The sequence below is a fragment of the Rattus rattus genome, chromosome 1 (assembly GCF_011064425.1).
Source record: "Rattus rattus isolate New Zealand chromosome 1, Rrattus_CSIRO_v1, whole genome shotgun sequence".
Lineage (NCBI taxonomy): Eukaryota > Metazoa > Chordata > Mammalia > Rodentia > Muridae > Rattus > Rattus rattus.
This window is the reverse complement of record NC_046154.1, coordinates 248,059,138-248,122,730: the sequence shown is the minus strand read 5'-3', so window position 1 is coordinate 248,122,730 and position 63,593 is coordinate 248,059,138. Positions and strand designations below refer to the sequence as shown.

At 51.1% G+C, this 63,593-nt stretch overlaps 2 protein-coding genes and 1 non-coding gene across 3 annotated transcripts; 2 read left to right on the top strand and 1 right to left on the bottom strand.

The window, feature by feature from the left end:
- The first annotated feature begins 8,375 nt into the window (after positions 1-8,375).
- On the top strand, positions 8,376-47,184 carry LOC116912820 (zinc finger CCCH domain-containing protein 3-like). The gene is made up of 7 exons (XM_032916998.1): positions 8,376-8,586; positions 21,145-21,329; positions 26,852-26,894; positions 26,970-27,128; positions 27,222-27,291; positions 29,650-29,781; positions 46,422-47,184. Exons 4-7 carry the CDS (start codon positions 27,043-27,045, stop codon positions 46,608-46,610), a joined length of 477 nt encoding a protein of 158 aa, XP_032772889.1. The 5' UTR covers positions 8,376-8,586; positions 21,145-21,329; positions 26,852-26,894; positions 26,970-27,042; the 3' UTR covers positions 46,611-47,184.
- LOC116890561 lies at positions 44,141-44,268 on the bottom strand. Its single transcript, XR_004386732.1, has one exon. It is a non-coding gene; the product is annotated as a small nucleolar RNA SNORA17 (small nucleolar RNA).
- An 8,603-nt stretch (positions 47,185-55,787) lies between the features above and the next one.
- On the top strand, positions 55,788-58,188 carry Mafa (MAF bZIP transcription factor A). Its single transcript, XM_032916939.1, has one exon. It carries the CDS (start codon positions 55,788-55,790, stop codon positions 56,877-56,879), a length of 1,092 nt encoding a protein of 363 aa, XP_032772830.1. The 3' UTR covers positions 56,880-58,188.
- The last annotated feature ends 5,405 nt before the right edge of the window (positions 58,189-63,593 follow it).

The following is a 63,593-nucleotide window of genomic DNA, read 5'->3' as shown; positions in this document are numbered from 1 at the left end:
AACCCCCGAAGCCTCAGTTTCTAATCTGCCCTTGAATTGGCATTATTTATTCTGAAGTGTAAGAAACGGGATAGTGGGTGTAGAAGACATGGACAGTGAGTGGCAAGGAGGCTCCAGGGTTCAGGAAGGCCTTCAACAGACAACAACCTGTTGCCCTCATCCTAAGCAGGGCTTCTCAGTGAGTGGGCTGAGTGAGCCTGTGCCACCTGACAGCCAGGTAGCTTGGTTACATCTCTGCCCTCCTTAGGTCACCAGGATGATGGAGTGGGCAAGCTGACAATGCCATGATTTATGCCTCCCTCCCACATCCTGTGGTTTCCTGTCTATGCTCTTCCCTCCCTGCCATCCACACCCTGGGCTGTTAGCAATGTTTCTGTTTTGGGAAAGAGCAGGAGTGACCATCTTCCCTTCTGGGAAGTTCTATACATCCTTTCCTTGGAGCCTAAAGTGGCAGTGTAGGGGAACGCCCATCCCATCTCTGAATACATTTTATGGTATGAGGTGATCACTGTGAGGCCATGAGAAACTGGCAGGCATACTTAGAGTAGTCACAGGAGGGGAGTTCTGCTGCTGCACACTCTGGGCTGGGCATGTTGGGAGTAAGCTCATGGCCTCAGATTTTTTTTGATCAGTGCTTGTCTCTGTCCAGACAGAAGGCTGGGAGGCTGCTGAGCAAAGCCTTTAGAACTTTGAGGTATTCCCATTCAGGGTCTATGAGGATGGCCATTCCCCTTGAGGCTGTGGTTGGCAAGCTTACCTGCTGTCCTGTCCAGGGGAGTGCATAGAGGCCCATAACAGAAGGCCCCTCTGGTACTCTGACTTTGAGGGTAGTGTCTGTAGTTCTGACCTCTGTCTTCAGGTATTTGGCAATGGCTATTGACTCAGCTCTGAGGTTTTCTGTTGAATGTATTGTTCAGTCCATGCCCAGGGGAGCCAGCAGGGTGGAACAGTTGTTCAGTTAGTTCAGTCCAGGGTCCTGGGAGCCCCCACTGCACATGCTGTCTTGGCCCCAGGTCAACCTCCCAGAGCAATCCTTGAGACTTGCAGAACACTGATGTCTTGGAATAGGGCTTGTCCCTAGGGGTTTCAGGCCCAGAACCAGTCCAAGTCACACAAAGGATGATGCTCAGTCCTAGGCTCTAAGATGCAGAGGCAGAAATTGAATGGGCCCTCAGAGAGAAGCCATCCCAGAACAGAGGCACACATCTGCATGGCAGGTGGTTTTTTTCCCTAAGATTTGTGGATTTGCCTGTGTCCTTGTGGCTTTCAGCAAGTTCATTAATCTGAACTGAAGCTGATGTGACTTATATCCCTAAACTGCCTGTCACTTTTTTTCTTTCACCAAATTCATTTGACATGAAAGTGCGAAATAAACAGAAGCCACTGTGCTTAAGCAGATGAATCGAGAGGCTTTTCCAGCCCTACTACAAATGGTCCTGTCACAGAGCTGCTGCTTGCTGGGTTGCCTTATTTTATTTTATTTTGTGCCTGTGCGGTAAATCTTAAGTAATCTCTGTGCAGTTTGACGAGGTTTAGGCCAAGATTTTGAAAGGCTGTGAAACGCTTCTCCAAAGTGACGTCTCATTAAAGAGGATTCAGCCAAGAATGGGAGGCATTTCTAACTGCATGGCTGGTTCCTATGCTCTGTCTCCGTGTGTTTCCTTAATGAGCAGGTGCAAGCACTAGCCTGGCTACCAGCAACTGCCCTGTTCTGCCTCCTGCTTGCTCTCTGTGCAGGGTACTGTCTTGTGACTGCCAGGGCTGCCACAACAAACTGTCACCATGTGTATGGCTTAGAAGTGTGTATTTGCCTCTCTCTTCTGGAGGTCAAAGTCTGAGATCAGGGTGATAAGGGCTTGCTCTTGGCTTTCTGGGGGACATCTTCATATAAGGGAGAAGAAGAGAGCTCATGACAGTTTATTTGGTCTTTTCACTTAGAGGACCCTGGTCCCATCCTGAGGGCCTTGATCCTTACTCTTAATCTGACTCTGAATAGACTTCCAAAAGCCCTACCTCCAAATAACATTTTTTAAAGCTAGGGCTGCAGCATGGAAGTTTGAAGGGTACAATTATCCATCCATCCATCCATGGCAGGGATGGTCCACTGTCAGCTAGAGCTGGAGTTCCCACAGCTTCCTGACTCCCAGGGAGTGCGGGAGTGAGAGGTGCTTGGAGTGACTTCTTACGAGGCCAGTGCTCTCTTCTTCAGATAGTTTTCATCCTCATCCTCTGCCTGGTCTTGAACAGCCCTCTAGGAGTTTCCGAAGACCCTAGTTCAGCTCAGTATGGGGTCCTGTTCGTACTGATGGTCTTAGTTGCCAAGGAGCTAAGGGTATATTAGGTTAGGGGCCTCTTGGGACCCAGGTCTTAGTGAGGATGGCAGTCAGGAAGCACGTGGACAAATGAGACATGTGGTTTTGTGAGTAGCCACTGGTAGGGCACACTGAGGCCCTGAAATCTGCCAAAAATGGCGGGTTGGGACTTGGTCTTAGGGAAGACCCATCTGGAAGTAAACCTTTCAGGAGTTAGGGCAAAGGCAGCACAGGCCACAGCAGCAGGGCATTTCTGTGGCCTGGAGAAGAATTTAGAGTGCTAAGAGGAAAGGGGCTAGTGTGCAAGGCAGGGGCCTATGGGTCTGCTCCGGGGCCAACCCAGTGGTGGGTATCATGGGGTATCAGAAGGGGCATTCCTCCCTCCGCAGGTGAGGAGCAGCTTGCCAGTGAGGCAGCACTGTTGCAAGTCCTCCTTGGGGGTTGCCCCCTGGCTCTGCAGGTGAACGGTGTCCCTATTTCTGGCTGTAGTGGAGAAAAAGGTAGGGCCACTCAAGATAGCCCTCCTCCCACTAGGGCAGAGCTGGTCCCCTCTGACTGTTCTTTCAGCCCAGGCTATGCTTTGGCCCTCGAGACTGATGCCAGTACAGTGCTGATGACTGTGGGACCACCGTGTCCTCCTGTCTCAAGACAACCAATTCTTCTACTGTCAGGCTCCCCTACAACCAGGTGCTTGCTCTGCTTTTGCAGCTTTGAGCTTCAATGTCTGACTGTGAGGACCTCATCCAGAGGCTATGCATGTTGTCAGTAAGACAATGACTTACATTTGGGCCATAGCTCTAAGACTCACTCTTAGAGTTCTTAGAATACCTGATACTCCTGCATGAGTGCTCAGGCCCTACAGCATTGGGTGTTAAGAGAGGTGGTAACAAAAGAAGATCCCTAGGGTGGTGCTGCAGATAGTGGGTGCAGTAGTTAGAAGGATTACCGTTTATCCTGGAAGCCACTACACCCAGCTCTGACTCCCTTTCCTCACCTTAGTGTCAGTATTGGGAGTGATCGGGAGGCATTGGATTACATGTATGCAAAGACTGTTACCTCAGGTCAGGAGATCCTAGGTACAGGCAACCCTGTGCCTAGAGGTTTCCTGATTCACGCAAGGCCAGCGGCAGAAGAGGAGTGTCCAGTATTGCAGTATATGCTCTCTGGTTGGTAGCATAGAATGGTGATCATGTGGGTTGGGGTTATTCACCTGATTGACACCCATATTTTACTTGTTGACTGTGTGGGTGTTGTGGCTCAGGTCAGCGTCTTCCTGACTTTTCTTCTGAGCTCCCTTAAGTGGGTGTTGCAGGCAGGCCACAGGTGGGTGACTCCTCTTTGCTTAGGAACTAGATTGGAAGCGCCTGACAACCTGACTTAAAGCCCAGATGGTTAAAAGGTTCCGCCTTGCTCTTTTTATCACTGCTTGTGTGTTCCCTTACCTGCCTACCTGGAAGCTACAGCCCAGCAGAAGCCAGCCTGAACATGAATGTGAAAGGTCACAGGCATAGCAGAGGATTTTTTTTTTTTTTTTGGTTTTTTTTTTCGGGGTGGGGGCCGAACCCCAGGGCTTTTCCCTTCCTGGGTAAGGCCCTCCCCCTGGCAAATACCCCCCCCCCCCCCCCTTTTTTTTTTTTTTTTCTTTTTTTCGAGCTGGGGGAAATGGCAAGCTCCACCACTGAGTTAAATCCCAACCCCTGATTTTTGAGATGGCACAAAGTTTACCAATGCAGATGCTCAGCTGGGTCTGTAGTAAGGAGTCTGGCTTTAGAGAATTACTATGGGGCCCTGGAGGGGCCAAGAGGGCCTAGATAGTGCCAGCCAGCGCCCAGTCCCAGCTTTTGCTACACAGTGACAATGTGGATATAATAGCTGTGAATGGGCTTAATGTAGCCGCTGTCCTGTGCAGGGCCCTGCTGACATTTCTGCACTGCCCCCTGGGCCTGTGAGATGGCCTGTTGATGGCTGCCCGCAGGTCTAAAACCACAGCTGCTGGGCCTGGGCTAGAAGTGGTACTAGTCTAGGGCTGAAGCTGTTTTGAATCTGTTCCTCACCTCTGCTCCCAGTGGACCACAGGCTTCCTCCTCCTTGCTCCTGTGTCAGTAGTGCCCAGGAAAGGGAGAGAGAGGTTACCTTAGTTCATGGCTCACATGTTCTTTCCTAACTAGTTTTTTACTTTTAGTTTCTTTGAATAACTTTTTTTTTTATTTTGATGTTTATACTTAGAGAAAAGGCACAGAAATAATAAAGTATTCTAATATTCTTTACCCAAGCCTACCAATTATTTTCATTTTGCCCATTTACTACTGGTTCTTAAGGACTGTCTTTGTGGTCCTGCACAAGTCTCTACGCAGGAGGGATGTCTGAGGCCTAACTTGGTCTCTGTGCTCATGTACTTGGAGAGTAAAGGCCCAGGTGTTGTGGGACTGCTCCTTTACTGGGCTTTTTTAATGTCTCTTTAGAATCCGTGTAGATTTGTTGTTGGGCGGGAATGTTGTAGAGGTTCTTATGTGTTCTTGGCTTGCTCAGTGGAGGAGCCACATGGTCCAGGAGCTCTTGGCTGGCCTGGGTTGTGCATGTTACTCTGATCCACTGCTTGGAGATTGTGAAGACTTGGCAGACTCATGCTCCCTGTCGTGTTGTTGCTGCCCAATCATCTGGATCTATTAGTGATTTTCCAATCCCTCCTTCATCTGATGGGTTGATGGAACTCTGCCTGTAAGTAGTGACCCCTTGCTTGTGTGTGTTTGTTTGTTTATAATGCTGTGGTCCTGAACTCACACTGTTAAGTCGGCTGTAATCTGTTTCTGTCATTATTTATTTAGGTCCTCAGTTAGTCTTATCCTTCAGACTGGGTTGGGTTTCCCAGCAGTCCTTATCATTCCCTGGACACTGACTTTCAGTGGACTGAAGGTGCTCCAGGTTCACCCTGGACTTTCCCTTCTATGGTCCTGAATCAGTCACTTCTTTACAAAACTTTGCCCCTTATGGTATGCCAACATTTGACCAGTCTTTGCAGTGTGTAGAAGCTTCCTGTGACCAAGTATTAGTAGTGTTGAAATTTAGTTCTGGGTGACACAGCACGCCATGTTGATTTCTTTTTCTTTTCTTTCCCTTTTTTTTTTTTGGTTCTTTTTTTCGGAGCTGGGGACCGAACCCAGGGCCTTGCGCTTCCTAGGTAAGCGCTCTACCACTGAGCTAAATCCCCAGCCCCTTTTTTTTTTTTTTAAGATTTATTTATTTATTATATATAAGTACACTGTAGCTGTCTTCAGACACACCAGAAGAGGACATCAGATCTCTTTACAGATGCTTGTGAGCCACCATGTGGTTGCTGGAAATTGAACTCAGGACCTCTGGAAGAGTAGTCGGGTGCTCTTAACCGCTGAGCCATCTCTCCAGCCCAGCCATGTTGATTTCTGATCTGCTCAGTATCTGCTTGTGCTTAGATGTTCATTTGTTCACACCTGGAATGCAAGTTTCATTCTTTCAACTAAGCACTGAGAAATGCAAGCTTACTCAGTAGAGTTCCACTTTGTTCTTGGCATGTGGAGAAACTTGGAACTATAAATGTAGGAATTTGTGGGTCTTGCTGAATGCTGTATGTACAGTGCTTTCCTGTACAGAGACACATTCCTGTATGCTGCCCCAGTCAGTCTCATGCCTCTTCCAGTGCCTCCAAACCCAGCAGCTCCCATCCAACTTTTCTTTTTTCTTTTTTTTCTTATAAGATTGATTGATTGATTGATTGATTGATTGATTTTACGTGTGTACACTGTAGCTGTCTTCAGACACACCAGAAGAGGGCATCAGATCTCATTACAGATGGTTGTGAGTCACCATATGGTTGCTGGGATTTGAGCTCAGAACCTCTGGAAGAGCAGTCAGTGCTCTTGACCACTGAGCCATCTCTCCAGCCCCCCAACCAACTTTTCTTCCTGTGGACTCATTAATTTGGGTTGGAACGAGACATACGTAACTGTCCCTTACTTTGTTTGCACAGAGCAACGGATCTGTTTTACATCATCTCTGTGGCTTCTGTACGTTCTTTTGCTTATCCCACACTGATGTGAATTCTCCATGGGTGAGCATTGAGCTGACTCTTGTTTGAGAGGTGTAAACGAAGGCTGCCAAGCAGCTGTGCACACCTGAGTGTCCCTTTCCTGTAGTGGGGATTGCTGCAATGTGGAGAAGACTTGTGTTTAGGAATGTGGAGTTGTCTCATCTTCCTTCCAGAGGGTAGGAGCCTTTCTGTCCCCTTATATCTACTATTATTGGGTTTTGTTTAAAATTTCGGTTGGGTTTTTATTTCTACTCTCAGTGTGTGGCAGTCTCATTCCATCCCCTGGTGACCATAATGTTGAGCATTTACTCAAGCTTGGTTATTCTTAAGCTATGGGGGTACATTTAGGTTTTTTTATAGCACCATGTCTCTCCCCTCCCCTCCCCTCCCCTATTCTTCTTCAGCCTCATGGATTGGCTGAGGCTGAGGAAACAAGAAGGCTGTGGCTTCAGGGATCCCATTCTTGTGCTTGTCCCCCCTGTGTGTCCCACCTGCTCCCCCTGTCATCTGTCTCATGCACGCCCGCGCGCGCGCACACACACACACACACACACACACACACACACACACACACACACACACACACACACAGTGTACTCTGCACACACCTCCCTTGCAGGCAGGCTGTCTGCTAGCACCATTGTGCTCTAAGCCGTGATCCCACGCTTAGACCTCAAGGAACATTGACTGGGTCCCACCCCTGCCAGCTCACTCATGTCCCTTCCTAGGCTGGTTAGAGATGCAGGCCTGACCAAATCTGTTTGGGCCCTGTACACTGTCTGACTGCTCACTTATATCCCATCTGATGTTCTGAAATTTTAGACTTAGGTAAAGAAGCCAAAGTAGGATGTTGCCTGTGGGGAACAGGAGTTGCATTCTAGGCAGTTCTTCTCTGTGTGGGAGCTAAGCAAGCACGAGGTGTCAGTCTGTAGCAGGAGAGCTTTGGATTCTCTTTGGCCCAGGGAGGGCTCTTGAGGATGAGTCCTGGAGTCTTCCTCTCCTCCTGCTCTGGCCCCAACACGCTTCCCCACGTGGTGTTGAAGGAGGCCTCTTCCGGCAGGTTTTTTAGAATTTTATTTTATGAGAACAGGCGGTTACAGCTCCCCAAGTGCTGTAAAAGTTAATGTGATGGCCTCCCTGCGCCTGTGCTCATTTTTATAATTTTTTATTTTATGAAACAGGACAGGGAGCTTAGTGACTTATTACTATTCATTTCGTTTCAATGCAGTAAATATTGATTCAGTTGGGGGTTTTCAATTTAAACCACTCGGCGATTATATAAAATATTACTGGCTTCTGAAATTATGCTTACCGATCCCTTCGGCTGCTCATTAAGGAAGGAGTGCAATTTTTAGATCCCTTTGCCTTCATCATTCTAATAAATGGGCTGAGATACGTTTTTGCACGGAAGGTGCCACAGAAGTTGCTAGCAGGGGCTTGACAGCACGGATGCAACTCTTAATTTGGAAGTCATTTCAAAGCATGCCTTGGTTATTTATTTCTGTTTGAGGCAGGCAGGCCTTTGAGCTTGTGTCCTCGGTTGCAAGGCTGAGTGGCATCCTCCTGAGCCGGACACCTGCTGCTTCCACTAGAGCTGAGGCCCACACCCTTTCAAAGCCTTTCAAGGAGGGACTGGCAGGAGAGTCAGCTTGGAAGGGCAGCTTCTCGCCCCTGACTAACACTGAGGCTGGGAGATGCCTGAGGGATACACAATTCCCAGGAAGGGAAGGCAACACTTTCTTAGAGATCTTCTTGTTTATTGTTACTTTATTATATTTATGTATAAGGAGCTTTACCTGTATGTGTGTGTATGTATCAGTTGCATGTTTGGTGCTTGTAGAGACCAAAATAGGGCATCAGAGTCCCTGGAACTGGAGTTAGAGGCCATTGGGAACCACCATGTAGGTGCCAGAAATTGAACTCTGGTCCTCTACAAGAGCAACAAGTCCTCATAACCACTGAGCCGTCTCTTCCACCCCTTCTCAGAGATCTTTAAACTCGGCCCTTGCTAACTGGTGGGACAGAGCCAAGACTCAAGTCTTGAGCCCCTTGGGTGCCAGGGCCCAACTGGTGCTGATGGCTGAATTGGTTACTACTGTTCTGTTCTTTAGTGTTCTGACAAGCAGTCCATAAACACTGTGCTTTCCCAACAGGTACCTTTCCTAGACGCTGGCCTCAGAGCAGGAAGCCAGCTGGAGCTTCTGCACTCAGGTCTGTTCCTTTGCTTAGTCACTCCACATCTGAGTGATAGCTTCTGGGTGAGCTCAGGAATGGCCCTATGACCAAGACATGAAAATTCCCTAGGAGACTTCAGTGCTCCTGTGCTCCCAGGCTAGGGGTACAGGTACAAGTAAGAGTCTTCTGGACATATAGGTCCAGGGCCTTGGACTTGGAGTGGTCCCATGTTGAGGCCCTGTGGGACGGAAGGAAGGTAGGGCAGGCAACAATGATCTGTTCCCCTGTGTCACTTGGTCATCCATGGTCTCTCTGTCCCTCTAGTGAAGCACTGAAGATAGATAGACCAGCATGAGGACATTGGGAGGTGGTAGGACAATAAGCCATACAAAAGTAGAACCTGCATATTCTCCCTGCTCAGGGTTCTGCACTGACACCCCTCATGGGTTCTGTCTCCTGCCGGCCTTTGTGGATGTCTGTGTCTCTTGACTCAATCTCAGTCTGGTGTGTCCTGTGACTGCCTGCTGGTTACATGTGGTGTCTTTCCTTCCTCCTTTTTCTTTGCTCATGCCCTCTGTGACATGCTCTCTCTTGCCTTCACGTTTGCTTCTTTGTCTAAGTGAAACTGTGTCTGACCTTGAGGCTCTGTGCACAAGTGGGAGGTGCTCTCCAGAATATGCTGCCAGGCACATGGAGGCTAAGGCCTTCCCAGCAGAGGAGCAATTTTCATGCCTGGGTTCCTTAGCCCCAGATGATGTTCTCTTGAGTGCAGGCTTGAGGGATAGCTCAAGTGGGAGGCCAATCTGCCCTGGACCCAAGCCTTCTGTAGAAACCTTGCAGCCCAGCGTTTTCCCTTCCAATGGGAGTAAACTACTACAGCTCTACTGCACATGGGCAGTCTCCTTGGGTTAGGGTGCTGACAGAAGGCTAGGGCATTGGTCATGGGATTTTCTTTGTACCTACTGAGAAATTAGTGGACCTCAGATTGGGGCTGCCTTCCAAGACACTGGGATTTGCCTCTGTTCCTGAGCTCCATGAGGTAGAACCTGATCTAGAAGGTGTAAAGTGTCTGCCTTCTTTACCCTTCTTATTGGTTTGGGTGACTAACGTTCTGTCTATTGTGATAGGCCTATGGCTAAGAGCATCACAATCAGACAGGAATGACTTTCTGGTTTGTGGATGGCTGTCCCTCTTCCTATTGTGGATGAATAGACAGTTTTAGACATATATACAGCAGAAAAATTGGAGATGCTATTCTAACAGGGAGAAAAAAGTATCTTTGTCACTCAGTGCCACCTGGGTGTCTTACATCATTAAATGCTGTTTTAAATACCTCTTTTAGCCAGTTTTTAGAGGTGGTAGTAAAGTGTCATTCAAATAATCAATACCATATCTAACTTCCCATAAATCATCCTCCAGCTAATCTTACCTCAAAACATGTTCCACCTCTCATGGCTGGGTCTGGTAGGTAGTGACCTTACCTTAGGACTTGAGAAACTGGCACTTCTACAGATAGGTGCCCATGATAGCTACTATCTGAAGGGATCATGCTGTTTCTTGTGCTCCCTGTCAGGTGCTCATCCAGGTGGACTCACCCTGTGACCCCATTGTATCATGCTGGGGAGGAGGGTGGCCAGGGCTGGCAGCTCTATCTTTACAATACTTCCACGACAAAATGATACTTCCATGGGGTGTAAGTGTCCCCAGGGGGCATGGACTCGAGTTAGGCCCTCTTTGTCCTGTCTCTTTCACCTGCCTCTCCATCTCTTGTTTGTATTTACCCCCTTATAATGCTTTGTTTGGGGATGTGGGATCTGGGTGATATCCTGTCTCTACCCTGAGGCCTCTTGTGGGAGAGCCTCCTCCTAGGTGCTTCAGTTTCTGACTTCCACAGCACCTGTCTCTCTCTGTCTGGTATTTGCTTTGGCTCTTGGAGGTCTTAGTACTTCATGTGCTTCCTGGGCAGCTAAGGCTCATGGTGGCCTGAGGTGTGTTTTGCTGGTGACATCATCGACCTGGTATATGGATTGGAGTAGAAGTTTGTATCAGGAGCAGGCGCAGGTACCCTGGTCAGCCTGCAGGTGTGTGGGTAGGTTGGGACCCCAACTCATGTTGAACTGCCAGTACCAGGCCAGGCTCTTGAAGGCTTTCCCCAAGTCAGCAGGGTGCCTGTGGTGGGTGACCGCCCCTCCCCAAAGCTGTAGTCCCTTGTGTAATTTGCAGTGGGATGCCTGTTAAGATTGCGTCCACTTCCCAAGTCAGCACTTAATTGGCAAGGTGCTTGATTTAACAGCGTGGGAGCCTCCACCGGAAAAATGGCTTGAATAAATCTCTGCCTGACGCCAGAAAATAGATATAATCTCAGCATTAACTACATTAATAGTAGCAGGAGCTGAATTAAGAAAGCCATAAAGCATAGGTGGGAGCATAAATTATGGTCCCTCCTCCCCTCCACATTGGGTCAGGGTGGTTGGGCCTGGGCGGGGTAAGGGCCTCACCATAGAGCCTAAGCAGCAGCTGGAGGGACAGCTCTGACAGTCCTGACCTGTGGTCTCAAGTGTCTCAGCTACAGGGAGATTGGTGGATGACCTAGCCCTTCCTCCTGGCTGTTTGTCCCAAGTCTGGGTAATCCTAGCAGAGTGAGCCAGCAGTGCCATGAAGTGCTAGAATAGCCCTTGTATGTCATCATTAGGAGTGACAGAACAGGACTGAGTTTTGCTAGAGCAAATTATTCCACACCTGATGCTGTCCTCTGGTATTTGCATCAAAGAAACCGTCTCAGAGGAGGACTGTCCCCCTGCTTGTGTGGCAGCTGAGCTCCCCTGAGGTCTGATTTTAAGGTCACCATTCTTCTTCATCTTCCTGCAGTCCTCTTCCCACAAGCACTTTCGTGTGATGGCAGTGGCTCTGGCTAGGGCAAGTGCCATTGGCTGGGCCATTTATTGTAGGGTCTGGTGCAGGGCTATTCTAGTTTTGGGAGCCAGGAGGTGGACATGTCCTGCAGAGCTGCTCTGCCCTGTCTTTGTTGGCCACTGCCACTGTAAATGTACATTCCTGAGGTTTGGTTTGGATCTTGAATTCAACCTTGTTTATTACTCACACGTGTCTAGCTTGCCTGTTTCTCATGGAGTTGTAGGGCCCTCTTAGAGTTCAGGGTGCCATCTCTGCCTTTTACCTCAGTTTCAGTTTAAGGTCATCTGGCAGAAGGTCCTGTTTTCTATGCTGTGGAGTTTGCTTCCTAAGACTCCATGCATCAGTTTCTATAGAGCAGCCTTCCCTGCTCCGCAGAAACCCACCCATCTGCTTCCTATTACACTCTGATCTCCTGTCCTGGGACTAGAAACATGCAGCAGCCTACAAAGTTACTTCTTTTTGCCCCTTGCTGTGGATTGGATTGTGTCCCGTTGGAATTCATAAGGTAAAGCCCTGACCCTCATGTGACCTTATTTGGAGATGTATCTGGTTGTGAGTAATAATAGGGGTCACACATGTTCTAATCCAGTCTGACTGGTGTCATATAAGAAAAGGAAGAGACACAGGTGCACACCTGTAGAAAAGCCAGGTGACAACAGTGGGAAGGTTCCTTCTAGAGCCAGGAAGGGAGATCTCCCCTGAGAGCAGTCGGTGGCACCTGGGTCTGGGCCTCTCAGCTTCAGGAGAAAGCATGTTTCTGTTGTTGAAGCACCCATGCTGCAGCGTTCTGTGGGGCAACCTGAGGTAGGTACCTTACCACTCACTGGTCCTCAGGCTGTCCAGGGTGCTGTGTGTGGTACTAGCTTTCTCTCATGGCTTGTCCATTTTGCTATTGATGGGTGTCTTGGTTACTTTTTGCCTTGGCATCTGCCCACAGAGCTGCTCTCAGCCTTGCTGGGCATGTCTTAGGTGACAGAGAACCTTCACGTCTGTGGCTCAGCCTTGGGATGGATGAAAGAATTAGTAGATGAGACAATTAGCTCCTATGCTGCCCGCCCACAGCACAGTCAACTATAGCATAAATGTGGCCATGCTGCTGGCATGTGGTAGCATCTCACTCTGTGTGTGTGTGTGTGTGTGTGTGTGTGTGTGTGTGTGTGTGTGTACACAAATGGAGGTCAGACGACAGTTTGTGGTGTTCTATTTTCTCCTTTTACTGTGTGAGTTCCAGGGATTGACCTCAGGTTGTTAGGCTTGGCAGCACGAGCCTTAACCTGCTAAGTCATCTTGCCAGCCCTTTCCCTGAGGTCTTCATTTGTACATCTTGACAAGTAAATGGTGCACAGTGCCTTCCACACTAGTTAGCATCCTGTGGTGGTCCTTCTTCATGGAGCTTCGTCAGGTCTTTTTCCTGGTTTTGTATGTGTTTGCCTTTTTATTGATTTGCCAAAGTACTGTATATGTTATGGATACTTACTCCTAGATGTCTTCTTGTATTGTAAAACTTGTGTTTTGTATTACTGGGGAGGAAGCTAGGCTCTTGCACATGCTAGAAAAGTGCTCTACTGCTGAGCTACACCAGCAGTCTGAGAGGGTGCTTTTGAATGCTCTGATTTATCATTCTTTTCTTTTATGAATAGTGCTCTTTGTATCCTGTTTAAGAAAAATTAGTCTATCCATAGTCATATTTCTTTCCAGAAACTTGGAAGTCACAACCAAGTCTATAATCCTTCTTGGACTGAGTTTTATTTTATGGGGTAGGTTAACTCTCTTTTGTCTCCCAAAGGAAATAGAAAAAGGAGCTCCCTTAACTCACCCAAGTATATGGGATTCAGCTTTCATTCCTTAAACACTAGGACTGTTCTGCTCTCTGTTTTTTACCAATAGATAGATGCCTTGTCCTTGGAATCATTCCTTAACACTGTTCTTTCAGGTGAACTTTAGTATACTAGGTCCTGTTTGTAGCCTTCCCTAACAACCATCCTCAAAACCAAGCTTTCTCCTTAGTGTTCTGCTTCTTGCACAGTTTGGAAAGCTCTGCCTTGCTGTGCGTGTTTCTTGTTGTCAGTGCTGCCGGGGGGGGGGGGGGGGGGCGGTGCCTCTGTGCCCCCCATGTGGGCCCGACACCTGCTGTGAAGTTCTTCTGAGTTCTTACTACTTTTTCTTCTGTATTCCACCTGGTTTTTGTTGAATCTTGGAAGGATATTGCTTCTCACATACATTTACCTGCTCATCCTTCTAATTCTAATGAGTTTTTATTGTTGAGCCTTGTGGTCTTTCCCTGGTGTTGCTATAGAAGCCACTTCTTCAGGAGGCTCCCCTCATACAGGGAGCCAACTGGATTTGCTATACAGTCTTGGAGGGCTTCTCCCATGGCATAGTGGAAGAGCGTTGTTATGGTCAACTTAAATAGTGTGACCCGTGGATGCCTGAGGGCCTAGCCATGCCCCTCAGTATCTGGCACATCGGTATTGAGTGAGTCCTGTGCTGATGATGTGGGAAAACTGGTGCCAAGTTGCAGAGGATGGAGAGCATTGCCTGTGGTATGTGCCAGCCATTACCACCAAGGATAATTGTGTTGGCCACTGGGCTCCAGCTTCTTTACCCAGGTTGCTGAACTCTGCACTCTGAGTAGGGCTATTAAGGCCTAGCAATACCTGTTTTTTGCAGCTAACATACAAAACACCAATGGCTTCAGCTGAAATGGATTTTTAAAAGTGTCATTTTATGGAGAATTTTACTTTCCATCTTGTTGTTTATTAGGCTCTTAAAGGGAAAGCTTGTAATGTATCCATTGATCGAAATACCAATTGAATAGATGTGAGCACATAAAGTACATAAAATCGCCCAGCCCCTCGTAATAGGGCAGTGGTGTTTGTAATGGAGGCAGTGCAATTAGCTTTACCCACCACCACTGGGCTGGGCTGGCAAGGGGTGCCCCTGAATTACTGTTACTCATTAGTGTGAGTGTGAGACTGGGGTGGGGCAGGATCCTGCAAGGAGTGACACCCGAAGAGTCCTTGGTGACAGAGTAGAGCTCTTCCTTGGAGCCCAGTTCATGGGTCAGCCTCAGGCCCTAATTAGCCAACTCTGTTCCACCTCCTTCACCAACAGCATCCACCTGCATCCCCACCTACCAGGTGATCTCACCTGTCCCAGGTTGAGTGCTTTCCTCTGGTACAGTACACACAGTCAGCCTTCTCCATGCATATCCTTACCCTCACTGTGGCCCTCTGGGGCAAGAGTGCCCCTTCCTTTCCTTTGTACATGGTACCTGTACCCCAGAGATAATAATAAGTCTTCTTAGTCACCCCAAACCTCATGGCCCTGCTCTGTTTGTTCCTCATGGCTCTGGCACTCTTCTTCCCAGGACTGTCCCATTTTGGGAACCTGAGATGCTGAGTTGTCCAAGTCATTGAGCTAAGCCTATTGAGCAAGGCTTCTGTCTTCCAGAGCATTTCACGTGCTGCCCTGCCCAAGATGTGCAGACACTGAAACCCTTAGGTAGGACAGCACTAGGGAAAAGGAGTGTTTACCCCCTCCCCCACCCATGCTCATGTACTTGCATACACATGGGCACACATACTAGCTCACTCTCCTGAGCTGAATGGCTCGGGTGGGGCGGTCTGTTTCTGGTGGAAAGCCCTGCTAAGCAGTTTAGTGCCTGTCACGGCGGCTCCGCCTGACCTACTTGGGGATTCGCCGTGCAAGCTGCCTCTTCTGCTGACTGCGCACTCTCGATCGCTCAGCTCCGAGCTTCAAAAACCGTGCTCCATTTCCTGAAAAATGCTTCCCTGGTTGTTTTCTCTGCTCCCCAGCCAGCCTGCCTAACTCCTGCTCCATCACCACCAGCTTGGGCAGCCTGGTCCCACATTCTCTGGCTAGCTGTGGTGGGGTCACCATTCTGCCCTCATGTGTCCTCTGACCCTCCTCCTCTTCTTTCCCAGGCTATTGCTTCCTTGGTGCTTAGCCTTTGATGAACAGATGGGTACCTTGCTTGCCAGATCTCCTTGCCCTCTCTAGCAAGTCCTCCTTGTTCTGTCTCCTGCTATCCCTGCCTGTAACTGACTAGAGCTTTCAGAGATGCCCTGATCCTTGCCCTTCCTGAGATATCCTGGGAGCCCTATACTATATACCTCTGCTCCATCTGACATGTATCCATTAGCACAGATTTCTAGAGCTTCCCACATTCCACACAGCATAGGCCCTGTCCCCTGTGAGTCCTAGATGACAGACAAATAGCTAGGTAGAACCCATGTCTTTCCTAGTCTGGGAGTGTCTCACTGTCACTGGGTATTGAGGAAAAGCTTCCTCAGGGACATAATACCTGAGCTTGGATCCAGATCTAATCATGACTTTAGGCAGAGGGACATCATGAGGTCCAGTATCAGGAAGTACAATCCTTCGTAGGCTCTGCAACTTTCTAGGAAAACTGACTTTTTAGACTGGGGAGGGGTGGTTGCTGGACATAACTAGCAAGGACTAAACAGCCCAGCCCTGTGGACCCTTTGTGAAATACATAGACTGAGGAAAGTGAAGGGACCTTATCAACTGTATAGTTTCAAACAAATGGTCAGGGAAGAGTGGATGAAGGGACCCTTAACCTGACTCATTGGAAGCCAGGCTGGGCTCTAGGGCATCAGCAGAGGACAAATAGATGAGGCCTGGGGTTGGAGGGGAAGCAGCAAGGCCTTTGTTTCTTAGAGGTTTGGGAGGCAAAAGGTACTGGGGATGGAAGTGGACAGCTTAGAGCAAGAGAGTGAGTATGGGCAGAGCTGGGCGGGACAGGAGGTTCTGGGTAGAACTCTTCGTGGTCTTCACCCTTACTGTTAGGGGTCGGATTTCTTCTATCTGTGCAGTTTGGTATGCTGGAAGGAAATGAATCTTAGTTCCCTTCCCCTGCCACTCAGGGCCTCTTCTCCATAAGAGCCATACTACTTGCCTCAGCTATTAGAGTAAGTCTCTTCCCTCAGCACTAGTCACAGTAGAGACCTGGCTTTGATCTCAGTATCTGTTTTTCAAAGATGCCATCGGACCTGGTGTGTATAGGCTTCCAAGTTTAGAATTACTTGGCTGTGACCTGGGCCTCTGCATGTCACTTGACTGTCCCTTGCCCAGAGACTCCTCCAGGGTCCTTGGCCTCCTTACTAACTAACTGTACTGGGTCTGTACTGGTCACACTGGTCTCTAAGAGAGAGGGGTGTGTTGCATGTGGAAGTCCCATGCACGAGATTACAGAGTCAGGAGAATAGTGCCCAGAGTCTGGGGTCGCAGAGGCCAGGCTGCCTAGGAGGGTCTAGACAGTTGTTAGGAAGAACTGTTGGCCAGATACCTGTCCACTGACCTCAGGCTGCTGCTGCTTATTCAAGATTTGGAGTATCCTGTTGTGTGTAGATCCTATAAAGGCTAGGGAATGCCAGGCTTAGCCACCCAAGTACCCCCAACCACATCACTACCTCTCTGCCAGGCCAGTCAGCTTCAGGCTTGGAAGTTTCCACTGCTCATAAGGAAGTGGACACAGCACTTCTCCCCCCCCCCTTTCTTTCTTTTTAAGAAAAAAGAAAGAAAAACCTACTTTTGAGGTGTGTGTCTTTCTCCCCATTATCACTGCTTTTCATTTAAAATGTTATCTTCCCCTGCCCCATCCTTTGTGTGCCCCCCCAAGGGTAAGAGGGGAGGCCCAGCCTCACCCTGGTGTAGTCAAGGTTATGGTGATAAATCCTGGGGCATTGTCACTTCTATTCGGAGTAAATTGGCTGGCCGCTTTCGGGCTGAAGGAAAGATAATTTGCTGTAGTATTTCAAATGGATTAGAAATGGATTTGAAGGGAAAGTTCATGCCTCCCATTACAAAGGCGAGAAAGAAGACTATCTTAAGGCACTGTTCCCTCCCTGGCCTTCATTATCCACGCTTAATACCTTTCCTATTTTCCAGCGTTAATGAAATTTCCTGGCGGCATGGGCCTGCTGGACGGATGGGAGAAGCCTTTAGATCTGCGGCTCCTATTGCAGAAAAGGAATTACAGAGCCGTGCCGTGAGGGCAGGCGCTTGCAGGGTCCTTGGCCCTGCTATTATCTCATTAATTTTATCCCCTCTTCTCTGTACAGTTCGTTTCCAAAGGCTGTCCTCTCCATTAGGGTAACAATTTACTGGAGTGCTGTGACACCCGTGGCAGTAAAAAGCTACAAGGCCCCACCTGGCGCCCTCTGTTGTGGCTTCCAAAGCCAGTGAGCTAGCAGGGGTGTGGGTGGATGGGTGAGGGAAAGGCCTTTGCCTTGCCAGGTTAAGCCCCAGGGTCCAGCCAGATCTCCTTGAGTGCTCATCCACATCAACGCCCCAAATGTAGCCTTTTCCGTACAAGGCTTCCAGGTTCTTGGCTGAGCAAAGCAGCAGGTAGTACCTGTCCCTGTTCCATGCAGAACCTGGATTCACAGACCTTTGCACACAGAGACTGGGATAAGAACAGAGGGGCTGCTGTTCTGCATCCTGTCCAATGAGATCCACATATAGCCCACAGTTGTTATCACTACATAATGAGCAGTGTTTGGTTTGTTTGTTTTTTAAAAAGGAAGAGAAAGAGACAAATGGATATTTCCTGATCATCAATAAGAATTTAAACATGTCAAGCCATACATGGTATACACCTGTAATTCCAGCACTCAAGAGACTGAGGGAGAAATGTCTCTTGTTTGAAGTCATCTTGCCCTACACAGTAAGACCTTGTCTCAAAAAAATCAATGCAAACCGAAATAAAATAAACAGGTAGAATAAGACTGTTTTGGGAAGAACTGTAACCACAGCTCTCAAGACCAATCATGTTCACCTCAGGGTGAAGGCAGGGGGAACCAGGTCTGAGCTGAGGCATTCCTAGCCCAACCTTATACCCATGCTGGCTCTTGACTCCTGTTTCCTTGAGGCAGGTTCTTGACGGTCTCCAACTCAAGACTTCCTCATGCATAAGGGAGGGACTTCAGGCCTCCTTCTTAAGCAAATCCTTGAAAAAGAAAAGGAACTCCACAGTTCTGGCTGGACCTGCCTAGGTCTCTGGCTGCCTCACAATGTTTTAGCCTATGGCTCCTTTTCTGTGGCTATATCTAGGGAGGACTAGATGGGAATCCCATTCAGGGCTCGCCGTGCATTAGCACAGCCCTCTAAGAAGCCTCCAGAGGGAGAGCATCAGGTATGTTCTCACAGGACCCAAGACTGTAGTTGAGCATGAGTGTGCTTATCTTCTGACCCTCGTATTTCTGGTGGCTGTGTATTTGCTCACATAGATGGCTATAGGGATGGAGTGCTTGGGAGAAGTATTATGAGAAGAGAGCCTGCATAGAGTCCAGTCAGGGGCTCATCAGTCTTCTGGTAAGGATCAGAGCTGGCGTCTAGTTCCAGTTGTAGGGTGGCCAGAAGCCTGGTGAGAAGTCACCACTACAGAATGGTACTCTCCAGTCCCCAGTCTCCTCTTTCTCAGAATGCTATTCTAGCCCCAGGCTGGTGGGTGCAGGGATATTTTCCCTGTATTCAGGTTGACCAGACTCCCATCAGCTGCTGCTCTAGTCCCAGTTTATCTAACTGAGTGTTGAAAATTAAGTTGAACATTCCTTTGTGAAGTGGACACAGATCTGATGGGAAGGCCTGCATACCACTAAGCCTCTAAGACTGACAAGTAAGGGGCTGGTACAGTAGAAGATCGTTTGTGGTTGGGCCTTTCCTCATACTCAGTGACAGCCAAGGGTACAAAGTCTGATAGACTAGCTCCTGGAGGTCCCAGCCTCTTAGGGTTCCCCATCTAACCCACTACAGGGCCAGTGAAGTGTGTGATAGGTGGGGCAGGGAAAGGCCAAGCAGACTGTTCACTACTGCCTGGCTTCTTGGAGACCTCTTTCTTTCCAAGATTGGTGGTTGTGAACTTGAATTTTAATTAAGAGAAACTGGGTTAAGTGCCTTCTGTGGCCTCCCCACCACTGTGTTTGTACTTACACCGCAGCTTTGGTCCCCTGATATCCGCCTCGCTTTGCTCACATTATCTCACTAATGAGCCCTCCGAGGCTACTGGCTGGCAGGAGGAGACTAACGCTCAAAGAAGGAGGTATGGTGCTGAACGTTAGAGTGGTGGCTGAGTCCAAGTACATGGCTACCCTCCCCTAGTGATTTTCTTTCTGGGCAGCTCCCACTGTGGGTGGCAGGGCAGGCTATGGTGGACAGTGCTGCAGGTGTCTTGGCAAGGCAGGCAAGCAAACCCCTTCTGGCTGTTACTCTACAGCTCAGCTCTGGGGATAACCTCCTTGACCCTAGTTTGCTGGAGAAGGTAGGTTTTTTACAGCTGTGGGATCTCAGACCTCTCAGGAGCTAGGCCTGAATAGGCTACAGGGCCATGGGAGACAGTGGGAGTACCCTGTGAGATCTGGAAGAGATGGGCCACAGCCTTGTACCAGGCAGGATATGCTTGCCTTGCCTTCAATTTTAGCTCTTCTCTGGGGAGTGGGGACTGCTGTTATGAAGACCTCTGTGTGCTCTACTGATAGATAGCTGGTGCCCATTGCTCCCACGTGCCACTAGAGGGCAGTGATTGCAGGCTGTGATCATGTGATAAGGAGTGTCTGATTTACATAAATAAGACACCACCAAAACAGTTCCCTCCCTCCCTGGGGACACTCTGCTCGAATCACAGTTAAGCAGGGACTGTCGTATTGGTGGAGGACAGAGGCCTTCTCCCCAAGTGATAGCAACTTTAAGGCCCTTCCTCATCTTGTTTAGTGCTTGACCCTCCAGGGGGCCTAGGGTCTGGTAGACCTGAAATCTTGGAAAGGGCAATAGGGTGGCCTCTGAGGTCCACCAATCCTACAGCTACCTCAGACTCTGGGATAGCAGTTCCTTCCCTGTCCTTTCCTTCCCGCCCACCCCCACCTCTTTTGTTTGTTTAAGACAGGGTTTCTCTGTGTAGCCCTTACTGTCCTGGAACTCATTCTGTAGACCAGACTAGCCTTGAATTCAGAGATCTGTGAGCCTCTGCTTCCCAAGTACGAGTTAAAGGTGTGTGCCACCACTGCCTGGCTTGAACAGTAGTTTTTATTCTGTATAGTGGGCCTGTAGGGTGGTGGGACTGCCCTCATACGTTGTCAGCACAGAGTTCTCTAAGCAGTGGGTAAAGAGAAGGGCATAATGAACAGTAGTCCCTGTTGGTCCCATGGCATCTCTCGTCCTGGGGCAGGGTCTGCACCAACCTTGGCAGAAGCCCAAATAGGTGTCATATACTGGTGTTGGGGCCAGGACCCTGCACAACTTTTCAAAATATAGGTGCCCAGACATCTGCCTTCTTTTGTGCCCAGGGAACCTCCCCAGTATAGGGATCCTCACTAGTGGCCAGGCTAGGAGACAGTCTCCAAGGACAGAGTGTGTTGGAAGACTCCATTCCCTCTGGGGCCCTTTGGGAGCTCATGATTTCCTAGCCAGCTTGTATAATACTGTGCTTTGGAATTCCTTGGCTACTGCTACAGAAGTGTCTCTATGAGAGGGATAGGGGCAGAAGTCTCTTGGCAACAGTTGGACCAAAGACCCCCCCCCCAGCCACTCCCAACTACAATACAGCCATACAGCAAGTGCTTCAGGCTGGGTTTAGCCCTGACTACCAGCTCTAGAGCTTATTCTGGGCCGTGTCTGATAAACAGTTTGTTGTCTCTGTAGGTCTCTAGTGCTGAACCGCCTTCGTCCAACAATCACTGGGGGAGGGAAAGCACCACCTGGTTCCCCTCGATGGCGTAACAAAGGCTACCGATGCATTGGAGGGGTTCTGTACAAGGTGTCTGCCAACAAGCTCTCCAAGACCTCCAGCAGGCCCAGTGACAGCAACAGGGCCCTCCTCCGTACAGGTGAGTGAGCTGGGATGGTGAAGAGTAAGGGGGTGGGGTGAGGGGTGGAGTAGACACCAAATGTTAGTGTTTCTTTTCTCTGGACCTTGGTTTTACCCTGAAGCTCTCAGCTGTGGGCATAACCATGTAAGGAGCATGAGGCCAGGGCCCTGGAACGTCTCAGCTAAAGAACAGATAGACCCAGAGAACTGGATAGACACAGGGCTTTAGGAGCGTTCCCTTATGAAACTGAAGGGGCAGCCAGAGTGGGGCAGTGTTTGGAGGCCCTGCAACCCTAGTGCCCCCTGGGAGTCAGAATGGCGCTTGCCTCTTGCTTGGCTGAGCAGCCCTAGATTTTCTATGGGAGACGATGCAGGAGCGCCTGTGTTTTGCTTTTGGACAAAGGATGGACCAGGTATGGTAAACATGCCCGGGTGAGCGAACACCTGGGGCCATGGCACCCTTAATCACATTGGTGATGCCTCACCAACTGCATCTGGAGGCAGGCACCACCACTGCTGCAAGCCCCCTGCAGCCTGGGGACAGGCTGAGGAGAAGGAAATGCTTTGGATGTGCTTATTGTACAAATCAACTAGAAAAGTATTTTGGTTTCAGTCCAATTTTACCCTCTTTTTTTGCCCATCAAAAAATATGGCAAGATTGTGGATTGCTATGGGATCGCAGAGGCTCAGCTGTGCCCAGTAGTCCTGTTTGCTCACCAGAGGGGCTGAAAGGAGAAAGGCTCAACCCGGGAGACAGCAGTGCCCAGGGCAGGAAACGCATTCCATTTGGGGCAGCCGGCTTCTCTGTCCCTGCCAGGCTGTGCTTGAGAGCTGCTCTTGAGGAAAGGTGTTTCCAGGTGCTGTTCTCTGGGAACATGGCAACTGTGGTGTATCCCTTGGGTGTATTCTTTGGGGGATGGAGGTGGGGTGGGGCTGATAGACTGACTTGAGAGCTGTGGTAGTAACCTGGGCTCCTGCCCTGACTCTGACATGCCCTTGGGTCTCTACCTCCGTACCAGTACCCACTGTGGTCTCCCTGTGCCTGTGACTTTACCCTGCCTCGTACTCTAGCTTCCTAAGCACCAGGCTTGGGTTAGGAAGAACCTTGAGCTGGGAAATAAGCCCTCTCATCTCTCTCCCTGTAGTGACCACCATAGTGACTGCCGTATGATCCTGTCCTCAGATACTGGGACTGGCTATCTTGTGCTGCATCTTGATTTAAACTGTGTCAGGCTGGATTGGCCTAGGGCCTGGGGCTACACTAGCCACCTGAGCTTCTTGCCTCCCTCGTCTGGGCAGGTGGAGACGAGAGATGTGAATTCTGGAGGGCAGGTGGCAGTGCTGGGTTTGGCCCCTCGTAGTCATGTCCTTCACTGGGTTCTAAGCTACAAAGAGGGCTGGGCTGCTTCCCTCTTACTTCTTACTGGGAAGCTGTCTGCTCCTGTGACCCAGGGGCCAGTGCTGAGTTCTGTTGACTCTGTCCTTCTGTCTTCCACACTCAGAGCATCCACATCATTGTGCTGTGAGCAGTTCTTCTGGGTCTGTCTGTTTGCCCCTTTTTTTGCTATAGACCTAGCTATGAAGGAACCTGTGTTCCCATGAGCCCTTGGAGCCGTGTTCCCCAATACCCGAGCATCTGCCCAGAGCCTGCCTCCATTCAACCAGTTACCTAAGGGAACGTGATAAGAGCAGGCTGGGAGTCCCAGTGGGCCTCTCTACCGTTATCTCTACTCCTGTCCCTGCTCTGCCAAGGCCTCAACCTGCTGCAGTCAAGACTATCACGGTCCCCGACTTTCCAGCCTAACCAAGCCTTGGCAGCCACTCTGGGACCCTTCTGGGGCTTGGCTTTTCCCTCCTTGGAATGGGATAAGAGACACACAGCCTGGCAAAACCACACCCTTCCTTCTGAGCCAGGGGAGATGATCTGTGGGCTGAATAGCACCTGATGCCCAGACAACCCCTCCATATGACCCCCCACCCCACAGTGAAGAAGGTATATTGCTCCCAACTGTGTACTACCGCTGACTGGCCCACTTACAGTAGTCATAATTAAAGAAATAAATTTCCTTCCCTAGTGTCAGCAAACCTTTGACTTCAACAAGAAAGTACAACCCTTCACAGGAGGGATGGGGCACTGACTCCTCTCCTGGCCCCCCTCCAGCCCCTTAAGGACAGAGTCAGCATTAGCCATGGCTTTCTTGACTTTCTGAGGTTTAGCCCACCTTCTGAGGTTTACCTGCTATTCAGATGGCTCAGTTCCTGCACCCTTGCCCTGTAATTTGGCCTGGGACCTGTGTCCTTGGTTGGCTGGACTTGCTGAGGGCACAAAGAGCCTGTCAGCTCCTTCAGTGAGGGACGTAAAGAAGTCTAGTCTCAGGCTAACCCTGGATTCTTGAGGGACTCCTGGGTTCTCAGGCCAAAGAGAGGCAGGTGTGTGATCTGTATTTTTTTCGCTGCTGACTAGCTACCTACATGTTCCTGAGCAAATGAGGTATCTGTAACTTTTTCTTTTGTTTGTTTTTTGAGATAGGTCCTTCTATTATATAGATCTGGAGGCCCTGGAACTCATGCCTCAGACTCACAGAGATCCACCTGCCTCTGCCTCCTGAGTCCTGGGATTAAAAACGTGTACCACCAGACCTAGCCCTCTGTAGCTATTTTTTTTGCCCTGCCTGGGTGCCAGGAGGTTATATAGAGGGACATGCAGGGAAGGAAGCCTTGTCAGCTGCGCTCCAGGGGGGCAGAACTGCTGGGTCATGGAGAACCTGCTCATATGCCGTTCCTACTGACAGTTCCCCTGCCATTTTGGTTTTCTTTCCAAGACTGCAGCTCTGTGCTTTTGTTGGATGTGCCCTGCCTGGACCTGGCAGAATGTCAGCCAAGCAGACCTGAGCTTCGGGAGGCCCTTGCTTTAACCTCCTGGGAGCAACTAGTCAGCTCTGCAATGGAACTCAAGCAAATACCTGAGCTTGGTCCGTTGTTTGCCTGAGGGGCTCTGCCAGAGTGGTAGCCACATGCTAAGGAGGCTTTGACCTCTCAGAAAGATGAGCTCCCTTTGAGGACCAGAGAACAGACAGGGCACTAAGTGAGGGTGGAGCTGGAGGGAGCCAGTATTTATTTTGGGAAGCTCCAGGAAGTGAAAGTGCTCCAGAGTGCACAGCAGAAGCAGCAGCTTGTGCTCCCAGGTCAGGGCTATGCCTTTTGCACCTCTGGCTGCTTCTTTTCAAGCCAGCTACTTTATGTGCATTTTTAACACTGCAAAGCGTTTGGAAAGGTGCCTCCTATCCTTGTCAAACTCCCACCGTGAACCCCACGCTGATGTGTTTTTAAAGGCAGAAAGTGGAAAGAGGAGAAAGCTGCTCCCTACCAGGTCCTGACAGGTGGCACGTGATGCCCGCGTGTCCCTGTCTGGGAGCAGATGGTGCCAGTGCCACCAGTAGGCTGGGCGACAGCCCGGGAGCCAGTGCTCATTGACAGACTATCACATTGCACGTCACTGGTTACAAAGACTGGCAGGTGTGAGTGTGTGTCTGTGCCACCTAGACAGTACTCCACTGCCACCCTGAGGACAGGTGTCCTTCACTGGAAATAGAGGCCACCTTAAATGCTTTGCCTCTATATGCCCTAAAAGCCTGGTCTTCCTTCCTTTCTCCTTGCTGCTTCCTCCTCAGACCCTGTAGTCTTTCCTGTGCCCTCAGCTCCCTGTACCTACCTACATCCATGCCCCAACTGCCTGAGCTGGCATAGTTATTCAACAGGGTCTCTGCTTCCCACTGGGACCCCACAGATGCTCTTTTCAAACTCAAGGGCACCGAGATTAAGTATAGGACAATTGTCCTCTGGCCAAAGAATCTCATAAAATCCCAGGAGGGCACTATCCAGACTCGTAGTTCATTTAAGCAGATACCCCAGGTACTTCTAGCAGCGGGCAGATTTCCCTAGTAAGTCTGGTCTTGTCTTAGGCCCAAAGTTCCTAAGGTATCAAAGTTCAGCAGAACACCTAGCCCTGCCTAGGGAGGATGTTAAAAGAGTGTGAGGAGCTCTTAGAGCCAAGTAGCTTCCAGGGTTTCCAGGGGAGAGGGTCTGAGTTTTCAACCAGTGAGGCGTGAAGGGCTGCAGTGGATCTGGGGTAGACTGAGGAGTGCAGCTCTGGAGCCGATCACATGTTCTCATGGAGGAGCAGGGCCTGGTTCTGTGGCTTCAGGTGCTTTAGAACATCCCCTTTTAAAACCTAGATGGCTTTGTCATCACCTCAGGTCCTCAGAATTTCTGAATGATGTCATTTGTGCCTCTTAGTGCTGTATTCATTTCAGCAGCTGCTCTGTAGGAAATTGGATCTGGTCTGGGAAGGGTCATGTGCGTATTTGAGGAACCAGGGAAGCCATCCTGAGCAGGTCCTCCCCTGCCTGCCCTGTGATCCTGGGGTTGGCCTGTGTCTTTAAGAAGTGGGCAAAGCTGTACGGTGAGCCTGGGCATCCCCCTCCCTGTGGATCCCTGGAAGTTCTCAGGGATCCTCATCCCCATACCATTGTCTTCTTCACGCCACACGGACACCTCAGACCCTGACACCCTTGTCTGCAGCCACTGTGCTGTGTCTTTCTCCTCTCCTTCCCTCATCCCCTTCTCTTTTCAATCTTCTCCTCTTCTTCTTGTTCTTCTGTCCCTTTCCCCCTCTCCTTCTCCTCTTCCTCCTCCCTCTCCTTCCCCTCTCCCTCCTCCCTTTCCTCCTCCTGTTTTGTTTCCCCATCATCATCCTTCCCCTCTCCCTCCTCCCTCTCCTCCTCCTGTTTTGTTTCCCCATCATCATCCTTCCCCTCTCCCTCCTCCCTCTCCTCCTCCTGTTTTGTTTCCCCATCATCATCCTTTCCCTCTTCCTCCCATTCTTCTACCGTCTTCCTTTGTTTCCTGTTTTTCCCCCCTCTTCCTTCTCCCTCTCTTCTCTTTCCTCTTCTCTTCTCCCTCTAAGTCTAAAACCAATTTTTCTCCTGTATATCCTGGTCCATCTTTTTTACCCTGATATAAGCCGCCCTTTCTGTTTCTTTCCCAGGCTTGACAAAGTGAGGTGCCATCACCCTTTGTCATTTGCACAGTGGCCTCCTTGGTAGCCAGGCCAAGGATAGAGCCTAGAAACATTTCCATGGGCCAGCCACTACCTCAGTCCAAGAACCTGCCCCATGAGCCACCTGGACACTGAGGGGAGCAGGAAGTTGGGAAGCCAGTAGGGAACCAGTAAGCAACACATTGATCTTAGGGAGCCTAGCTGGTTGAAGACATCAGGGGCTGGCAGACTGTTCTAGTCCTTGTCCTGGCATCCAAGGCTGCCCACCTTTGACATAAGCCATACACAGGGCCCCACTCTTGCTACTTTGGCCCTCAGGGAGGGCTCCTGGAGGAAGCATCTATGCCTGGGCTAAGCGCTGGGGGTTCAGAACTCTTTGCCAAGATGGGTTGATAGGAAGAAGGTGTGAGCCAGCCAGGGAAGGGTAGGTAAGGGTTACAGTTGGCCTGTGGCCTGATGTGGCCTGTTCCTTTTCTCTATAGGACGCCTGGACCCTGCCACCATCAGCAGTCGTTCCTTGGCCAGGTGCGTCCCTTGAGGCTGGGAAGGTAAGGGCTTCCCTGCCCACTTATGGGCTTACAAACCTCTCCCTGTGTATAGCCGGGCCATCCAGCGGAGTCTGGCTATCATCCGGCAGGCGAAGCAGAAGAAAGAGAAGAAAAGAGAGTACTGCATGTATTACAACCGCTTTGGCAGATGTAACCGTGGCGAATGCTGCCCCTACATCCATGACCCTGAGAAGGTGGCCGTGTGCACCAGGTGCCCTGTCCTACTTTCCTGACAACTTGGGGGGAGGGGGTGTTGTGGCAGAACCTGCTACCAGCCCTCCCCAAACCCTATCCCATGCTGCAGATTTGTCCGAGGCACGTGCAAGAAGACAGATGGGTCCTGCCCTTTCTCTCATCATGTGTCCAAGGAAAAGGTGAGTGTTGTGTGGTCCGCAGGCCCTCTCTTCCAGACAGCATGCCAGCCAGCCTCCAGGCAGATTGCGCTGTGTAGTTTTCCTGGGTCTTGAGTTAGTGGCTCCTACCTCATGTGCTCCTCCAACTCCCTGCTCATTCCCATGTCCTGGCTGTGTTATGTTGCCTCTTCCTCAGCTGGAAGTAGCACCAGGCCTGGGTCCCAGCATACCACACTCAAGAGTCTACTTTTTTCTGTCACCATTGCCCCAGGTCCTGCATTGGTACCACACTGCTTCCCAGCTCCACCGCAGGCACAGGGGAGGGAAGCCTAATAGATGCTCCTAGAGTATGGGGCCAAGGTCTCAACCAGCTCCTGCCATGGATGGCATAATGGTCGGGAGAGCATGGCAGCATAGCCATGATTGCCACGTGCAGGTGTGCCCAGCCTGGAAAGCCTGAGAGCACTGCAGTCAGGGCCCAGTGCTAGCCACAGACCACTTGACCTTCCTTATACCCACTGCCCTCTGAGAAGATGGCTATGAGTGTGAGGAAGGGCCTGGGGCTAGGGCCGCAGTGCAGAGGAGCCGGGTGGGTGAGGTCTGCTGCTGCTCCGACAGCTTTTCCCCTTGAGAAGCTTGGAAAGAATCAGCATTTTTCTCCCTAATCGAGCTTCGAAACTCTGTCGTGAGCAATTTGGAAATTCACGTCGAGTTTCAGGTTCATTAAGCGCCAGCTCCAAAGCCCGTGCGCACTCCAAGCTGTCTAATGTGTGGGCCGCACCAGCGCCCTGAATTAATGTTATTGTTATTTGTGTGGACGTGGCGGGGTGCAAACAAGGTTAATTGAAATGAGAACGCAGTTTCCTCTTGGTAACGGCCCCGCTCTGACAGCCAGGAGGAGCTCTGTTTGGTGCAAGAGTTGGCTTTATTATCCCTTTTTATTAGAGCTAATTTGGGCTCTATATCAAAAACCACATTAAGGGAATTGTCTATAGCTTCTCCAGCACCAGCCCAAACGGGGCCCCCAGCCCCTCTCCCCTCTGTGGCTGCAGTTAAAAGACAATTAAAAATAAACTCTTGCTCAGTAAATCACCCTTTGTTTCTTCGATTTCCCCTCCTCTCTCTACTCCAGGACTGCTGCCCCAGCCTCTTCTTTCCTTGGCCTCAGATAGGCTCCTGCCTTCCCCTCCCACCTTGCCCCAGAAAAGTGACTTTTAAAGTCCACGGGCTCCTTGGGACAGGGAAGCACTCCTCAGACCCATTGCTAGTCCAAATGTGGACTGCCTGTCAGAAGGCTGAGGTGTGCAGTGTGTGGTGTAAGTGACTGCCTGCAGCGGAGGAGGACATGCTGGGCCAGGACAGTGACAATGCCATTCTCCAATCAGTCCAGGGAGGGCTGGTGGATGTCCCACAGGAAGGGAAGGAACAAAGTTGCCTGGAAAATTCAGAGGTAGTTTCTACTGTGGGTGGTCTCAATCCAGGTCCTGTGTTACAGGTTTTGCTCATCTTGGGTTGCCCTTCTTCCCCTTCTAGGCCACATGCAACTGTGGCCAGCAGTCACCAGGGCTGCTGGAGTTCTCTTCTGAGAAAGGAGCAGGGTATATCTAGTTCCTGGGCCGAGTTGCTTGCCCAGGCCTGTCTACCACAGCTGCTAGGGTGCGTCCAGACTGCCTGCTCCAGGACCCAACCTACTGACAGGTTAGGCCTTAGTGCTACCAAGTGGCCAGTACCTAGTCTGGTGTACTGGATGTCCAGCTTCAACTATGCCCCAAGTAGGTAGTAGGCACAGTTCCCAGAGCCCCTATGGATCGGTGGCTAGGAGCCCTGTTTCCTGTGCTCACATGTAGAGAATAGCACACCTTGGAAAAAGTCACGGCTACAGACTGCTTAGCTCTTCATTTGTATAAAGTTAGAGCAGATGAGGGAAGTGGAGGTCTGCTATGGGGAGGTGGCTCCCTGGCCTCCAGCTGCTGCTGGCTGGCATGTGTGTTCATTTCTTGTGGGGTTTTTCTTTCTTTTTCTTTTTTCTTTTTTCTTTTTCTTTTTGTCACTCCCATCCACCTTCCATGCACTGAAATCTCACTATGCAGCCCTGGCTAGCTTAGCGCTTGCTGAGGAGACCAGGTGGGTCTGGAACTCAGAGGTTCACCTGTCTCTGCCTTGCAAGTGTTGGGATTAAAGGTGTGTGCCGTTACACTCAGCTCTGTGTTCATTTCTCCCTCAGGAGGGCCGGGGTGATGATCTCCAGCAGATTCTGGGTGGCTGTTATCCAGGTGTGGGACCCTCTCAAGGGCCTACAAGTTGTGGGATTTTCACTTGTAAAGTGAGTATGGTACAAAGTACCTTTGGGTGCTCACTTCTCTTCCCCTCTCCCCACAGATGCCTGTGTGCTCCTACTTTCTGAAGGGGATCTGCAGCAACAGCAATTGCCCCTACAGCCACGTGTATGTGTCCCGCAAGGCCGAAGTCTGCGGTGACTTCCTCAAAGGCTATTGCCCACTGGGTGCGAAGGTGAGGTCTGCCGTTGGCATGGGACAGATTGATAAACTGTGCCTCCTTCTGCATTGGCTTCTGTAGTCTTGCTCAGCTTTGAGGTGGTCACTGTAATTCCATCCATCTCACAAAGGACTGAGAGGTGCACCAAACTGCCCAGAGTCCCCCAGGGCCACAGTATCCCAGGGTCTCTTGCAGGGGCAACAAGGAGTTATGAGAGAGATATAGTGGCTCAGACAGCCAAACCCAAGGAGACCGCTGAGGGTTAAGGCTAGTAGTGACTGAAGCAGATGTCAAATGTTAGAAGCTCTATAGGACTGAGGTGGCTGCCTGATGCTGTGTGTGTGCGTGTGCGCGTGTGTGTACATCTCTCACTTCCATCTCACCTTTGATAGAGGGCAGCTATCCTCTATCCAAGAGGCTAGGGCTGGATTCCATTACCCATTGGAGATACATACCCAATATGGAGTTAAGGGTTAGGGAATGGTCAGGAGGGCTGCCACCATATGCCTGGGAAGCTGGCATGCTGCCCTCTCCTAGATGCACAAGACTACTCACTCGGCTGCCCAAGCAGCTCAGGCCTACCTCCCTGCTCTTACAGGAAACTCTATAGCTGAGCCAGCAGATCTTACCAACTGCACATCTTCAGAAGAGCCCCAGGAGCCTAACCCTCTTCTCCATGCTTCTTATACCTCAGCTGCTCATACTGAGGCTCTATGCCTGAGGTGGGCCTAAACATGGCTAAGTACTCTTGGAGAGTGTCCTTTAGCCCCTAGTACCCTACAGTAGAGCCATGACATAGCACTCGAGGACCTATGGAAAACGCTTTTGCTGTCTTTCCTGTCCCCAACCTCACTTTGCCAGTGAAGTGAAATCAAGGCTAACAGCCAGTGTAGGGTATTTAAGTGCAAGGCCAGCCCCTATCCCTCAAACCCTGTGGCACGGGATAGCTCTCTGTTAGGAGCTTCACACCACAGGGGGCAGCAGAAGCACAGTGTATGTGCCCCATCATACCTGGGCATAAAGTTGCTTGAGCTCTTTGATGCTTTCTGTCTTTTATCCTGCCCCCCAACAAAGTGGCTCGAGACTCCCTTCCAGGGACACAAGAAATGACTTCCTTGAGCTCACTGATGCTTCAGTATTGCCACTGATACCATAGCATGACAGGAGCTGTTAGGTCACCTTGAAGGGCACTGATCCCTGGCAAGGAAGCCCTTCCGGGGAGGTGTGGACTGGCAGGCCCTGGCAGGGGCACTTTTAGGTGCTGGCCCAGGTGAGGGGCAAGACCCCATGGAGGCTGCAGCTGATTATTGTAAAATATTTCAATTTAAATGAAGATATCAGAGCGATATTTAAGTCCTGCTTCTATTAGTGGAAGTGCTTACTGCGTCCCTTTCGGCGTGTCAGCGCTGCGTCCCTGCTGCATGATGGATAGCAGCTTGTAATTATATATGGGGGAAAGCGCTGAGCAGGCCAGATCCAGCGGGAGGGGAGGCAGCAGTCTGGGCCTGTGAGGGTTAATTTTATTCTCTAAATAATATAAAAAGTGCTGAGTCGTCACCTTGCGCCTGAAGTAGAAGTCCTCAAATGGGCCCTGGAGAGTTTATAATATTCCACTGAATCAAGTGAAACTGTTAACCTTGCTTCATAAAGCCAGGGCTTGTTAAAGAGGCACGTTCCCTTTCCTTTTGAATAATTTAGCTGGGAGTAAGTCTCTGCCCCTTCCCTTTCTGGGGACCACGGGGCTGTTCCAGGTCCTACCACTCAGAGGGTAGCCTCTGCCAGCTGGCAGCCAACCCTCTTGGACTTGTGGACAGATTGGTAACTGCAGGTTGCTGCCTGTTTTGTAGTGTGCCTTTCACTGTCATGGTCAGGGTTTCACTGTAGTAGAAAGTGGCAAGGGTGGCACTGTGTCACTTCTTCCTGCCCCTGGTTGTGACCTAGGGCACACTTTCATCACTCAGCTGGGTGTGGTGCCAGCTTTGCTTCGCCGTGGCTCTCCTTGGATCATGAGTGTGCTGTGTGCGCGTGCTCCAGGGCATGCGAATCTGTTAATCTGTTTTCTGTATAATGTTTACCTGTGCATTTGGTATGTGTGGGCCTTTGGGCACCATCCTTCTATTTGTATGTGCATGCGTGTAGACAGAATGTGTGTCCTAGGTTCTTCCACTTCCTGCTGAACCTGCCACTCGGCTCCCCACTCTCCAGTCAGTGCCTCCTGTTCCGTCATCCCCTGCATGTGCTCAGGCCCCGGGACAGAGAGTTGGGTTCCCACCTGCACTAATCCATCCCCAACACTCATGGCTACTGAGGCACCAAGTCCTCCCACAGCATCCTTGGTTTCCCTGCCCATTGTTGTCTCTGCCTTCAGTCAGCCCAGAGCCTTACTTTGTGTGCAGCCCTTCCATTTTCCCCATAGTCTGTATGCCGAGTCTGTTGAAGGGCTTATCTTCAGCCATGATCGTAGTGAGCAACCATGTTTGGTACTGCTGACTCCACTAGCTGTCAGGTGACTGTGGGTAAGAGGGGTCGGACCCCAGTCCAGCTTGCACTGCCACTTGCAGCCATGACCCTGCGTAGGTCATGACACTAGGGATGTTTCCTCTTGTGGGTTCTAACTCCTACACGTGCTGGTGAAAGAGCCATATGGTAGCTGACCATCTCTAGTGAAGGCTGCCACACACCCTGGGGACGCGCTGTTGTTGATTTGCTTATCTCATGAGGCCTGCACTCAGTGCGTCTTTATGTAGTGAGCATGTATTTCAAATGACATTCTAACCTGTCTTCCTGTCCCTTAGCGGAAAGCACAGCTTCATTGACCTGTAACTCACACAGCGCGCCCACTTGTTTCGGTGTCATGGCCTTTGGTATATTTTGTTTCTTTTCAGTGCTTAGGATTGAGCCTAGGCCTTCATGCACACTACAAGCACTTCACCACAGAAATGAGCCCTCGTCATTCACGGTTCGTTGTGTCTTGTTTTTTAATTATGGCATGAAATGAAACAGAGCTAGGATGTAACTCCATAGTAAAGAGTCTGCCTAGCATTAGCAAGGCCCTGGGTGTGAATCCCAGAACCCCAAACAAGTCTGTGCTATAACACACATAGCAAGGCTCGCTATTTTATCCATTCCTAAGGCAACAATTGTCATTGATTAATTAGATTTATAATAGTGAATCAGCACTTGGGGTGTAGACTTGGGAAGATCAATACACATTTATGCCTAGTCTGATCTACATACTGAGTTCTAGGCCAGCCACGGTGACAGAGCAAGGTCCATCTCAAAAGTAAATAACTCTTCACAGAGGTCTGCATTCACCACCACTGTGGAATATTGTCAGGCCCTTCTCAGCACTTCAGACTGAAAGGCTGTAAATACAGTAAGCGGCAGCAACCTTCCCTCCCTATCCCCAGCTTCTGGCAGCCTTGTCTGGGCATTCTCCATGATAAACTCGGGCAGTATGTGTTCCCGTGTCTGGCATGTAGGTTCTTTTTCTTTCTCAGCATAGTGTTTTCAGGGTTCATGTTGTTATATATATTAACTTCATTCCTTTTTGTGGCCAAATAATATTCCATCACATGTGGGCAGGCCCTCTGTTCATCCCTGCACATCTGTAAATAGACATGAGTTAGTGCCACCTTTTGGCCACTATGCACGATGCTATAACGGACACTGGCATACAATATCTGCTTTTACTTCCTTGCTGGATCACATGTCAATCCTATATTTGTCTTTTTGTAGACCTGCCAAACTGGGTTCCATGGTGACTGGACGACTTCATATTTCTATAAACAGGGCATCTTCCCCACGGCATGTTGTGAATTCATTTGTTAACGCTAATATTTTTTATGGGTTCCTTAGGATTTTTGAAGCAGAAGATCTATCATCTGAAGGCAGACAAAATATTACTGCTCCCATTTCAATCAAAAGGCTTTTTGTTTCTTTTCTTTGCCTGGTTGTTCCGGCTGGAAAGTCAATCCTGTGGAGTCAAGGTGGTACCAGGGGAGCCCTCTTCCTATTTTCTGCCACTGGGCGTGCTGCTGGCCATGGGCTTCTGTTGAAGTGTGATGTGGTGGTTTCTAGGTAAAGCTGACCTTATGGGAGAAGTTTAGATATGTCCTTCTTGCCAGTTAGGAAAGTTCGAGAAAAATTAGTGCTGATTCTTTGTTAAATGATGTAGTAGAGCTCACCAGTGGGGCCTACAGTCTGCAGTCGCAGGCTTTCCCTGGGGAGGTATTTTTACTCAGTGCTGTGTGAGAGTCAATGTCAGTGAAAGTGTTTCTAGAAATGGACTAGTTTCATCAAAGTTGTCAAATGTGTGTGATTGAAGTGTTTTCTAGTTCTGTTTGTGGTGTCCAGGTCTAATGAGTGCCCCTTTCCTAAACTTAGTGTGTTTCCTTCTCACCTGTGTGGCTGGAGTTTGCTGATCCCCTAGGCTTCCACATAACCGCTCTGGCTCATTGAACCGTTCTGTTGGGGCTTTCTTCCCTTTTCAGTTTCACTGCTTTTTGTTCTTTTCATTTTTATTTCTGCTTGCTTGGCATTTATTTTGCCCTTTTCCTCCTCTAGGTGCTTGAGTTTTCCCTTTGTCTAAGTATATTTGGTTAGCTGTGTCCCCAGCGCTGTCCTGCTGTGCTCTCACGCAGGGCTGCCTGTCTCTGTGCTGCCGCTTTCTGACCCGTGGTTATTTAGATGTGTACTGCTCAGTTTTCAGGATTCTAGAAATGTTTCTTGTTGTCTTTCTGGCCTTGATTCAATGCCCCCATAGTAAAGAATATACTCTGTATAATTTTAGTATTCCTCCCTGCCCCATCCTTTATCCAGCTTGGACTCAGACCCATGCTAGTTAAATGCTCTACTCTAAGTAACCTTATATCCCCAACTATTTGTGTTTCTTTGGGCTTGTTTCCTTGATTGGTTTCAGTTTTGGTTTTTGTTTTTGTTTTTTTCAAGGCAGAGTTTCTCTATTTCATCCTGGCTGTCTTGGAACTCAGTCTGTAGACCAAAGCTGGCCTCAAACTCACAGAGACTTGCCTGCTTTTGCCTCCCAAGTGCTGGGATCAAAGGCATGCCCCACCACAGCCTGGCTTTTGGGGCCTGTTTTTGTAGCTCAGGGAATGAGCTGTCTTGCATTTTTTTCTGTTAGAACAGGATGAGAAAGTGTAAGCCCCAGGACCTACCTTCCCTTCTTACCTGCTGGTTTCTGACCAAAACACATGGCTTATTTTGCTGACCTTGAGTTAGAAGTAACTTGCAATTCACCTGTAGTCTCAGACACATTGTCCATTTATGTCCTTATGTTCCTTGTGTATTTTATACTGGATTTTTTTTTTTTTTGAGACAAAAATCTAACTATGTAGCCAAGACTAAATTCAAACTTCAAACCTATTTGTTTTCCAATGATGAAACTACAGTTTGTCTCAGCTGTGCTTCAAAACATCCTAGACCACAAATGCCAGTTTTCTCTTGTTCTGTGAGAACATTAGGCCTCAACAAACATCACCATGTAAGGAAAAAGGAGGTGCTGTGGTGCCTGGGGGAATATGTCTTGTTCTTTTGTTGGATAAAACATTCTGTGATTGCATAGTAGATTTTGCTGTTGAAAGTTTTTTTTGAAAATTTGTTATTATTGTATGTGTACGTATGTACGACTGTATCGTGTATGTTTATTAAGTGGCCAGGCTTGTACCATCAAGCTCCTTCACCCACTGAATTGTCTTGCTGGTCCTAAAGATATTTTGAGTTCTGTATTGAATCCTTTCTGAGTTTTTGTCTAGCTTTCTCTTTCTCTTTCCTTTCCTTTCTTTTTTTGAAACAGGGTGTCTTGTAGCCCAACTAGACTTCTAACTCAGTATGTAGCTAAGGATGGTCTTGAACATTTGATCTTCCTGGCTCTATATTCAAAGGGTTGTGATTACAGGTATGTGTCCCCTTGCCTGAGTTATGTGGCATGGGAGACCAAAACCTGGGGCATTGTGCATAATAGGCAAGCATTCTGCCGATTGACTGTCCTTAGCCCTTTGTATCAAGTTCATCTCTCCTTCGTGTCAGTCAATTTTGTTGTGGTTGCTGTGTATACACATATGCATGTGTGTGTGTGTGTTCTGGCATGAGTTCACATGTGTGCATATGTATGTAAAGGCCAGAGAGTGACATTGGGTGTCTTCCTTGGTTGCTCTTTAGTTTTTAAGACAAGATGTCTTAGTTTCTGTTGCTGTGAAGAGACACCATGACTACAGAAATTCTTACAATGGAAAACATTTCATATAATGGAAAACAGTTTTAGTGGTTTAGACCATTATCATCATGGCAGGAAGCATGGTGAAGCGCAGGCAGACATCGTGCAGGAGAAGGAGCTGAGGGTTCTACATCTCGATCCACAGGCAGTAGAAGTAAATGCCACACTGAGCCTGGATTGAGCATCTGAGACCTCAAAGCCCAACTCCCTGACATACTTTCTCCAACACCACACTTATTTCTATAAGGCCACACCTTCTCCAACAAGGCCACACCTCCTAATAGTGCCGCTCCCTTTGAGCTTATGGGGGGCCGTTTTCTTTGAAACCACCACACAGGGCCTTTCACTGAAACTGGAGCACATCTGTAAACCCTAGGGATCATCCCGTCTCTGCCTTCCTGTCACTGAGATTATAAGCATGTTGTTGTGCCCAGCTTTATATGTAAGTTTTAGGACCAAACTCTCAGGTTCTTCAGCTTCTACTGCAAGCGCTTTACCACACCAGCCATCTCTGTAGTTCCCATGTAGCTCTTTTATAAGGCTGGAGAGATGGCTCAGCAGATAAGAGCACTTGCTGCTCCTTTGGAGGACCTGGGTTTGATTCCCAGCACCCACATGTTGGCTCATGATCATTGGTAATTCCAGTTCCAGTGGATCTGCTGTTTTTCTGACCTCTGCAGGCACTAAGCATACACATCATACACATACATACATTTAGGCAAAACACTAATACACATGAAGTAAGTGTTTTGTTTTTAAGAAAAAGCTCTTTTGTTTGGTACATTTGCCTTTTGAGTTTTACTTTATTAGGCTGGGCTTGTTGAAACAGGATGTCGTGTAGGACTAGAACTCACTATTTAGAGCAGGTGCGTCTCCAGCTTGTAGTGGTTCTGCTCCTGCTTCTCAGTGCTGGGATTACAGGCAAGTGCAAGCACGCCAGGCGGGCCGCACGCTTGGAGTTGCCGCTCCCTCTTAGAGATTGTCCTTTTATCATTGTGTAAGGCCTTCTGGCTCCGCTTTCCTCGCTCTGCAGCCTCCCTTTCAGACTGGATTGTAGCCGTCCCGTCCCCCTTCTCTCTCTCTCTCTCTCTCTCTCTCTCTCTCTCTCTCTCTCTCTCTCTCTCTCTCTCTCTCTCTGTGTGTGTCTATCAAATGTATGTGTGCGTGTGTCTATCAAAAATTTGTTTGTTGCTTGTTTTGCTTTTGTTTGATGTTTTTCCCCCAAGGCTGGATTTCTTCTGTGTAACTCTGGCTGTCCTGGAACTAAACTCTGTAGACCAGGCAGGACCCAAACTCACAGAGATCCGCCTCCTGAGTGCTGAGATTAAAGGCATGCACCACCACCACCTAGCACTGGTTTTATGTTTTTACTGTGTGTGTCTTGAGTATTTTGCTTGTCTGTCTGTCTGTGCATTGCTTGCATGCATGTAGTGTCTTAGTGCCACTCCCTGTGAGCTACTCCCTGTGAGGCCAGAAGAGGGCATTGGATCCTTTGGAACTATAGTTACAGACAGGTGTAGGCTGCTATGTGGGTGTAGCCAGTGCCCTTAACCGCCATCTCTCCAACGTGCACCCATCCACACATCTTTTTTCATTTTCATTTTATTTTTAATCATGTATACGTGTGTGTGTGTGTGTGTGTGTGTGTGTGTGTGTGTGTTTTAAAAAAATTAACTGTTTTCTTCCTGGCCACTTAGTTTCTATCAGCAGTGACTCTGAGACTAATTATTTATTAAATGCATAGACCATAAGCTTTGATTCATTTCTTGACTAGCTCATAACTTATTTAACCCATGCAGACTACTCTATGTCTGCCACTTGGTTAGTTGTCTCTCTCAGTCTGGCCCACTTCTTCCTTAGTTTCTTCCTCAGCATCTCTGTCAGCGTCTTCCTGAGTTCATCCACCTCCTGCTTTATGTAGTCCAACTTTCTGCGGCTGTCTCAGATCTCTCTCTAGTCTTTTCCTTATTCTATCCTGAGTTCAGCTACTTGGTGATTTATGCCCATTTCTCTGGGACTCTCTTGAATCTCTCTCTTATCCTCTCACTATTTTCCAGAATCCTTTCTTCCTGCCGGCGTCTTACCTCCTGTTTCCTGCCTGGGCTTTTTTATTGGCAGGTGTTGCTTACACAAGAGATTACACACACACACACACACACACAGACACACAGACACACACACACACACACACACACACACACACACACACACACACACACACACACACACACACACACCAGCCTTGATATAATCCTGGCTGGCTATAGCAGGCTGGCTTTGAACTCATACTGCTTCCCAGGTGCTAGGATTAAAAGTACACACCACCACACCCAGCTTGCATATTTGCGTTTTTAGCTTGTCTATTCAGTTTTATAGACAGCAGATAACTAAGTCATGTTTTAAAATGCATTCTGCCAATATTTGTTTTTTTAAACTAGTGAGCTGTAACATTTATATTTAATATGTAGGGTCAAGCATGAAATCTCAGCACTCAAGAGGCTGGAGCAGGAGGCTCGCCTTTGGCCTGTGGAAAGCTTGACTACATAGTAGAACCCTGCCTGAGGCAAAATAAGTAAATAAAAATTAAAGCACACTCAACACTCTAACTTTCATTTCAAACACAATTTAGAAAGCTCAAAAGAGGACAGAAAGCTGGGCATAGTAGAGCATGCATTTAATTCCAAATACTCAGGAGGCAAAAATCAAGGCTGATCTCTGAGTTTGAGGCCAGTCTGGTCTACATAGCAAGGGTCAAGACAAACAGGGCTACATGGTGAGACCCTGTTTCAGAAAGCAGACAGACAGACAGATTCTGGCCTAGCACTATTTCATTTTTGTCTTGAAGAAGGCTATGCTATTTCTCTTTGGTTGCTTTCAGGGGTCTTTCTTTGTCTTCAACTTGTATGAGGTCTGATCATCATGCATTCTAGGATGATTTCTTAGCCTGTCCAGTTTGGAGTTCACTATACTTCTTGCACTATGTATTTGAGGGGTTGTTGTTTATTGTTTGTTTTTTCTGTTCTGTGTCCTCTACTACAGGGCAGTTAGGTCTCCTCGCTATCATCACATGGGGTAAAAACTGCTGACTGCTGTCTTCTTTGTCCACTGTCCTCCTTAGTCGAAGACAGAAGCTTCTGGGGGTGTTGCCTCAGTAGGTAGGAAGCCCTGAGTTTGCCATACATGGAAGTACATGTCTGTAATCACTTATTTAAAAGTTGAAGGTCAACTGGAAGTTGAAGGTCATTCTTGGCTACATAGCAATAGCAAGTTCCAGGCCAGCCTGGGCTACAGGAGACCCTGCCTCAAAAATAAACAAAATGTCTCTGCACACTGCCCCTCAACCCAGAGCCATACCTAACAACAGCCTCTCCCCTCATCTTGTTCTTCTACCTAACTTTTTTACTTTGTCATTCCTGTGATGTCCCTTTGGCAGAGTCCTATGTCCTTGTTGGGTTCTCTTCTTCTAAACCCCTTGCTGTTCTCCCCAGCACATACACAACTGCCCTCTGCCTGCTTCCTCAGACCCTGCTGATCTCGCATGTCCAGCTCACTCAAACTGGCACCTCCCTCACAGCCAAAGGCCTCAGTCTATGTGCTCTAGAACATCAATTCATTTCCTAGGGACCGTACAGCCCAGCCCCATCTGGAAGTAGATGGTTCCAGGAAACACTCTCATCAGCTATCCATATCTAATGGCCTTGAACCTGGAAGTCCCTAAGAAGCACAGTTTTCCTTTTGCCCCATGCACTGTTCCTGATGTGAAACTCAGACCCTGCCCTGTGGGCTTTGGTGCTCTGGCATTCTCCAGTATTGGTTGAATCTGGGCCCGTCTCAAGGCTGTACTTGTGATTCGAGTACATTTCCCGCACTGCTGCTGCTGTTCCCTGCTCTCCCAAACCTAGGGCCAATAGACACTTACGTGATGAATAAACTTTTACTCTGGAATCATTATAGATTTACCAAAGGTGTGCAAAGATCCCGTGGTCACTCGTGGCTCCTTTGCTGCTGATACCTCTGTACCCATGTCTGGTCAGCAGCTAGGAGGAACTTGTGGAACAAACCAAAAGCCCATTAGAGAGGCCTACTGCTCCATTTATGTGACCTACTGCTGCCAGCCTCTGTCACCATCTGTACACACTTCACGTGGGCTTCTTCAGCTTCCCACCCATCTTCCACTGCATTTATTCACCAGTTTCAGGTGAAGGAGGCTGGGTGAGTGGTTGTGACTAGGACAGGACAGCAAGAATCGACAGGGCTCTCAGAGGGTCCATCTGAGCTTTAAGGTGTGGATGCAGCTCTAATTTTAGATGGTGGGAATGAGGCTAGAGCTTTCTCTGAGGATAGGGGCCATGAGCAAGCCATCTGGTGGAGAGAGTGCTGGCCATGACTGCGAGCTGGGTCTCAGGAAAAGTTAGTAGATGTAGACGTCAGGAACTAGAGGTACGGGCAGCTCAGTTGTTGTCCACAGGCCTGTGGAGACAGCCTGTTCTTGGCTGCAGGGAAGCATTCTATACAGATCTTTATCCTTTCACCCTTCACAGTAGCTACAGGAGTGCAAGCTGCCTGCTAGTAAAAACTGCCGCCATGCCTGTGCTAGTCTAGAGTGGGCAGTTGTGGGGAATGGGCAGTGGCCCTCACTGTGGCACATTCTCCATAGGGTAAGCTGGATATAGGACAGCCTGGAGCCATTGTGGGAAGCTGCAGGCAGAGGACAATGGGCAGGGTGTATGCACCCAGCTCTGTCATCCATAAACATGCTCAGCCAGCATTTTGCCAGCTTCTCTCTGGGCAGCCTCACAGATGTTGGCATTTCCTTCCAACCACTGGAGGCATTGGGAGCTTTCTCGAGCTGTTAAGCTGTATTTCTCTGATGATTGTTTTGCTTTGTGAGCCCTGTGTACCTTTCTTTCTGATAATTTTTGCTCAAATGTATAGTCTCCCTTTGGGTTTTTATCCTTACTGACTTGGAAGAGGTTTGCTAGCACATGGACATAGGCCTGTAAGAATAGCCGCTAAGCGCCCTGGATGTGATCGTAGCACGAACCTTCACTGTGAATGCTCACCTTCTCTCTTCCCTGCTGCTAGGCATCCTTCCCTCTTGGTGCAGCTTGGTTTGTTTGAGACAGGGTCTTATTACATAGCCCAGGCTTGCTCAGACTCACTTGCCTTAGCTTTCTGACGGATGGGAACACAGGCATGACTCACCCTGTGTGATTTCCTTAGTAGAATGTAAGTTTTTCTTTTTCTGAAAAAAATATTATTTCATTTATTTTTCTGGCATATTTTTGAAAACAAAAAAAAATTTTTTTGAGACAGTTTTTCCTGTGTAATCCTGGCTGTCCTGGAATATACTCTGTAGACCAGGCTGGCCTCAAACTCAGAGAGATCCACCTGCCTCTGCTTCCCGATTTTGGGATTAAAGTTGTGTGCCTCCACACCAGCTAGTTTTCATTATATTCACCCTCATTCTTCCAAAAGTATATTTTCCTCCCTTCATTCACTCATTCATTCCTTTTTCCTGTGCTGGGCAGGTGTAATACCACTGATCCAGGATGTAAAGTTGAGAGTCACTTTGTCAAGTTTTTGTTTTTGTTTTTGTGTTTTTTTTTTTTTTTTTTTGGAGCTGGGGACCGAACCCAGGGCCTTGCGCTTGCTAGGCAAGCGCTCTACCACTGAGCTAAATCCCCAACCCCACTTTGTCAAGTTAAAAAGATCCCTGGGTTGTTTTATTTGCTAGTTGGTTTCCTTTTTTATTTTTTATTTTTATATTTTTGTTGAAAGCAGAGTCTTGCTAGCCTCAAACTCAGGAGTCTCCTGCCTCAGCCTGCTGAGTGATTGGATCACAGGTGGACTTCCCACCCTGGCACACTGGGAGTTCTGTCTGTGCATCAGGGCAGTGAGAGTGGACATAGGCCATTATCACTGTGCTTTCCAGCCACTAAAGTGACACTGTTACTATTACAAATAGAATAGAATGGGCTGGGGATGTGACTCAATTGTAGAGCTTTCACTTAGGATACATGAAGCCCTGGTGTTTTTGTTCTTGTGACGGTATATATGTTGAAGTCAGATGGCCTCCATGGGTTAGGTCTCTCATTCCAAGCCTTTGTGGGTTCTAGCAGTTAAACTCAATCTGTCAGGCTTCCGGGCCAGCTCTACCCACAGGACCATCTTGCCATCCCCAAGTCTGTCTTTAACTAGCTTTCTGCCTTTTGTTTGGTTGTTTTGTTTGATTTCCTCGAGGCCCTGGTAGGTTAGGTCTCTTCATGCAGCTTCTGAGGCTCAGTGAGGGCCCAGATGATCTCCTCATGACAAATTCTTTTCTTCAAGATTGTTCTGGCCACATAGAGAGTGGTTCTTCTCTCTTCTGCACTTCTATGAATTCGATTTGTTCCTGAAATAGGATCGCCTTGTAAATTCTTGGAAAACTATAATGAAAACCCCCTGGGGTTGGAACTTTCTTAAATCTTAATTGAAGTTCCTTTATGGCAATAAGAACATCCAAATTTTGTTATTTCTTGTTAATTTTTCTGAACTTGTTGATTTTACCTGTGTATTCAGATTGATGGCCACACAAAGCTTGTTAACAATGAGGTTTTCTCTCTCTCTCTCTCTCTCTCTCTCTCTCTCTCTCTCTCTCTCTCTCTCCTTTAACTTTTTATTGGTTCTTTATGAATTTTTCATCATGTACCCCAATCCCACTCATCTCCCCCTCCCCTTGTGCCCACCCTTGCAGCTTCACACCCCCAACAGAAGAACAATCCCATCGTGGAAGTGGTAGTGTCACAGTGTGTCCCACAGTGTAGTCTTTGTCCACATTTCTTTGCTTGCAAATACTCGTTGCAATGACTGGTTCGTCTGGTTTGAGGCTTCTGGCTTCTGCTACACTGTAAATACTGGAACCTCACTTGGACTCCTCCTGTTGCTGCCCTGTGCCATGGAGATTCTTAGTTTCGGATCTGTAGGCCTGGCCACCTCATGCCCTCCTGCGGTCCATTGATGGGGTAGATGTTGGGGTGGGCCAGTTCAAGGCCCTGGATCTGGGCCTGAGAGGTATCTGAGCTGACCCTGCTGGCTCTCCTGCTCTCATGACCTCAAGGCCTACTCACCAGCAATGCCCACAACCAGGGCCAGCCCTACCCTGCTGCCCAGACGAGGTACAGGGCCCACTCTCCCGGATGTTACAGCTGGTGAGGGACACAGCCAGTTTTCCCACTCTCATGACCCTGGGGCCAGCTCTCCTCTGCCATAGATGGTGAGGGGTGAGGGAGTGGAGGAGATGCAGGGCCAGCTCTCCTGTGCTCACACCCTCAGGGGTGGCTTACTGACAACCTTCACATCTATCCAGGGCCAGCTCTACTGTGGTACCCAGGCAAGGTGCAGGGCCCACTCTCCCAAGTGCTGCAGCCAGTGAGGCGCAGGGAAAGCTTACCTGCTCTCATGCCCCCGGGGCAAGCTCTCCGACAGTGCCCAGGTGAGGAGTGGAGCCAGCTCTGTGCAGCCCTCAGACATCAACATGGTCCAGGTTGGCAGCCCAGAGCAGGGAAGCCTGTCTGGCCCTTGGTGGTAACAGACTCTTACTGCTGCAGAACCATGGACCCAGATGTGGCTCCTGATGACAGCACCCCACTATGGTCCCAGGTGGCATCACCAGCTAGCTACTCACATCAGGCTGTTCCTCACTACCCTTGAATCTCCAGTTCTGCCTCTCTTCATTGTGCCCGCATCCTTCTGTTTCTCTTTCTCTTCCATTTCCTACCACTTACTTGCTCCTCTTAGCAGTGCTTGGGGTCTCTGAGTGTCTGGGGTCATCTCAGGAGTGGTCTCAGGAGTGCTCTGTCCCACTCCTGAAGTATGGCTCCAGGCAGGGTTCATCTTAAGAATGGTTTGACACTTTGCCCTCCAGGCCTGTGTGGCACCAGACTGGTGTTCATCACAGGCTGGCACCCTGTCCAGACCCCATGGCACTGGTTTGCTCCTTGCTCGGTCTGCCTGAGTGACCCTTGCAAAGGTCATCTGTCTTGAGCTCATTCCTACCTGGAGCCAGGGTCCTAGGTGGGAATCTTCTAGTCTCTACTTGCTCTGTGTCCTGGATGCCTGTCCAAGTGTCAAAATGTCTTAGGTTCATTCTTTTCAGGGAATATTAGACTACTAATCATTCAGATGTCAGAGGTCAGAACCCAGAGCATGAACATCATGTCCCTTCTCTCTGCCACCTACTGATGCACGTGTGACACAGCAGCCACCTGCAAGGCCTCTGGGGCAGGTGGTCTTTTCTTTTTTTAGTGTAGATGATTGACTTTACAGACATGGCTTACGCTCTGCCATTGAGCTGTGGCCTGCCTCATATCTCTGTGTCATCCCAGCATCTGGATGGGATTCACTCCTGTGCTGTCATTGCTTCTGTCCTCATGCCTTGCTTCCTGGTTATTAGTCACGAGAAGGTGCACCTTTTGAGTTTCTTGGCTTTTATTCCTGCTGTGTTTTACTTCTTTCCTTCTCATTTCTTTGGTTCACTTTTCTGCTTATGTAATAGTGAGAGCCTAACCCCAGGTCCTCGCTTAGATTGCTGGTCAGGCCTTTGCAGCCTGGGAGGGAGGTGGTCCCTGCCTCTGCTACCTAAGAATTTTCATCATAGCTCTTGGATAATGTAAGGAAGTTCTTCACTTTTTTCCTAGAGTTTTAGGAGTTTTTCAGGAGTATTAGACTAGCTTAAAACACTTTCAGGGAAGAATGCACATGTGTAAAAAAAAAATGTGAAGGGAGGAGAAACTAAGTTATTTTTCATTCAATCGATCCAAGAATTAACATGTAATCAATGGAAAATATAATTCCATATTGTACATACTGTAAGGTCAGTCATGTTTGACCTCTGCAGTGCATCTCTGCTGACATCCATCCCATTTTAGGTGCTTGTGGGTCGTAGTACAGAGCGGTAGGGCCCAGGCTGCCTCAGAGCCAAGCTCTGGTGGTCTGTTACAGCTTTCACATAGCATGTCTGTGGGGCACGTGGCACCACTCTAATGTGACTGTTTACATCGGACACACCCACGCTGGCTCACGTGGCCACATGCTCACACGCATGCTGGTAGCAAGGCTGGCCGTCCCGGCCTCCATTCCCTCTGCCTGTCAAGCTGCCCTTAGTTTTAAGGCCCAGGTTGCCGGCTGGGCCTGGTGCATAGGAGCTCACGTCCTTTAAGAATGAATAAGTGAGTCTGTGAGGGAGGAACCTTGCCTGGGCCTGCTTGTGGAGCAGATGGGGTACCCACACGACAGGAGTAAATCATTCTAGGGTGCATGTTCTGTCCAGTTCCTCTCACTGCAGCCGGACACCTGTGGAGAAGTGTATATACCACTCTGTGTGAGGCACTCTGCCAGGCTTTGTCCTACTTATTGAAAGCAGGGTAGGGACACCCCTTCCCTCATGTGATACATTCCAATAGGAAGGTCATAAGACCGGTGAGGATGTGGCTCTAAGACTGTGAGACTTACTTCCTGCTGGCCTTCCATTCTGTAGCCATGACTTGGGCTGCGCCGGTATCATGGCTGATTTTGGGATTTTAATTCTTGGCAAATCCCATGAGTTCAGTGGGGGTATCTCAGTTTGACCTGTGGCTTCTTGTTTCCTGGTTCAATGGAAGGTATAGTTTGGATGCCCACGATTAATTAGACTTGGCTCTCTCTGCCAAGTTGTGCCTATCTGAACTATGAGGAGAGGGAACCCCTCCTTTGCAGAGGCTTTGGATTTGTAGCAGGAGGGCTACAGAGTAGAGCTTAGGTGCACTGAGCTCCAGTCAACATCCCTGAGTCTCCCCCTGGCTGGCCTTGCCACTATACCCTGGGCAGAGGCTTCGAGGCCCTGATATGGTCTGGTAGACAGAACTGAGTCTAAGCCTTGGCCTGGGACACCTGCTGCCTGGCATGGCCCTCCCCCTCCCCTCTACACTGGTATAATTAGCCCCATGACAGGTGCCATGGATCGAGTGCCTGGCCCAGCCCTAACCCAGTGATGCCCGGCCTCAGCCGACCTGCCTTCCCTGCTAGCCTGGGCTCCTAGCCCAAACCCTATCCCATGAGGTCCCCTGAGGCCTCAAGCCCCGCCCACCTTCCTCTGCCCTAAACACACCCACTGGAGTGGAGACAAGCAGACAGAGCAGACAGGCAGAGCCCCAGCAGTAGCCTGGCCTCAGACTCTGGGAATCCCCAGGCAGGCGCTGGCCCTGGCCCTGCCCTCAGTGCGTGTCCAGGTGGAACAACTCTAGCCTGGTGGCCTCATCATTCCAGCAAGCCGCCTTTAGATCTGAGACTTGGTGGGCAGCTTACAGGGTCAGTGGGCTCTCACTGGGCTGTATTTGGCCCTCCTCTCCGGAGGTGTGTAGCCTCGTATCCACAGTCCTATCAACTGTTATTCTTCCCCTAGTGTAAGAAGAAGCACACACTGCTGTGTCCTGACTTTGCCCGCAGGGGTGTTTGTCCCCGTGGCACCCAGTGCCAGCTGCTTCATCGTAACCAGAAGCGACATGGCCGGCGGACAGCTGCACCTCCTACCCCAGGGCCCAGTGATGGAACCCCCAGAAGCAAGGCCTCAGCCGGCCATGCACTCAGGTGACATATCAGTGGGTGCTGCATATGTGAGTTTATGTGAGCTAGAGGTGGCCCATTCCTGCTCTAAGGACATTTAGGACCCTCTGGTAAAGTCTTCCTCCAACACTGTGGGCTTTAGATCCAAAAGGGAATCTCAGTTGGAGGCAAGAGCCTTAAGATACCTACATTCTGGATCCCTGAGTGTGCAGAGTCACAAACACCCCCATGCATGGAGGCTTTCAGAGACCCACTCTACAAGAAAGGGCATGAGCCCCTGGAGGACAGGGCTATCAGAGTTGTGCCCATAGCCTATGGATTCTAGGGATTCCCTACAGATGAACCCTGGGCTCTAGAAGATGAGGAATAGAGCTGGAATTTCACAGGCTTCAGCCCCATCCGCCTCAGGTGAAAGTCTCTGAAACCAGCATGTCCTTGGACTGTAGGCCAGCCTTAGATCTGTATAGACATGCCCAGTGGCCTCTAGGGTTGGGTAGGGCGGTCAGGGGCTGGGAGCCCTATTATAGGATCGGTATCATGTAAATAATTGGCAAGCACCCTCTCTCTCCAACATTGCTCACCCTCACTTTTGTTCCCCCTTTCCTGCAGGAAGCCCAGTACTACTCCTCGCCCTGCCAGACAGATGTCCAGTGGTCTGGCTTCCAGAACTGAGGCCCCAGCCTCCCCTCCCCCCTCCCCAAGGGTATTAGCCTCCACCTCTACCCTGTCTTCAAAGGCCACTGCTGCCTCCTCTCCTTCCTCTTCTCCCTCCACTGGTTCCTCCACCCCTTCCTTGGATCAGGAAGAAGCTGTCTCTGGGACAGGTGGGGCAGGCTCAGGAACAGGCTCTGGCAGCCTCTGCAAGCTACCATCCTTTATCTCCCTGCATTCCTCTCCAAGCCCAGGAGGCCAGACTGGGCCCCAGGCCCCCAGGAGCCCCCGCCCGAAGGACTCAGGTGAGCAGTCTGGCCCCTCCTGGGTCTTTTTAAATGTACACTCAGAATGGCGTCTCTGGGTGGGGCCTGGGAACTAGTGTACCGGGTGCCCAGGGCAGGCCACTGAGGAGCAAGCACAGCAGTGGCCGCCTTGAAGACCACCCCAGCGAGGGCTGATTTAATTAGAAAGCACCCATTTCTGTTAATTTGTTCTGGAAGATCACCGCACACTCCTGGAGAGAACAGATGTTCCCTCTCCCCAATGAGCGTTTGGGGCTTGGTAAATGGCTCTACTCAGCCTTGTTTAGGAGAGAAAGGAGGATTTTATGGCTGCAAACGACCCTTTCTGTAAACATTTTACAGCTCTCTGCGCGTTTGAGTGACGATAAACCCCACGCAGCTCGGCGGGCTGCAAATTTGCGACCATACGGCTATCATTTTATTGTCATATTTCACGGCCGTAACGTTAATGGAAGATGCTTGCTGCAGGCTTCTCTAACAGCCCCACTGAGCACACTGAAGTGCCTGCTGGAGGGGCTGCCTCCTGGTTACATCGTCCTTCTTGGGTGCAGAGTAGATGATACCAGGCCCTTGCCCAACTGGAACCTAGGTGGGACAACAGTTCCTTCCATGTAGGTGGTACTGTCTGGGGAGCAGCTGGGGACTCTGAGGCAGCATGTGTCTTTTAAAGAGCAGGAACCCAGAAGTTAATCCCAGGAGGAAAGGAATCAAAGGGTGCGAGTACCCTGTGTGTAGGCTGGGCTCCAGGAACCTCCTGAGGCTTCTTCAGCCAGGAAGGGAGCTGGAGGGGCAAGTGCAGCTGCGCTGGGACAGCCTCTGGCAGGAAGCCTGGCTGTGCCTGTTGCCGCAGCCCAGGGGACAAATGGGGGCTAACCTGGCCGAGGCTGTTGAATCTGCAGGCCTGGGCCCAGCTGCTGGGCCTCACTCCTGTCTTTGGCTGGCTGAACAGTGAATGGAATTAACAGCCCTGGAGAAAGGAACCCCGCCATGAGAGAGGCCTTACAGGGACATGTGGGCCATGCCACAGAGCCACATTGAAATAGCTGTGACCATCAGGACACTGGCACCTGGGAGAGTGACACAGAACATTTATGAAAAGAAAGCTCCCTCCAGGCAGGAGCCCTCAGGATATTCCACCCCAGGGACCTTTCTGCCCTTCCTGCCTTCAGACCTGTCAGCTTCTACTGGTCTACTCACCCCACCCTTTGGGGGCCACCTGCTCTCATACACCTCAGTTTCCCATGTGGAAAGCACACCTGCCCTGTCTGTGTCTGGCAGCCTTGCTCCCAGGTGTGAGTGTGGCATGTGCCTGCGTGTCTGCGCGCACCAGTATTTATAGCTCAGCCTGCAGAGTGTTGTGGCTCCCACCTGTGGGCCCGCCCACTGTACAAGGGCTGCCTGGCCCTCCTAAGCTGCCACTCAGCCCAACAAGACCTTGAATTGGCAGAATCCTGGTCTCTTCCCTCTCTCTCTGCTCCTCTCCTCAGGTCCTGGTTCATTGCAGGAACTGAGGAGGTAGATAAGACCTGGGGCTGGCTCCTTGCAGACCTTTGCTGGACAGGCCTGGGCTGGTAGTTTTCCGAGGCCTGACCTTCAGCCAGAAACTTGAAGTGGGGAAGTTCCTGCTGGGTTGGAGTGGCTTGATGCTTGACCTTTGCTCTCTATATAGGGAAGCCGCTACACATCAAACCACGCCTGTGAGGCTCCCTGGGGACCAGCCCGCACCTACCTCAGACCCTCACCCCTGGAGAGAATGGAGGCTCTACCCACCACTGCTCCTGAGGAGAAGCAGCCTGCCACTGAGCCCAGCTGGGGCTAAAAGCAGGGATACATAGCTCCTCCCATTTGGCTCACAGCCGCTGGAGGCCTTTGTGTGCCCAGGCCTTGTTCTCCCTCAAGCCAAGGCCCTGTCCGTTCCCTGTTCCTCTCCTTTCCCTCTTCCCTTCTTCCCCTCCTCCCCTCCAAGGCACCCAGCCTCACTCTAGGACTTGTCCCTGGCTCCCCACCCATAAGGATGCCATGTGAGTTCATCCCAGCCTGTCTCCTGTGGTGGCAGTGGCAGTAGTTGTAGGACTGGTGTCCCCAACCCTCCCTACCCAGGACTTCTGCCCAGGGAAGAGGCTACTGGCCAGGCCTCTCTGGTGGGCATTTTATGTTCAGCAATAAAGGTTTTATCCTGTGTCTAGTTGGCTGTCTTGACTACCACACAACCACAGGACTGTGGACATGTCAGGGACACAAGAGTATGGCCTGCTCTTGCCAACTCTTGTGAGGCTCAGAGGCAACCTTTCCCCTTGGCCAGGTCAGTGTAAATGGGGTGTTCTGGGTTGCAGGTTATCGTCAAGTTACATGGGACAGGTTGGGACTGAGGCACAGGAAGAGAAGGCCTGGCTACCCTGGGGAAGGGCATGGCTTGGATAGACCTCCTCTCTGCAGGTGTCTTCTAGAAGACTGGGTTGAGATCTTGTTTCCTCCCACAGAGATGCTGGATGGGGAAGACTGGAGACACAGGCTCATTCAGGTGGCCTTTCCAAGGATGAGACATGTATCATCAAAGAATTTGTTTACAGGCCTGCAGTGATGCAGGCCAGCCATGCCCTGGTGTCTGTACTGATGTTTGTACCGGTCAGCTACTGCCACACACTGTCTGTAGTAGCTTGGGTCCAATACGCCCTGCAGTGACTCAATATCCCAAGCCCCTCAGCCTTTGCTGTACCAAGTCAGGATCCTAGTGCCCACCCCACACACAGGTGGCAGTTACCTCTGTCTGCCCTTAAGACTGTAGGAGGTATAGGTACGCTGTTTCACACTCTACCACAGCCCCTGCCCAGGAGGGGAGTTCCCTCACCCAGGCTGCAATAAAAAAACTGAGGCCAAGCCATGAAAATGTCCAACACTGGAAGGCCTAGCCGTGTACGCAGAGACCCCTCACCATCACTGCATCACTTTATCAAGGGCCTGCTGTAGCAATTTTAGCAACATAGACCAGTCTAGAAGAAAAGCACGAGACCTGTCGGTGAACGGATTGGAGTCCCCTGATACTGGAGCCCTGGAGTTTCATGGGCAGGGTCGGCCTTCTGGAGGTAGTGTGTAGCTCAGAGGTAGAATGCTTGCCTAGAATGTGAGGCACTAAGTCCACCAAAATGAAGCCTCTATACCACAGCCATCCAGTGCCATTGGGCCTACAGGGCCATCCCTGCATCCTCCTCCCCATGCCTCTGGGGTACCCACCTATGAGAACAAAGTTTCTGGTCTCCCTCCTCTTCCTGGGTAGAAGTAGAAATAAGCAGAGCTGCAGGATACCAGGCTGTGGCACTCACCCATTCCCTGCTCCCACCTCTTGCCCTATGGCTGATGCTCCATGAGCTGGCAAAAGGACACGGCTGGCTTCAGGCTAGGATCCTTGAGCACTCTAGCTTCATAGGTAAGTTCTAAGCGAGCACACCCTCACTTCCCCAGTGAGCATCACTATAGGTAGGAGTCCTGAATGGGTACCTAGTTCTGACATAGCCTGAGACAGCCATGGTAGGAGCCATCCTTTGTGTTCAGCACTTAGCAAGCACCTGACAAGAGTTGCATACAACAGACCATACTGCATTGTCTGGAGGGGCTCCACCTCAGAAGCAGCATGCAGCTAATCCTTACATGCTCTAAGTCCCAAGGAACTTAGTGAGACATTGGTGTATGTGAGCAGCCCCAGGGGTAGGGCCTGCTGGACAGAACCACACATCAGGAATTCATGTGCTCCAAAGCTGGTCCCCTGAGACTAGCCAGACAGCCTGTCTACCTCCCAGCTGAGGAGCCTTGCAGCTACACTGATCAGAGGGCCCAGATACGGCTTCTCTTCCTCTAAGTGGAGGGCCCTAAGGTAGAGAATGTGCCCAGAGATGTATTTGTAGAGGTCTGCTTCTATGTGCTTAGAAGAAGCCATGGGGACCAGGGATGGGAATATGGGTTGGGGGTGCGGAGGGGTTGTCACTGGCTGCTACCTGGGGGCTGCCAGTGGGCCTCTTGATTGGGCCTACTGCTCCCAACTGGTGTCCCTTTATATTCCTTATGGAGTGTGCACCCACTAATGGTGCCTGGATTATAGCCAGGAATGGGGATAAGGATGGGGCAGAGCAATGGCCAAGCCAAGGACTCATCAGAAGCCTGGGATGCTGCCTTCCACCCTTTGCTGGAGACAGATTCTGACCTTGGTCTATAACTTTATCATGTAGTGCAGGCTTAGTTGGCCTGCAAGTTTCCAGGGCTCTTCCTCCACGCTCCATCTGGCCATCACTGGGGTCACAAGCGTATCACCCACCCCACATAGCTTCTTACTTGGGTTCCAGTGATTCAACCTCAGGTCTTCATGCTTACAAGACAAGCACTTAACTGACGGAGCCATCTCCACAGCCCAGTCTGTTTCTTTATAAATGGCCCCTAGCAGGTCTCCTCATCTTAGCTGCTGTGGGACTGTGCAGCCTCCACCGGGAAAATACTCAGCGTGTCTGTGGGACAGGATATTTTTGCTGTTTTGAGACAAGGCCTCATTTGTCCCAGTCTGATCTTGAACTCAGTATGTAGATGAGATGACCTGAACTTCCGGCCCTCTTGCCCCCACATCCTGAGAGCAGGGATTTTAGGCCTGTGCCAACATGGCCAGCTTTGAGATTCTGGAGATCAAACCCGGGGTTTCATGTATGACAGACAAGCAGTTAAGCCAGATCTCTAACCCGAAACAAGTTTAGAACTTTCTGGCCTGGTATGCTGGTACGTTACCGTAACCCCAGTATTCCGCAGGTAGAAGAAAAATTAAGGCTCTGTTTTACAAAGAGCTTTTCTAACAAGAGGCAAAGTGTAGTTTGGGCTCTGTGTAGTCTGACACTGCCTCACTCAGTGACCATGTTCCCGTGAATTAAATCCAGCATGACAGGCCACACTTGCACACATCACAGTGCTTTCTGATGGGTCGATGTTTAGAAATTCTACCTCCCGTGGAAGTTAGATCAGCTCTGCCTGTGACTCATGCCCCATGCAATGACCGTACGTGGCTGGTGCCATCCAGTAGTTGTTGGATCTGCTGAGCTGAGCACCTGGGGCAGTGAGCCCAAAACAAGCCAATAGCAACCAGCAGCACTGGGTACTTACTCTTAGGAAGTAGAAGGTACTGGTTGTTGGGGGTGGCTTGACGGGCACCCCAATGTCCCCATCACTTTTCACAGCCCAGTTCCCCTCTGTCCAGAGCCCTTGGGGAATCCCTGAGCCACACACGGCCTCTCAGGCTCCTCCTCGGCAAACCCCTGCAAGTCTAGCCTTAGTCTACCTGTCCTACCATTCCGCCAAGCGGTCCTTCCCAATCCAGGCTCCCACCCCTGTTTTCAGGGCTCACCCTTCCTTCCCTCACTCACTTCTGAGGCTCCCCTGCCTCTTCTGCTCTTCCCACACTTCACTCAGCCAACTCAGCAGCTACCAGCCAACAGCAAGTCAGCAACTGTCCTGGAGTCAAAAAAAAACCCCTGTCCTAGATGAACCACAGCTCGCCACAGCTCGCTGCAGCCCGGGAGATGCCAACAGGGAAGCCCCTGTTGGGCCCTTCCTAGGTTCCTGACCTGACACCCTGAAACAGTGAGGGAACATGCTCTTCTTGAGGTGCTAAGCTTGTGATGGCACAGTGGAAGGAATCAACACATCAACTTTCTCCTCTTTCTTTTCTTTTCCTTCCTTCCATCCATCCTTCCTTTCTTCCCATCCTTCCATCTTTCCTTCCTCCCTTCCTCCCTCCCTCCCTCCCTCTCTCCCTTCCTTCCTTCCTTTCTTTTCTTAGACAGGGTTTCTCTTTGTAGCCCTTGCTGTCCTGGAACTCACTCTGTAGACCAGGCTAGTCTTGAACTCAGAGATCTGCAAGCCTCTGCTTCCCAAGTATTGGGGTTAAAATGTGCTCCCATACCCACACCAGGAGTGGGGCCCAGAGAAGGCAGGCTGTCCAATCTCATCGTCTCCTTCCTCTGGACCCTTTTTAGTGTGCCCAAGACTACATGGGATGCTGTACCCGGACACGTAGCTCGTCCTCAGGCCCTGAGCTGGGACTCAGGCTGAGTTCCCTGGTCCAATGCCTTTGCCGTGCTGCAGGAGACAGAGAGCTGAAACGCAGGCTCACTTGATGAGACCTCATGCTCTAACTCAAAGGCTCCCCTTTGGCCACAGGTCATCTTGGACAAAGCCAGTTACCTTTCACGGCCTTGTTTTCTCCTCTGTAGAAAGGGCACGATTACACTGACGGCTGTAGCTCCCACCTCAGCACTGTAGAGCCTCAAAGATAAACATTCCACCAATGGCCCCCTGAAATCTCCTTTGGAACAGGCCAAGGGGAGACTCTTGTAGGGGTTTCCTTGTGCTTTTGTTTGTTTGTTCCTGAAAACCAAGCCCTGCAGAGGTGAATATGAAGGTGAGGAGTGTCCAGACACTGAGGGAAGGAGCTATTCACTCCTAGCTCCCAGGCATCCCCTGTGAAATAGCAGGCACCTGCAGAGGGAGCCGGCAGAGCTGCTGGCACCATGACGTCAGTCCTGGGATAGGAATCCTGTGAATATCCTTTTAGGCTTTTTTTTTCTGTACACAAATGGTTTATATTTAAGGATTGATTGATTGATTGATTGATTGATTGACTGATTGATTTTTGGTTTTTCGAGATAAGGCTTCTCTGTGTAGCCTTGTCTGTCCTGGAACTTGCTCTGTAGACCAGGCTGGCCTTGAACTCTCAGAAATCTTCCTGCCTCTACCTCGGGAGAGCTGCAGCTAAAGGCCTGCACCACCGTTGCCCGGCTGATGTTTTTAATAGTCAACAGCATATAAGAATATAGATAACCCAGAGGAGAAAAACCCACTCTGGGACATGCCCAGCTGTTGTTCCTGAGTGCACTCCCTTTCTATCTTCGGTCTGGATCTGGAATTCTGGGAGGGTCACAGAACTCACATCTTGTCACCCACCCTCCGTGTTCTCCTTGTGGCTTGGCTTTCTTTTACTCTGAGCTGGCCTCCTAGTAGGTGTGTAGAGACATTCAGCAAGTGTGAGGGTAGCAATCTGTGTTCAACGTGTCACTCCGACTCGCGCCCACCCAGGAAGTCCCCTCTAAAGGTTCCCAGTGGGCAGCTGGGTCTGAGCTTCCTTGCAGGCCTTTCCGCAGGCGTCCAGAGCCATCAGCCTCATGCACTCAATGGGCCCTCTACGCAGGTAGTCTCCAAGACCTGCTCCTTAAGCCCCGTGGTGGCCACAGGCGTCTATCCCACTCCACCTACCACACCGTGGCTCAGAGGCCTGCGGTTCCACCGTGCATCCCGCCGCCCGAGGTGCCAGCAACTTTGTTGACTGAATTCCTGAACCGGTCCCAACCACAGGATAAAAATAGCCGGCGCTCCCGGGCAGCTCGGAGTCACCGGTGTCAAGATAGCTAGAGGTCCCCGTTCTGGGGACTCCAGGCCACTTGGGTCTGGTACAGGACACAGCCAGCTAGGCCACTTAATGGATCCCAGACACCGAGGGAGTCCCCTGGACGAGGTCCTCCCCAGCTCTCCTGCGCTCCACTGTGATCCTGGAACCTCAGGTTCTGCCACTTGGTCTCGCGCCCTCTGCTGTGCAGTCCCATGCGGCGGCCACCAGGGGGCCCTGCCCACTCCTCTTGCCGGCGGCCCTTCCCCACCCCTTCCCACAGCTGTTTCCCGCAGGAGATTGACAGCTGGGCTCCGGGTTGCCATGGGGATAGGCAAATGAAGGCGGCAGGTCTGGGGCTCCGATTGGCCCGGGGGCGTCGGCCCCCACCTGGGGAGGCGGGCCCAGAAGCGCGTCTCTATAAAGGCTTGTGCCGCTCTGCGCTGGGCCGAGGGAGGCGGGGCCGGCCGGCAGCGCGGGTGGGGCGCGGGGCGGGGCCGGGCGGGAGAGCCCGGAGCGCGGCAGAGCCCGGGGCGCGGCCTCTGCACCCTCCAGGCCAGGACAGCGGAGGAGCAGGAGGAGGAGAGCAAGATCGGGGCCCTGCGCCCGCCCGCAGCGGGCCGGGGGGCCGCCCGAGAGGCCTGGCCCGCGGCGTCCCCTGAGCGCAGCGCAGAGTTGACAGCACGAAACTTTTGCTGCGCCCTTCGGCGGCGCGACCAGAGCCTGCACCCACCGCGGCCCGGGGGAGCTAGGGGAGAGAAGCCCGCGGCCCCCCACGCCCCCCGCCGCCCGTCGGGCGCGGCCTGGCGCGGCAGCGGCGGGGCTGGGGCCCCGGGCGATGGCCGCGGAGCTGGCGATGGGCGCAGAGCTGCCCAGCAGCCCACTGGCCATCGAGTACGTCAACGACTTCGACCTGATGAAGTTCGAGGTGAAGAAGGAGCCGCCCGAGGCCGAGCGCTTCTGCCACCGCCTGCCACCCGGCTCGCTATCCTCGACGCCCCTCAGCACGCCCTGCTCCTCGGTGCCCTCTTCGCCCAGCTTCTGCGCACCCAGCCCCGGCACCGGCAGCGGCGCGGGCGGCGGGGGCAGCGCGGCTCAGGCCGGGGGCGCCCCGGGGCCGCCGAGTGGAGGCCCCGGCACTGTCGGGGGCGCCTCAGGAAAAGCGGTGCTGGAGGATCTGTACTGGATGAGCGGGTACCAGCACCACCTGAACCCCGAGGCGCTCAACCTGACGCCGGAGGACGCGGTGGAGGCGCTCATCAGCAGCGGCCACCACGGCGCGCACCACGGCGCGCATCACCCGGCGGCTGCTGCGGCCTATGAGGCCTTCCGGGGCCAGAGCTTCGCGGGCGGCGGCGGCGGCGGCGGCGGCGCGGACGACATGGGTGCCGGCCACCACCACGGCGCACACCACACTGCACACCACCACCACTCTGCCCACCATCACCATCACCACCACCACCACCACGGAGGCTCTGGCCACCACGGCGGAGGCGCGGGTCACGGTGGAGGCGGCGCGGGCCACCACGTGCGCTTGGAGGAGCGCTTCTCCGACGACCAGCTGGTGTCCATGTCAGTGCGGGAGCTGAACCGGCAGCTCCGGGGCTTCAGCAAGGAGGAGGTCATCCGACTGAAACAGAAGCGGCGCACGCTCAAGAACCGCGGCTACGCGCAGTCGTGCCGCTTCAAGCGGGTGCAGCAGCGGCACATTCTGGAGAGCGAGAAGTGCCAGCTCCAGAGCCAGGTGGAGCAGCTGAAGCTGGAGGTGGGGCGTTTGGCCAAGGAGCGGGACCTGTACAAGGAGAAATACGAGAAGTTGGCGGGCCGGGGCGGCCCGGGGGGCGCGGGCGGGGCCGGCTTCCCTCGGGAGCCCTCACCAGCGCAGGCTGGTCCCGGGGCCGCCAAAGGCGCACCCGACTTCTTTCTGTGAGCGCCGGACCCTGGGCCTCGTCGCCGCCGGGGACAAGTTTGCGCAGGCTGCCCCGGCCTCGGTTCGGACTCTGAGGCCCGGGACGCGCGCTCCGGCGGTGCAGTCGCAACAGCCCGGGTCCTCCGGTCCGCCCTGCGCGCCCCGCCGTGAAGCCCCAGCTCCAGGTACCTACCGCGGTGCGCCTCTCCCACCGGGGCCCGGTCCGAGCGTCTTCAGGGTCGCCGTCTAGACTTTGCCGGGGTCCCACGGCGCCCCGAGAACGGTGAATACTTAAGGGAAGCCCGAGCCAGATCTGACTTCCTTGGCAGCGTCCACTTGTACAGACGTGGAGCGCAGTTCTGCGTCCCAACCTCAGCCCAGCCGCAGCGGGGCCGCGCCGCCACCAGCTCCCGGTAGCCTCCGCCGGCCCGGCGCTCCTCTGTCGTCTTTCCTTCTGCCTCCGTTTTCTTGCCCTGTTTTTACTCCTCCTCCTCCTTTTTAAAGCGGTCATATTTTCGCAACATTAATATTTATTTTGCTTGGTAATTAGAAAACCCGGAGGAACTCCCTGGTCCCCGTGCGCCCTCGGAGGTCGGCGAGTGCCCGCATGTGCCCTCCTCGCTCATTCGCTCTGAGGGGTCCGGCCCTGCCTGCCTTCCAACCCGCTTGTCCCCACCCTGTTCGCTGCTCCCTGTAGAGGAAGCCGAGGAACTTACCTGCGTGTTGGTCCCACTGTCCTGCTATACTCGACTGGGGGAGGGGGGTGGGGGGTGGCCGTGCTCAGCCGGGTTGGGGCTGGCCCGGACTCCCGCGCTGCTATTTCTCTATGCACCAGATCGTATTTATGACTCCTGGGGAAATATATCTTATTTTAACCTTCCAGAGAAGCGAAAGAATTTAAAAAGTAATGCACAGTTCTAGAAGAAAAATTTTTTTAAAGAGGAGGCTTAGGCCTGAACCTCCTGGCATGGGCGGGTGGAAAGGTGTTTTTATTTAATTTAAATTGTGTTTCGTTTGTGGAATCTTTTTTAAAGCTTGGTCGCCTTTTTGGACTAGCCGGAAGAGAGGCCCGGTGGAGGGTGTTCTAAGATGGGCGCGTCTGCACCGGCTGAGCTCTGGCTTGATCCCGGGTGCTCTGAGGCTCCTTCGTCCTTTGCTGCTCCCAGGTGGCTCCTGCTGAGCCTTCTGAACAGGACGCTAGACAAATCGTTGGGGAAAAAATTTTGTGTTGTTGGTTTTTGTTGTGTTTTTTTTTCCATTTGTTACAAAACTGAGGAAAGGAAAAAATTTTAAAAAAAATAAATCTGTTTAGATCCAAAAGTCACTGGAACCTGACTGTTGTGTCTGTGACTTTCATTTTTGTACACGTTTCTCTTGGAATAGAAAAATACGAAAGTCTCTGGATTGGGTTTTACGGGAGCTGGCATGTCCAGATAGGCAAAAGCAGGGAGGAATTGACTAAGAGGCAAATGTGTCTGTCAGCAACCAAGACGGCATTCTGTGGCTGGCCGGCTAGGAGCTCCCATCGAAGCAGGTCAGGACAGAGGCTCCAGGCGGCCTTGGTGGTGACTCCAAGTACATTGCAGTTGTGTCCTGATGGTCTGAGCAGTCCCAGCCATTCTTGCTAGCTGTTCCTTCCCGAGGGGCGGCCCAGCTTCAATTCTCCAAAGGATGGAGATTGGGTAGTTAAGAGAGCTCTGAAAAACCTCACCCTGCTCTCTGGGCAGCTGCAAACTTTGAAATGACAGTTCCCTCCCTCCATCAGAGCAGAATGTAAAGTTCTGAATTTGGCAAGTTTGGAGCCAGCCAGGCTCCTGCCTCGATCTCAGTTCTCAGTCGGAAGTTGGAAGGTCCACATCAGTTGCTCAAGCAACTGCAGCTTTTTGTGGGCAGAAAATGTTGGAGAGGGAAGGAACCTGGGGGCTGAGCTATAAGAACTAATTCAGAGCAAAGAGAGACCTGCAGGTTCCAGCCAGCCTTGCTGCGGAAGTTCACAAAGATTGTCTCCCTGAGAAGGGATCTAAGTTGAGGGCAACTTGGCTGCTAGGGCCCAAAGACAGGTCCTGTTTAAGAACAGAAGAGTCATTACATAGACCCACAGAGCTGTTACAGAACCATTCTCTCTTAGAGGACACCCAGAGACAGGTCCAGCACGAGTGACCTCCACTGGATTTCTTTTGGGGAAAGATTGCAATAGCTGTTTCCACCCTACCTGCTCAACACACTGGACCATTGGCCTCTCAGCGTCCAGTACTCCAAGGCTTCCTCTGTCCCATTTGAGCATCTGGGACTCTGCTGTAGCGCTGCTGGGTGTGGTACTCAGGGGCCACAGGATGCTGTTGTGGGCTTAGGGTTGCCCCATGATCCTGCCTCATTTGTGAGGGACTAGATCTGAGTTCACCTACCTTCTCTACCTCTCTCTCTTTACCCTGCTTTTTATCTAGGACTAATGAGGCATACAAAGGAATATGGAGTTCAGACATGGTTTTTTCTAGAAGTTTTTTGAGGAGTTCTGAAACCTGGGGCAAAAACCCCACGTGTGGGAAGTTTCCTTTGGCTTTCCCTTGTCCTGCACAGGGAAGGAAGTCCTGGCCTGTGACAAGAACATGGGTTCTCACACAAGCCCTCCCGCTGCCACCTTTCTTTTTCATTTTCTAAGACAGGGTTTCTCTGTGTAGCCTTGGCTGTCCTGGAACTCATTTTGTAGACCAGGCTGTCCTGAAATAGAGACCCACCTGCCTTTGCCTCCCAAGTGCTGGGGTTAAGGGAAGGAGCCACCGTACCAAGCTTAGGGCTTCCATTTTCTCTGGAAATCTCAGTGTGTTTTTGAGGAACTTGCTGAGGATGGAAGGGTTTCAGACGTCCTATTTCCTAGCTTGGAGGTTGGGGTGGGCTGTCAGGGACATCAGGGAGCCTTATAGCTCTATTTAAGATGGGCTTGAGAGTCCTGCAGGTGCCCTGTGTGTGTGTGTGTGTGTGTGTGTGTGTGTGTGTGTGTGTGTACGTGCACACATGCATACACACTCGTGCATGCTTGTGCCTGTGTGTGTGCTTGCCCATTCAGTGTTGGTGTGTCAGGGCAATAGCTGTACCAGGACCTATCTGGACCGCTTGGGCTAGAGGACAATGTGGTTACGGGACTTAGGCAAAGGTGACCATAGTGTAGGCAATGGGATTAGCCTTCATTAACTTTGTTCACTGTTCATCCAGAGTCTCGCCTGTGCTGTAGATGCTCTAAGACGCAGTCATGAGCCTGGTTCTCTTGAGCCTCAGAGCAGATCAGGCCCCTAGTCCTCTCCCATCAGCCCTTCTAGTCTGAGGACAAGGCGTGGGTTGGGGTGGGGAGATAGCTCACTGACAAGGCTACCTGAGGACAAGATCTGCTCAGCCTATACTCACACCCTGCACCTAAGCAACACCCCCCCACCCTACATCCTTCCACCTGCCTCCTCTGGACCAACGGGGACTAAAATGACTGACAGCAAGCCTAGCATGAGAGCACAGCAGTGACCTAGAGGAAGGTTTGGGGCTGCCTAGCCTTTTCCTGTGGTCTGCAAAGATCTCACAACACAGCGTGGACCCCAGGAGACTAACCTCACAGAAAAGTCTGCAAACCTGGATCCAGCAGACTTACTGTGCTTCAGGTAGCTCTATCCTGACCCTGGATCCTGGCCTTATGGCTAATTCTGGGCCCCCCATTTACAAGCTCCAGAGCTGCCACTTGGGGACTCCCCTCGTCTCATCTCTGCTGCAGCTGGGCACTGCTCTATCCTCCTCCACTCCTGCCTCTGCATACTGAAGCCCTGAAGCCCGCCCCCTGTCTCTTACCTATAGATGGCTCTAAGGCTGGGGCAAGACAAGACCCAAGTGTCCCCAGCACCCCACAAAGAGGGCACACCACGACATGACGCTGTGTACATACATGGACATTGCCCCAGCACACATGGATATGTATGTGCATGCAGAGAGCCACACATGTGGGTGCAGAAAATGTGCATACAGACACCTCCCATCCCAGCACATGCAGGAGGCTGACTCCAAGCAAGGGCCTAGGTCCTTGAGTACACATCAGCAGATGAGGCCCACAAGCCTCACACAGAAGCCAAGGGGGAAGAGCAGGGGTTTCATGTGTGATGGTCCCCTGGTGCCTGGCCCTGGGCATGTAGTTGCTGCTTGGATGGGGCAAGTGCAAGGAAGAAGCTGGCCCAGGCCTCAAGGTAGGGATTTCTTTCAGCCATGAAAGCCATGGTGAAGGGACACCAGTCCTGCAGGATCACAGCTCTCTTGCTCATCCCCCTCCAGCCCTGTCCTCAGATCTCAGCTGCCCAGTCAGCAGTTCCAGAGGCCATGGAGTCAGGCTAGAAGCCAGGGGAGCCCTGTTAGGTGGAGGGACTGCGTCTTTGCCACCTGCTCTCCCAGATTCAAGCCCAGCCCAGGCCAAGGTAAGATGGTGGGGCATACTATGACCCACCATCACAATCATGCCCCTGCCTCCTGCCAGGTATGTCCTGGAATAAGTGAGAGGGCCTGGAGAGCATTGATCGAGCATCTACAGTGTGATGCAGGCTCTTAGAAGGTGGACCATTCTGGACATGACAGAGCCAACCCAGAGGTCTCCTTCTTTGAGAGGCAGATGTGCAGGATGGAGTGATGGGGGGAGGGGAATATACAGAGAGTCAGAACTAGGATGGGTGGCCAGGGAAGAACTTCCCATGCAGAGGGAACTGGGGTGCAGCAAAAACTGGCAGATGTATAGATTAATGGGCAGTCTCGGAGGAATAGATGAAGATGAGCCCCACTTTCATTGTGTGACACCCCAGTGTGTGTATGAACCCAGAAATGCTTCAGGTCCAGAAGCCAGAGGAGGAACGGGGGACAGACACTGTGTCAGTGACCGTGGGAAAGAAGCGCTGGCTTTCTGAGCAGAAGTGGGTATACCCCAGGTCTCAGGGTGTCCTGTGGTAGGGGCCAGTGGCTACTCTAGGAGCCCCAGGTATCCTCTAGGGCTCACTGAGGGGTGTTGGAAACCAGAAATGCATCCCGGCCATCACTAGCTGGTGAGACCCGACCTGAGGCTGGGGTGCAGGGAAGAGGGGGCAAGGCAGATCAGGGTCCCCCCCCCCGAAAGATATGAGGTGTCAGGGGTCAAAGAGCTGTGGGAAGGTAAGACCCTTGGTCGACATGAGCAGAAAGGAAGGAGACAAGTGTCTGCACTCTCTGGCCCAGTGCACTACCGTCCTGCCCAGGTGCAGGCACACCCGGGAGCCTACAGCCGCTCACCAGTCCTGTAGCACAGCAGAGGCAGAGTAATTTGCGACTGGCGGGCTCAGCGCCTGCCTAATTCACAGCGACACTGCTCAGCTGCTGAGGGCTTGAGCTGTCACAGCCAATTAGCCTGGAGCTGGGGAGATACGTGCTGGGGTGGGTTGTGGGGAACCTGAAACCATAGCCAAGGCTGGAGACCCGATCCTTGATGCGAGCATTAAGTCACTAACTTTAATACCCCTTCGCTCAGCCTGGCTCCTCCAGTGCAGCCACCTCTGTGCTGACTGCTGTGACTCCAGTGCTCTTGTCCACTGACACCGAGGTCTGATGTCAAGAAGACAATTAGAATCAGCTCTAGCCTGGGGTGACTCCTCCCCATCACCTCTGAAGGAGCTGAGGGACTCAACGCTGTCACCCTCTGTCCTGTGTCCCTCAAGGTTGTCCAGTGATCAGGTGCAAGTCACCAGAGACCTGACCTACCTCCCCAGCGCCACCCAATAGCAGCCTTGTCCTGGTTCACAAGGACAGCCAGCTCTTTTACTTCAAACCTGTCCTCCGAGATGAGCTGTAGACTAGAGGACTCTGAGTGTGCCAGACAAGCAGATCTGCTTGGACACTGGAGTGGTCTGGGGGATGGCGGGCACTGACTATACTGATGGGGCTGCTGAGGTAGACTCCATGCCACCTGACTGGTGTGCTGCTGAGGTAGCTCCAAGGCACCCCTTAGGGGCCCCTTTGGTGGTACAGCTGCCCCAGGCTACACCCCAGATTTTTCTGATTCTCTGGCAAGACCTCTTTAACCCAAGATAGGCTGGCTATACCCAGGTGGAGGCCGTCACCAAGTTCCTTAAAGCAAGACCATCATTGCTGCAGTCTGAGCAGTGAGGAGCTGTTGTTCTCTTTGCCTTGCCCACCCACTGCCCTGCCTGTTGTCCTGGTCTTGCCTGACTGGCATTTCCTACTCCTCTGCTACAGTTGGAGCAGGGGTAGAGTGGAGGAGGCTATGCTTTGCCAAGGCCGGATGTGACTTTGGCAGATGTGTTGAGAGAGGTCGCGTGCTGACACACGCATACCTTGTGTAGGTCGGTGTGTGAGAGCAGACTGGGCTACCCCAGGACCTGGAACCCGGCAGTATCCATAGGATGTTATGTCAGAGTGGCGGGGAGGTGCTGCAGCCAACAGGGGGCAGTGCGAGGGGATGGCTCGGTTCAGAGGACAGGATGGACGATGCAGAGGTGAGGCAAAAAGAGTGAGGAGGAGTGTGGAGGGTGGGAGAGAGAAAGAAGGATTGGGGGAGACGTGGGGGAGGAAGAAAAAGAAGGGGGTCGACTGGGGTGGGGGAAGAGGATGGAGAAGGAAGGGAAGGAGGGTTAGAAGATGGAGAAAGGGAGAGAGGAGGTAAAAAAGGAAGGAAAAGAGGGACAAGGGAGAGCCCAGAGAAGAGCAAGCAAGGGATCTGAGAGAGAAGAG

Excerpts from the sequence above, each read along its gene's own strand:
- LOC116912820 (XM_032916998.1), top strand. The coding sequence starts at position 27,043 with ATGTATTACAACCGCTTTGGCAGATGTAACCGTGGCGAATGCTGCCCC. Across the intron at positions 27,292-29,649 it reads ATCATGTGTCCAAGGAAAAG|ATGCCTGTGTGCTCCTACTT; the intron begins GTGAGTGTTGTG and ends CTCTCCCCACAG. Across the intron at positions 29,782-46,421 it reads ATTGCCCACTGGGTGCGAAG|TGTAAGAAGAAGCACACACT; the intron begins GTGAGGTCTGCC and ends TTCTTCCCCTAG.
- Mafa (XM_032916939.1), top strand. The coding sequence starts at position 55,788 with ATGGCCGCGGAGCTGGCGATGGGCGCAGAGCTGCCCAGCAGCCCACTG.